Source organism: Globicephala melas, chromosome X, assembly GCF_963455315.2.
Source record: "Globicephala melas chromosome X, mGloMel1.2, whole genome shotgun sequence".
NCBI classification, from domain to species: domain Eukaryota; kingdom Metazoa; phylum Chordata; class Mammalia; order Artiodactyla; family Delphinidae; genus Globicephala; species Globicephala melas.
Window position 1 is genome coordinate 87,471,326 of NC_083335.1, and position 72,089 is coordinate 87,543,414.

The 72,089-nt window shown below is 38.6% G+C and overlaps 2 pseudogenes; one reads left to right on the forward strand and one right to left on the reverse strand.

Moving 5' to 3' along the window:
- Positions 1-18,633: 18,633 nt before the first annotated feature.
- On the reverse strand, positions 18,634-19,285 carry LOC115841229 (glutathione S-transferase Mu 1-like; annotated as a pseudogene).
- A 30,734-nt stretch (positions 19,286-50,019) lies between these two features.
- LOC115841228 (tripartite motif-containing protein 60-like) lies at positions 50,020-61,446 on the forward strand (annotated as a pseudogene).
- The last annotated feature ends 10,643 nt before the right edge of the window (positions 61,447-72,089 follow it).

Genomic DNA, 72,089 nt, shown 5'->3' on the forward strand with positions numbered 1-72,089 from the left:
AACTTCAAGTGGTGGTGAACCCAGAATTATGATGCTGAAATACCTTTGGATCATTGGTGCAGGATTTTGCAAGCAGGGTTGTGCATAGGTTGGGGTTCTCTGGGCAGGTCAGTGTGCTTAAAGTCTTTTGGCTTTGAAACCATTTAAATATAAAAATAAATAAAATGAATGTCAGTTTTATCTGTTCCCACTGAGTACTCAGACATAAAACCTTTCATTTTCTGAGAACCCTAAAGAGACAACTTGGGATTCACCTCAATCATGTGTCATTGGCTCCTAAGAGAGATAAAAATTAGGCAACCACACACCACGTTGAGGGAAGGGGATTCAGATGTCTTTGCTGCCCTTTCCCTTGAGGTCTGGGAGTAGGGAGGGCCCTGCTTTGTGTTCTGAGGTCAAAATCCAGAGCCCCAGCAAGAGCTGAAACATGCAGCAGCCTTCTGAGCTTTCTGTCATCCAGCATTCACATTGCCTTGGCTTTGAAGCTAACAATGGAAAGCTAGAGTTAGATTTTTCAAACTGTGACTTGTATAAATTTGCTTGGTGTCTGAAGGCTATTTTGAAAGTATATTTAGGCTTCTGGTACTCTGTGAAAGTACAGTTTTTAAAAATATTGAGCTCGTTTGGTGAGTATAACTTCTGAAATAATTCACTTCTTTTCTCTTTTTAAGTAACAGCGTAATTTTAAACCAGTATCAATGTGTTTGTTCTAAAGTATATACTGTCTATAAGGGAAAGTAAGCTTTGATCATGTAGTTTCCTAGAGGAAGAAAACATACTTGTTTGACTTGACCTGCATGAACAAAGACAGAGAAACATTTTGTAACTTCTATGTTTATTACTTCATTTCTCTAACATTTTTTTAATTATTCATATCTTTGATATCTCTTCCTACCTATAACATTAACTACGAGTTACAAACTGTATGCATGTTTCTTCTGTAACATTAGAACAAAATCATGGAAAATATTTTATGCCAATCTTCAGGTTCTCATAAATAGTTGCTCTGTAAATAATTGTAAGAGATGAGCTCAGGGTCTTCCTACTCTGTCATCTTCTATTTATTTTAAATGATAGAATCTTGATCAAATGTTAACATTCCAGTGATACAATTTCTATAGTGCTCAATATATGTGAGTTACTGCTCTAAGTACTTCACAAACATATTAACTCTTTTAATAGTACCACACAGAAACCCTGTGAGGTAGGTACTATTATTATCCACTTTTTACAGATGAGAAAACCAAGGTTTAGAGAGGCCCAAGGACTCATAACTAGTGAGCCAGGTGGAGTCCAGATTCAAAGCTAGGCAGTCTGACTCCAGAGGCTGTGTGTGTTCTTAACCACTTTGCTTTATAGAGAGAGATATAGATTAGCAGTTCTCAAATAGGAGTGATTCTGCTCCCCACCAGAGGACATTTGGCAAGGTCTGGAGACATTTGGGGTTGTCACAACTGAGAAAGAGGCCACAATGCACTGGCATCTAGTAGGTAGAGACCAAGGATGCTGCTGCTAAACATCCTACAAAACGCAGGGCAGTCTGCCACAACAAGGAATTATCTGGAACAAACTTCAATAGCGCCAAGGTTGAGAAACCCTGATATGGATAGCTAGATGATAGCTAGATAGGTGATGATAGATCAATGATAAATGAATGGATAGATAGATAGATAGATAGATAGATAGATGATAGATAGATAGATAAGATTGAGGGCTATTGAAATTGATATAAAAGCTGGCCTCTTAAGATTCAATTTTTTTAAGTTAAAAAAATAATTTAAATTAACACTAGAAATTCCCATTGTTTCTCACAAGAGGAGGATAGGGTCCCAGTCAAGGTGATTAAGTGTGATTAAGAATGACTGCCCTTTGTGGAATCACATGAATCATCTGGCTGTCACCATCATGCTTGTTCTCTTTCTGGCTCTAAACTGCAGAGCCATGCAGTGGTGGAATTCTGCTCTTAGACCCTCACACTCTTGACTCTCTTCAGTCCTGATTCCAAACCACAGGTTCCTCAAACAGTAGCACAGAAAGAGATAGATCCATCTCTACTCCCCAAACCTTCTAGCAGTTTCAGACTCAAAACAGGAGCACACAATTGGACAAGTCATCTGTCCTGTTCCTGAAGAACTGTCACTGAGAGATGGGTCTCTTGTCAGGGGGAGAGGGAGGGAACAGCTTCAGTGAGCATGTTAATGCACCAGTGTGGGAGGCAGGCAGGGTACATGACTGAAATGCTCTGAAAGACACAGGATAAGAATCAGGAAAGGGTGATGGTAGTTAGAAAGCCATAGAGACCCAAGCTTTTGATAGACATCTAATGCTGGGGAACACTGACTTTGGCATGTTAAGGACTGAGGAGCATGCAGGTCATCCTCCTGACTACTTCCAGACCTGGCCAGTGAAAAAGTGTCTGCAGATGGAAAAAGCTGGAGACCCTCTGACCAAGAATTGCAGACAAAGAGATGGAGTTCCCCATAACTGCTCATGCAAACTTTCTTACTACCTCCCAGAACTCTTCCTGGGCTAGGTCATCTGGAGTAGAAGATGGCTTTGCCAACTTAAATGAGAGTGCATGATATCATTCTCCTGGGCTTCCCTTCCACTGGCTTAATTAAAAGGAACCCCTCAGATATCTCCTCCACAGGGATCAAGCTCTGCATGTGTGGCAAGTATCAATTTGCTTCTTCTACTGGAGGAGAAAAAATATCTACTCTCTAATAGGGCACACACTAGTAAAAATAATAGTTTTTCCCAAATTTAAGTAAATTTAACATTTAAGAAAGAAGGTCATCTTTTTTCTGAGCTTTACATCCTCACCAACACATCACCGCCACTCCACCCTCAGGAAAAAAATTATTCCTGTTTGATGGGGCCTTTGACTCACTAAAGGAGTTTCCTAGATTCATGTCAGAATTTGACATGAATTCCTACTAGTCAATTGGGCAAATAAAAATGATTGGAATATTCAACATACTTTTCTTTTATTTATGCTGTTCCTTCAGACCTGGGAGGTCCTTGTTGCCTGTGTGTGTCAAATGCTATGCGACCCCATAAGATTTGTTTGCTTCATCACCATCATTATATCACACAACTGACCCTTTCAGAATAACCCTCTACCATCAAGAATATTCTTACCTACAAAAGACCCGTATGCAGAAAACTATAAGACACTGTTGAAAGAAATTTAAGACGATACAAACAGATGGAGAGGTATACCAAGTTCTTGGATTTGAAAAATCAACATTGTGAAAATGACTATACTACCCGAAGCAATCTGCACATTAAATGCAATCTCTATCAAACTATCACCGGCATTTTTCACAGGACTAGAACAAAAAATTTCAAAATTTGCATGGAAACACAAAAGACCCTAAAGAGCCAAAGCAATCTTCAGAAAGAAAAATGGAGCTGGAGGAATCAGGCTGCTGGACTTCAGACTATACTACAAAGCTACAGTAATCAAGACAGTATGGTACTGTCACAAAAACAAAAATACAGATCCATGGAACAGGATAGAAAGCCCAGAGATAAACCCATGCACATATGGTCACCTTATTTTTTATAAAGGAGGCAAGAATATACAATGGAGAAAAGACAGCCTCTTCAATAAGTGGTGCTGGGAAAACTGGACAACTATATGTAAAAGAATGAAATTAGAACACTCCCTAACACCATACACAAAAATAAGCTCAAAATGGATTAATGATCTAAATGTAAGGCCAGACACTATAAAACTCCTAGAGGAAAACATAGACAGAACACTCTGTGACATACATCACAGCAAGACCCTTTTTGACCCACCTCCTAGAGAAATGGAAATAAAAACAAAAATAAACAACTGGGACCTAATGAAACTTAAAAGCTTTTGCACAGCAAGGGAAACCATAAACAAGACAAAAAGACAACCCTCAGAATGGGAGAAAATATTTGCAAATGAAGCAACTGGCAAAGGATTACTTTCCAAAATATACAAGCAGCTCATGCAGCTCAATATCAAAAAACAAACAACCCAATCTAAAAATGGGCAGAAGACCTAAATAGACATTCTCCAAAGAAGATATACAGATTGCCAACAAACACATGAAAAGATGCTTAACATCGCTAATCATTAGAGAAATGAAATCAAAACTACAATGAGGTATCACCTCATACCAGTCAGAATGGTCATCATCGAAAAATCTACAAACAATAAATGCTGGAGAGGGTGTGAAGAAAAGGAAACCCTCTTGCACTGTTGGTGGGGATGTAAATGGATACAGCCACTCTGGAGAACAGTATGGACGTTCCTCAAAAAACTAAAAATAGAACTACCATACGACCCAGCAATCCCACTACTGGGTATACACCCTGAGAAAACCACAATTCAAAAAGAGTCATGTACCACAATGTTCACTGCAGCATTATTTACAATGACCAGGACACGGAAGCAATCTAAGTGTCCATCGACAGATGAATGGATAAAGAAGATGTGGCACATATATACAATGGAATATTACTCAGCCCTAAAAAGAAACGAAATTGAGTTATTTGTAGTGAGCTGGATGGACCTAGAGTCTGTCATACAGAGTGAAGTAAGTCAGAAAGAGAAAAACAAATACCATATACTAACACATATATATGTTATATGGAATCTAAAAAAAAAAAAAAGGTCCTGAAGAACCTAGGGGTGGGAAAGCGATAAAGACACAGACATAGAGAATGGACTTGAGGACACAGGGAGGGGAAAGGGTAAGCTGGGATGAAGTGAGAGAGTGACATGGACTTATATATACTACCAAATGTAAAATAGATAGCTAGTGAGAAGCAGCAGCATAGCACAGGGAGATCAGCTCGGTGCTTTGTGAACACCTAGAGGGGTGGGATAGGGAGGGTGGGAGGGAGGCACAAGAGGGAGGAGATATGGCGATTTATGTATATGTATAGCTGATTCACTTTGTTATAAAGCAGAAACTAACACACCATTGAAAGCAATTGTACTCCAATAACGATGTTAAAAGAAAGAAAAAGAATATTCTTACCTTTGACACTGGTTATGTTTTATACACAGTATTTTCTAGAGCCAATCCCCAGCTGAATTCCAATCATGCCACATTTTACAACCAGCACATGGTGGCTTGCAGTTCAAAGATTGCCTCTCTACTGGGTCTGCTCTTGAATCAGGGATCTTCTCCATCACTAACTAGACCATATGACAAGCTGTAGAGATTGTTCAGTCACAGCATTGGTTTCTGCTCCCATACTAGGCTTTACCCATGGGGGCTCTTGCCACATGAAGTGCTTCACTGTCAAGGGAACATTTTGTTCTTTAAAGTTCTCAAAGAGAAGGATACTGGGGCACAAGCTCACATTTTCTAAGATATGATTACACTGATAAGGTTTTATATGCCCATGTTTATCCAAGCAATTTAACTGATATGCGCTAGAACATTTTTTCCAGCAACGTTTAAGTAATTAGCTAGTATTCTAGAAACAGTTCTTTGGCTAGTCTTTCAGAAAAGAACTGGTTGCTAACTCTCTCTCTGACTTCTAACCACTGATCCATTTGTTCAAGGTTGTCAGCTGAATGAATGTGGAAAATTTTCCATTTGGATAGGTCAAGGTTAAAACAGAATTCAGTGTCAGATTTACTTGGCTCTAGTGTAGAACTATGTGCTCCCATTTTTCTTTCTTTTTTTTTTTTTTTTGCGGTATGCGGGCGTCTCACTGTTGTGGCCTCTCCTGTTGCGGAGCACAGGCTCCGGACGCACAGGCTCAGTGGCCATGGCTCACGGGTCTAGCCGCTCCGTGGCATGTGGGATCTTCCCGGACCGGGGCACAAACCTGTGTCCCCTGCATCGGCAGGCGGACTCTCAACCACTGCGCCACCAGGGAAGCCCACTCCCATTTTTCTTAACTCCTGCCAGAAGAAGCAAAAAAAAATGATATTCTGCTTCATCTTAGCTATATTCAGAGGATTGGTGAATTAAGAATTTATCCCATGTAGCTGACACTAAGCAGAGAATCAGCCAGAACAATGCCTAGCACACAGTAGGTGCTTAATAAGTATATGATATTGAAACAACTTACTCAGTGACACCAAATTTGATGGCAGACATAACATCAGGATGCCCAGCCCCACAGCGTGCCGTCTGCTGCTTAGGCACTCTGTTCTCACACATTTGTTTATTTTTACATGCACACATTTTACAAAAAAAAATGTTTTCATCTATAATTTAAATATCCAGCCAATTGTGCATAATGTTTAATGACATCCTATTAACAAAGAAACACTTTTAGAAGAACCACAGGGAAGTAACAATTGCTTCTTTTCTCCCCAGCACCTGATACAAGGTTTCTTGACAAGGGACAAATTGCATGACAGCTCTTGCTCACTTCCGGGGCCCACAGACTGAGTTTCAGGAGGCAAGTATCTTTTGCTATAGCCTGATCCTCAAAACAATGGCTGGAATGGCTTTAAGTGTGGTGGAAACAAGGCATCAGCACGGGTGACATGAACTGACAGACCCTGCTCAGCCTAAAAGCATCTCTACTTCTGATTGGCTGCTCATGGCCTGAAGACTGCCTATCAGAAGCTTTTCCTTTGTGTTAAGCACTTCCCTCTCCTCTAGAACCGCTTTAAATTTGCCTTGAGATGGAAGAAGTGAGGGTCAGTAATACTGAACCATGAGGTGAATCAATCATCTCTACTAGCAACATGAAGCAGGAATAGCTTAAGAGCAACGGAAGTTTCTTGGAATAGGGAAAGACCTCTGAAGAAAGGGTTGGGGGAGTGAGAAGTGTGGAGGCTTTGGTGCTGTTTAAACCTGTTATGAATGATATTTTAGAAAGTTAAGATTGAAAATACAAGCTTTGTAGTGGATAGTCTTGGGTTTAATTCCCACCTCCACCACTTACTAGCTGTGTGGATATATGCAAGTCATTTAACATTTCCAACCATGTTTCCTCATCTATAAAATGGAGATATATAATAATACACCTGTATTAGTTTCCTGAGGCTGCCAACAAATGACCACAAACTTGGTGGCTTAAAACAATGGAAATGTATTCTCTCACAGTTCTGGAAGACAGAAGTCCAAAATCAAAATGTCGGCAGAGTTGGTTACTTCTGGAGACTCTGAGAGAGAATCCATTCCATGCCTCACTCCTAGCTTCAAGTAGCTGCAGGCAAACCTTGATGTTCCCTGGCTTAGGTCTATATAACTCCAGTCTCTGCTTCTGAACCAGACCTGTCTGAAGGTCTCACACAGACCTTCTCTGTGTCTCAAAAACTCCCTCTCCTTTCTCTTATATGGAGACTAGTCATTGAATTTATGGCCCACCCTAATCCAGGATGATTTCATTTTGGGATCCTTAATTTAATTTCATCTGCAAAGATCCTTTTTCCAAATAATGTCATATTCACCAGTATAGGGGGTTAGGACTTGGGCTGTCAATTTGGCAGGACACTATTCAACCATTACACTATCATATATGGTTATTGTCAAGAGTTAGTGAGTTAATATACTAAAGACCTTAGCATACTACCCAGGGACAGTAAGAACTCAATAAATGATCACTATGATTTCAAACACGTAAGTCCTCTTTACTTACAAGCTTACATAAGAACAAAGAAAGTCCTGCTCTATAGAAAAAGCATGATTACCATATTTTTAGTGCTTATGTGCCAACGTTTTGGTGTCTATTCTCACAGTATTTGTTAGACGGATGCATATTTCCTGACTTTGTACTTGGTTCTAAGATGCTTTACAAATATTAATTCTTTAATATCTGATAAGTGTAAAAACAGTGATAAAGTCAAAAGTGATAGTGAAGAGACTTGTAAAATTACTAGGAATGCTAAAATAGAGATTATATATAAAAAAGAAAGGTGAGACATCCAGACAAGATGATGTAGACATATCTCTCTCTGCTCCCTGCTAAACATGACTATGACCCCTAAAAACAACTCAAGAGACAATCAAAGAAAAACTCCGAAAGGTGGAAGATGGACCACAAGACTGGAGAAACACAACAGTGGCAGGGCATGTTTTGAACCACCACCCAACAGAAGAAGGCCAGGAAGGCCACCCAGACCTGGCATATCTTAACCCCTAACCTATTAAGAGAAAAGGCAGCCCAGATAGGCTCACTCCTCCCCCAGATGGAACAGGAGTCCCACTGATATTATTATGTGCACCTGGCAGAACCAGCAAGGGGAATCAATTGGAAACCCTACTGACAATAAATTACTAGGGTAAGCACTCTCTATCCTTACCCTGTTGGAGACTCACCTCCCCCACCTAGAGACACCACACAACTATAGGGCTCTGGCAAAGGGGGTCAACAGCACGAGTGCCAGCTGGTAAAGCATTTTGCTTCCCCATTGGACCTGAGGCTCCCCTCCTACACCCAGAGACACTGTGTATGTGTGCATGTGTGTCTGTGTGCAGACTGGTCGAAGAGGGGAGATTAACAGGTGGATCATGCCACAGTAATTGTGTATGTAGCCTGGGATGTGCTCTCCATCTTCCACAGGCAGGGTGGGGAAACTGCGACAGGATGCACCCAGCCCAGGAAGCCTATTTGTCCTTGCAGGCCTAAGACTCTCCCTGCCCCCACTCACAGACACTCAGAGGAACCCTCACGACAAGCACCCAACTAGGGAGGCACTCGTCATCCCCCCCAGACAGGGGGAACCTGCTAAAACAAGCACCAGGAAACACCCTTCAACCCTGAAGAAGGGAGACTCCCTTCCCCCACCTACAAGATCCAGACAGCCAAGCCGGAGCAAACTTCTTCAGCTCCCTCAAACAACACTGGCAAGGATCAATGAGAGCCCCAGTGGCATGATATAAGCCAAGTGGACAAAAATAAGACCACAAAGGCTCTGAAAATTATATTGTCATTGGAACCACAGTCCCCAAATTAGGCCAGGACCTGCATGCTAAATCTCAATAAAGTGAATGCCTATTAAAATTAAAAAGTTAGTGGGGACTAACTTTTTAGTCTCCTAGTGTAATAGCCAAAATTTCCAATGTACAGTCGAAAATCCCTCCTCATCAGGAACGAAGAAAATCACAACCTGAAGGAAAAAAAACATTTAATTGATGTCAATGCTGAGATGAGTCAGGTGTTGGAATTATCTGAGAAAGCTTCAGTAAACAATTACAAATTATATTGAAACAAGTGAAAAATGATTTTTAAAAATCTCAGCAAAGAAACAGAAGTTATAAAAAACTAAATGGAAATTAAGAAGTGAAAATCATGAGAAATAAAAACTCACTGGATGGGCTCAATAGTACAGTAGAGATGAGAGAAGATATTGTAGAATCAGTGAACTTGAGGGCAGATCAATAGAATATATTCAAATATTTTCAAAACATGTATCTGACAAAGGACTTGTATCCAGAATAAATAAGGAACTCCCAAATGCAACAGTAAAGAAATAATCAATCCAATTAGAAAATGGGCAAAAGACATAAACAAGCATTTCGCCAAAAAAGATACCTAGATAAAAATAAACACATGAAAGGATATTCAATATCATTAGCCATTAGAGAAATGCAAATTTAAATGACAATGAGATATCACTACATACTTATCAGAAGAGCTAAAGTAAAAAATATTGGGTTTCTCTGGTGGCACAGTGGTTAAGAATCCGCCTGCCAATGCAGGGGACACGGGTTTCAGCCCTGGTCTGGGAAGATCCCCACGTGCCGCGGAACAGCTAAGCCCATGTGCCACAACTACTGAAGCCTGCGTGCCTAGAGTCCGTGCTCCGCAACAAGAGAAGCCACTGCAATGAGAAGCTTGTGCACCGCAATGAAGAGCAACCCCTGCTCGCCACAACTAGAGAAAGCCCGTGCGCAGCAACGAAGACCCAATGCAGCCAAAAATAAATAAATAAATAAATTTTAAAAATAATAAAATAAAAATACTGATAACACCAAAATGCTGACAAGCATATGGAAAAACTGGATCACTCATACATTGTTGGTAGGAATGTAGAATGGTACAGTCATTCGTAAATTGATCTGGCAGTCTCTTAAACAAACTAAACATGAAATTAACATATTAACCAGTAATTGCACGCATAACATGAAAACTTAAAATTCATACAAAAACCTTACACAAATGTGATAGTCTAAAACTGGAAGATAACCCAAATGTCCTTCAACAGGTAAATGGTTAACCAAGTGGTAACATATTCATATCATTGAATACTACTCAGCAATAAAAAGAAACAGACTATTGATAAACATAACAACTTTGATGAACCTCTAGAGAATTATGCTAAATGGGAAAAAAAAAGCCAATTCCAAATGGTTACATGCTGTATTATTCTAGCTACCTAACATTTTGAAGAGGTAAAATTTTAGAAATGGAGAACAAATTAGTGGTTGCCAGGGGGTCAGGTGAAGGGAGGTAAGGTGGTGGATATAACTATAAACGGACAACAGGACGGACTCCTGTGATGATGAAAATGTTCTGTTCCTGGACTGTTTCAATGTCAGTATCCTGGCTTTGCTATTTTACTACAATTTTCAAGATACTACCATTGGGAGAAACTAGGTAAAGGGTACACAATTTTTTTCTGACTTGTTTCCTACAACTGCATGTAAATCTACAACTATCTCAAAATTAAAAGTTTAAATAAAAGGAGACGCAAGATGGTGACCATTGCACATGCAAATAGAATGAATCGTAGAAACATTTCTCCAAGGCAAAGAGCAAATCCTGTGACATAGTATGAAAAGTGCTTTGCTTGTGCACTCCACTGTAAACTACAAGAGAGGAGCAGACAAAATTGACCAAATATAGAAAGGTTTGCTCACAGGGAGCTGACCTGAATCACTGTGGGCACATGATGGCCTTGATGGTAGTTAAAGCCAGGGTTCAATTTTAGAACTTGGAGACTCACCTGAGGGAAATTTTGCCTCTGGCCTTAGGTGGTTCCGTAGAGTCAGGGCCTGTTCCAATCTGCACAATATAGAAGGGACTAGTGGGGGTAGTGTGAGAGTGGACATATGGATGCTAAGGATATCCATACATCTCTCGTGGAGTCCACCAAGAATGAGGTTACCAACCTCAGTGGGTGTTCCATATCAATGGAACATGGGGAAAAGCTGCCTGAGAGAATACATTCCAGCAGGTTAAAAAACAGGTAACCAGGGACTTCCCTGGTGGAGCAGTGGTTAAGAATCTGCCTGCCAACGCAGGGGACACGGGTTCGAGCCCTGGTCTGGGAGGATCCCAAATGCTGTGAAGCAACTAAGCCCATGTGCCACAACTACTGAGCCTGCACTCTAGAGCCTGCGAGCCACAACTACTGAGCCCACGTACCACAACTACTGAAGCCCACATGCCCAGAGCCTGTGCTCCGCAACAAGAGAAGCCACCACAGTGAGAAGTCCACTCACTGCAATGAAGAGTAGCCCCCATACGCCACAACTAGAGAAAGCCGCGTGCAGCAACGAAGACCCAATGCAGCCAAAATTAAATAAATAAATAGATTAATTAAAAAAAACAGGTGACCAAATTTATAGGTCGGAAGGACCATATCACAATCCAATTGGTGTAAATGCTTCCAGGAACTTCAAACATAAACGTATGTGGTTTACTCACTTTAGACCAACACACGATTGACCATAGGAACAGTCTTCCAAGTCCTTGCTCACTCATAAGGAGAGTAGTTTCTCTACTTCATAAATTTAGAGACATGATCCCCTACAAGATTTGCTTCTAAATTGAAGCAAACCACAAACTGTCAATCTTTACAATCCTCAAATTCTCCAACTTTAGTTTAGCACTCAAGGGAGTCAGTTGGCTGTGGAGAGAGAAAGTGAGAGCCTTTCTGGGGGAAAAAAGGTCCCAAATTACAACAGAACTTTCCAGAATGAGAAACCATAGTTGGAACATGGTTTGGGCTCAATCCAGGCCTCTACTGATGTGGGGCTACAGAAACAGAACCCTGAATTCCTGACATAGTAACTACCTTTGCTCTCAAACCACCGGTGGAGTGTTCTCCAACTCTGTGGCATAGTTATCCTAGACATCACTGAAAAAGGAGAAATCTGCAAACATTTTTTTGGGCTGAAAAGAAAGGTTTTTGGCAATGGGAGATTTGGATCTGGGAAGAAAAAAATGCATTGAACTTTTCTCTGTCATCTCACAGGAACTCTGAGGGGAACTTTGGAGTCCTGCTTGGTATTAAGAGATAAAAAGGGGACAAAAGTTTCTCCACCCTGAATCTGGTGGAGGAGGCCTCCTCAGTGCCAAATGACACAAAAGTTCTCTTCCTTGACTTTAAAAATATGCTCTCCCACTGAGATGAGATTCAATATGTGCAGTTAGGTAACATATTTCTTTTAGAAATTGTGGAAATGGCTGTGATGTCACTGATAATAACTGTGTAGGGCAATGTTTTCTAAAGGCACTTTGAGGAAAAAGTGTCCAGTGTCAAATAAGTTTGTGAAATGCTGCATCATCTACTTTTTAAATAGCAAATTAAAGTCTGGGAGAGGTGCATTGTTAAGAATCCTGTGTAAATTTGTTTAACTTGGCTTGTCAAAAACTTATTTGATCACACAACCCTGTCAAGGTATACATTTCCAAAAGTTAAAAATCATGACTATCATACAAACATAGTATGCATGTCCAAAGTTTATTTTAACACGAAGATTTATTTAACTTGTTAATGAGGGTATGTATTAATGCTAGCTCAAAGAAGGATCTGAGAGACTAGTATATACAGTCACTGAAGGAAAGAATGCTGAAATAAGATTGCTAAATTGCTGAAACATAAAACAGCTAAATGTCTTACAGGGGAATAAAACTATTGGAATTATATTTTTCATTGGACAGAAATTATTTGTATTTCTATGGGACAAAAATCACTGGCAGCTTCTATAATTTAGCCCATAACTTTACAGAATCTTTGCCTTAATCAACGGTAAACAGTAAGTCAAACAATGGTATGTTCCTCTAGAGCAATAATTCTCAAAGCGTGCTCCCCAGACCAGCAGCACCAGCATCACCTGGGATCCTGTTAGACATGCAATTTCTTGATACCCACTCAAGACCTACTGAATCAGAAACTCTGGGCTAGGGCACAGCATTATGTACTTTAACAAGCCTTCCAGGGCATTCTGATGCTTATGAAAGTTTGAGAACCACTGACCGAGGAAATCGATCTTCACACAATACGAGTATATTGCCAATAGTCCAGTATGACCTTGTAAAGATATGTAGTCATAATTTGCCTATTTCTAAATTTTGGGTAAATCTTCTTAGCCTATTTCAGTATCACACTGGAAATGTGAATGTACAATGAATAAAAACCATCCAGAGGTTTAGAAAGAGGAAGACATTTGTTATTTTCTATTTCATCCTCCTTCAAATAACAGTTCAAGTCACACCTTCTCCAAGAAAACACTCTAACCGTTTTTAACCCTCTCCAATCTCTCTCCTCCTTTATCTTCTATAGACTCCTAATTTACACAGTTTAACCATTTGTTTAGCACAATGCTAATAGTTTTGTGTGTGTTAATTTTATTCCCACATTGAAAACTGCATGAAGGCAGAAATTGTGACTTAGGCCCTCTTCTCAATCTGAACTTTGATGTAGTCAGAGCATCATAGATTCTCAAGATTGGAATGTACTTTGAACATCAACTTGTCCCGCTAAGTATGCAATACTAGAATTCTCTTCTCATCTGTAGTAGGCAGAATTCTAAGATGCAACCCCAGGTTCCCCCCACCCCAGTGTGCACACTTTGCATATTCCCCAGGCTGTGAATATAATGGAGTTTACACCCATAATTAGGTTATGTTATATGGCACAATTGACCTTAAGACAGGGAGATTATTCAGGTGGACTGACTTAATCATGTGAACCCTTTAAAATTGTAATAGTTTCCTCCGACTGGTCACAGGAGAGGAAGTCAGATACTCAACCACCAGAAAGATTCAACACGCTATTGTTGACTTGAAGATGGAAGGAGACACATGACAAGGAATGTGTGCAACCTCCAGAAGCTGAGAGCCACCACTGGCTAACAGCCAACAAGGAAATGGAGACCTCAGTCCTACAACTACAAGGAACTGAATTCTAATAAGAATGAACTTTGGAGTGGATCTTTCCCTAAAACCTCTAGATGAGAATTCAGCTTGACCAACACCTTGATATCAGTCTTGTGACACACTGAGCAGAGAACCAGTCATGCTCTGCTAGACTTCTGACCTACAGAACTGTGAGCAAATAAATGTATGTTGTTTTAAGTTTCTAGCAATTTGTTATGCAGCTATAGAAAACTAATATATCATTTTTCCAAGAGTTAAGTTGGCTTCTTCTTGTATACTTGGGGCAAAAAGGAGCTTATGCTCCATACCCCAGGGTCACTTGCACCCTTCATTCAAGGCAACTCATTCTGATTTTAGACAGCTCTGACTTTTAGAGAGTGCTTGACCATACTGAACATTCACTCATCAATATTCCCTTTACTCCTGTCTTAATATGTTCAGACTACTATAACAGAACACCATAGATAGAGTGGCTTATGAACAACACACATTTGTTTCTCATAGTTCTGGAGGCTGGGAAGTCCAAGATCAAGGTGCAGGCAGATTCTGTGTCTGGTGAGAGCCCACTTCCTGGTTCATAGATGGTACCTTCTCCCTGTGTTCTCACATTGTGGAAGGGATAAGGGAGCTCTGTGGAGTCTCTTTTGTAAGGGCACTAATCCCACTCATGAGGGTGCTGCCCTCATGACCAAATAACCTACAAAAGGCTCCATCTCCTAATACCATTACATTGGGGGTTAGGATTTCAATATATAAATTTGAAGTGGACACAAACTTTCAGTCTATAGAAACCCCTAAGAACCATACAAAGCAAGTCTGAGATTGTTTCCATTTGCTTTCATTCTTCCTTGTGGCTGGTGCTGTCAGACAGTGATTTGAGCCGCACAAAGGCCTGAGTAGAGGGTTCCATAGCACCCAGGGCTAACTGTGTAGACTCAGAGACCCCATCTAGCTTCTGAGCCTGTGTTCATTCAAATACACCACACTTTACATCAGAGAAATTTTTATCACTACACTGCCTTAGTATGGAGCATCAGGGTAAGCTAGGTTGTTTTAGAGAAAGTGTCAGCAAACATTTTCTGTATAGTAAATAATTTTAGGCTTTGAGGGCCATGCAGTCTTTGTCACAACTACTCTGCCATTAGAGCAAAAAGAAGCCATAGACAATAAATGGGCACATTTGTGTTCCAATAAAACTTTATTTGTAAAACATGCTTCCTGCTGGATTTGGCCTACAGGCTGTACTTAGCCACTCTACTGTAGTTTGGCTCTAGAGGGTTTCACACCAGCAATTAAATGTAAATGCCCAGGTTACAAATAGCATATGTCCCTTTAACTTGCAACTCATTGTCCAGAATTAAACACGTGGCCCCACTCAGCTACAGGGAACAAGGATGTATAATCCTACTGTGTTCCCAGAATGAGGAAAGCAGGAAATACCTGGAGAATAATATGAATGACTACCACAGAGTGCATGTATTAAAGTTGCATGTTTGCATGCCTGTCTTTTCTACTACAGAGTAAACCCTTCAAGATCAAGAACCTATCCTATACACAGAGCCAAACAAATGTAGTAGATGCGCATAAAAAGAGAGAAGCTGAAGGAAGGGAAAGGAATTACAAAAAAGCCAGTGGACAGGACAGTGATTGTACTGGTAATGAGGGAAATAATTATCGTTATTGGTAGTGGCGATAGTTATGGTGATTATATTGTTAAAGCTAGTAGTGGTGATGTTCTTAAACGAGCAATCTATACTACTATATTCATCTTCCACTATATCCTCAACCCATTTCAACCTGACTTCTTCCCCCAACTCCCAATTCCCTGAAACTATGCTTGCTAAAGTCACAAGTAACCTCTTATTTGCTAAATGTAATAGGCAAATTTTTTAATCCTTTTCTTGCTGAACTTCTCTGCTATATGTAAAACCACCAAACATTACCTTCTTGAAATTTTTGACTCCATGCGCCTCTGTGACACAGCAATTTCATGGTTCTCCTCTGTGTCTCCCCAACCATTCTCTGAACTTCCCCTACTCTTCCAATTCCTTAAATATTAATATTTCTTAGGACTTTATCCTCCTCCTGCTCCTTTTCTCACTCTGCTATCATCACCTGGATGGTCTCACCTACTCGCATAGTTTTCACCACCTTCTATAATGCTGTTGATTCCCATACCCATATTGCCTGTCTGTACTTTCTCCCGACTTTCAGAATCATGCATTCAACTTTTAGTCTCATACTCTCGCCAGGAAGTCCCACGGATATTTCAAACAAAACATGGCAGAAAATACACTCCTGTCATATCTTGGTGGTTGCAATGCCATCCACACCAGTCATCCAAGCTAGAAACCTGCGAGATATTATGCACTCTTCCTCCATGGTCCCATCTCCCTGTCTAGCCCAAATATTTCTTTCTCTTTCTTCCTTTCTAGAATACTGTCTTGGACTGTATTCCTATCAACTTTCATCTAGATTACCAAACAGCTTTCTAACTTATCTCCCTAATTCCTTTGGTTTTATTGTAAAATGTTTTGTACAGAAAACTATAGCAATAAATATAATATATATCCATGCATCCACCACCCTGCTTTATCAAATCTTAATTTGTTATAATATTTGTAACTGATTTTTAAAGGAAAATAATAATAGATCTAGGTGAAGTTCCATGGGTTACCACCCCTAATCTCATTTTCTCCCTTTTCTCCCCAGAGACAGTCAGTATCATGAATTTAGAATTTGTCATTATCATGCAAGCTTTAGTTAAATGATTACATTTGTATGCATCCCTAGAACACATATAGTATTATTTTTCAGGTTTTAAACTTTATATGTGAGACCACACCACATGAATATTTCTGAAATTTGCTTTTCACTAGGTATTATGTGTTATAAACTACAATTTGAAGGCACCCTGAGGACTTCAATTGGATTTATAGGTTGATATTTTATCCAGCAAAACTCTTATTTGTTTTAATAATTTATGTGTAGGTTCTCTTGAATTTTCATGAATTTTCTATGTGGACTATCACACAGTCTGCAAATAAAGACAGCTTGTCTCTTCCTAATCCAGTTTGGATACACTTTGTTTTCCTTGACTTTTTGCATTGGTTAATAACTTCAGTATAATGTAGGACTGAAGCATTTATTAATGTTTATTGAAATCCTGACTTTATGGGAATATGTCAAAAGTGTCACAATTAAATATATGTTTGCCCTAGGTTTTGGATGGATACATTTGATTGAATTTTATCAAGTGCTTTTTCTGCTCAAGTGATATGATTATAGGACTGTGTTTTTTTTAGTGTGGTATATCACTTTAATAGATTTTATGATAATCAATTATCATTTTGTTTCTGGGATAAACTCTAGTTGGTTGATGCCTTGAAATCTTCCTGGGATTTGTTTTAATCAGGTATGGTAAAGTGACAGATATGGAGACAACTGCCTTTGAAATAAGAGTTTATTACTCACAGTTTCCAAGAGAAGAGGACATGTCACACCACGCAGGGCCACATGGGGAAGTACTAGGGTTGGTTAGGAGGCAGAAGGAGCAAGGGAAAAATATGAGCACAAGTCTTCATTGTTGTTTTGGTGGGAAGAAAAAGGCAAGAGAAGTTAAGCATTTTAGGATTTGTTAGTTTGAATAATTTCAGTGAGCTCTGGGCTATGAGGGTGGTCCTCAGTTGTCCTGTACCTGCCCCTGGAGTGACTTAGGGCAGGGAGAATATTGGCTTGGTGTGTGAGAGTTCAATAAAGGAGGTAGTTGGGAGCATGGACTATGGATTGGTTGGTTTGCATATCAAAGACATCCTGGCAGGCAAGTTGTTTAATATCTCTAGGAATTAGCTAGCTCTGAAAGGGGTAGTCTCTTCAGGATTAGCAAGGCCCCGAGATGTCAAAGCCTCATATAAAATACAGAAAATAAAAAATATGATTAGTACAGTTGAGATGCTTTTATTTATTTAGTTAGTTTTAGTGCTGTTGGGTTTGATATGGTAACCTTTGCTTCATGAGATAGGTCTAGGATTTTCTTCCCTTGTACATTACTTCATAAACTCTGTGTGTGTGTGTGTGTGTGTGCGTGTGTGTGTGTGTGTGAGAGAGAGAGAGAGAGAGAGAGAAGGCTTTACTGGGGATCAGGCAGGGCTGGGGCAGGGACCATGCTGGGGGAGCAGGGTCTCCACATCAGGCCAATACTGGTCTTCAGAGCAGTGTTAGGGAGCTCAGAGCTGAGCTCTGCTGGAGAAGGGTCCAATCAGGTACCTCAAAGCAGAGGCAACCACTGAAGGGAAAGATGGTCTGGTTGGCTTATGCAGGAAGGATAAGATTGGTGGGGGGTGGAATTGCTAAAGAAAAGTAAGGTACAGTAAACCTTTACAGGGCCAAGATGAACAGGGATTAGCTGAGGGGAAGGGGTCTAATAAGGCCTGAGGGATGAGGGAGGGGAAAGAAAAGAAGGAGAAAAGAACAAGAGGGATGATTCTGGGGGTACAGGGAGGTCCAGCTTTTCTTCAGGGCCCCAGTGAAGCAGGGACAGCTCCTATCTTCTGATCTTACAGGACTCTACTTTTTTCTCAACACAGCAATCTTTATGTACACAGGGCCTGGGCAAAGGCAGCTGAAATTTATGTAGGCAGAAATCGTCTTCAGGCCTTCTAAGAGGGCAATGAACTCTTTCATGTTTGGAAATGCATCCAGGCACTAGGGCTCAAATATATGGTGCAGGTCAAGACTGTCATAAGCAAGAAAATCCAGAGAGGTGATCTTGTCTCCTGCAAACCATGGAATCTTCCCCAGAAAGTGAGAAGAGCTTCATCTTTTCACAGAGATCCTCCAAGTACTTAGGCTTCAGTTTCTCAAAGTCAGGGCTGTAGCAGACACTGACCAGCTAATTGGAGGTGTCTATAACCTAGTTCTCAAAAATGTCCACATGAATCTTCTCTTCTGTCTCCCCTCATAGGTTGTACTTGTAAGCAATGTAGCAAAAGATGACATTGCTCTGGGTGATCTCAAAAACATCATCAATTAAATAGGGCAGATTGGGAAAGTCCAGGCCTGGCTTCAATTTCTCATTCAGTCACTGGCTTCTGTCATGGTCAGGAGCATCCCCTGCCATGTACTTCTTTCCCTCATAGTTTAAGTCTTTGTATTCCAGAAGCAGGCAGATGGTATGAGCCAGCCTGTGAATGTTCCAGTAACCCGAGTTCATGGCCATGGTTTAGCTTTCTGCAGGGGATGACCTCAGTGAAGCTAGGCTGAAACTTCATCCTTGCAATTTTTCTTTAAGTTAGAAATTATATCAAAATAAAAAGTTATAGGGAAGAAGGAAGGAAGAAAGGAAGGAAGGAAGGAAAGAAGGAACCAGAGGACAGTGAGCCACTCTAGCAAATTAATAAAACCCAAGGAGGGGGTCGTGGGAACCTCTGATTTATAGTCAGTTTGTCAGAAGTACAGGTGACAACCTGGGCTTGCAATTGGTATCTGAAGTGTGTTGCGGGAGGACAGTCTTGTGGGGCTGAACCCTTAACCTATGGAATCTGATGCTATCTCCGGGTAGATAAGTGTCAGAACTGAGTTGAATCATAGGACCCCCAGCTGGTGTCTGGAGAATTGTTTGGTGCTATGGGGAAACCCCACACACTCACACATTGGAAATCTGGAGAATCAGATCCCATTGAGTGATATACCATACTTATGAATAAGATATTCTCTAGATATATTGTATAACACAAGGAATATAGCCAGTATATTATAATAACTATAAATGGAGTATAACTTTTAAAAATTGTGAATCACTGTATTGTACACCTGTAACATATAATATTGTACATCTACCATAACTCAATTTTTAAAAAAGAATTGAAAACAGGGACTCAAAAAAATAATAAACAAAAAATAAATAAAGATATTCTCTCTTATCCTAACACATTGAGTGATCCAGGAAACTCCTTAGAAGTCAGTATAAAATTGGAAAAGTAGTCTCAGTTTGATTACACTTCAAGAGGCCTAGAAGAGAAAATGTAAGATTTCTGTGAAGGGACTCATTCTCAAAATGGGTCACAAAGGATTTCCATGCATAAATATTTTCTCCCCTTCCACAAAGCATGAGCTCATAATAAAAAATTACAACCAATACAAGAAAACAGGCCACCATGAATAAGAATCAGCATAAAGGGCTTCCCTGGTGGCACAGTGGTTGAGAGTCCGCCTGCCCATGCAGGGGACACGGGTTCGTGCCCTGGTCCGGGAGGATCCCACATGCCACGGAGCGGCTGGGCCCGTGGGACATGGCCGCTGAGCCTGCGCGTCCGGAGCCTGTGCTCCGCAATGGGAGAGGCCACAACAGTGAAAGGCCTGTGTACCGCAAAAAAAAAAAAAAAAAAAAAAAAGAATCAGCATAAAAAAAAACATGAAGAGTACTATTCTTTTGAACTTCATATAATGGAATTATACATATACTTCCTAAGCACATTAAATTGGCTAAAAAAAATAAGAAATTAAAAATCATGGAGGGAAATACTGTTACCAACTAAACAAACAGAAAGATTTGAAAACCAGCAAAATGAAAATTTCAGAAATAAAAAAATATAGTTTTTGAAATTACCAACTCAATGGATATGTTAAACAACACACTATACATAGCTGAAGACAGTAGTGCTGAACTAGAAAAATAGTATGAAAAAAATTACGTAAATGGAGTACAACTGAAAAGGAAATAAAAGATGTAAAAGCACAATTAAGAGACTTAGAGAATAGAATAAGAATGTTCACCATATCTCTAATAGAAGTTCCAAAAGAAGAGAACACAGAGCATGAAAGATAATATTTGAAAAGATAATGACATTGAGAATCATACTAAATATCAAGCTGGATAAGTAAAAATAAATCCCCAAAACACACTCAGACATGTCATAGTGAAACTGCAGTATTCCAAAGACCAAGAGAATATCTTAAAAGCTATCTGGGAAAAAAACTGGCAGATTAAATGTAGACTGACTTCATACTCCTTATCCAAAAGATAAGGAGGACAATGGGGATCTGAGAGAAAATAGCAATCTTTTAAGATCAGTTGAAAGAAAGAGATTTGTAGACAACACTGAACTTACTACCAACATATCATCAACGAAGAAATTTATACTTCACAGTCACCAAAATCCTAGATGATTTTTTCTGCTTCTCAACCTGGAACTCAGCAAGTCCAGTACTACTGCTTTGCTTTCTGTTCCATTTTCTTGTTTTTAGAGCTGGCTGTATCTTTTTTGGTTTTCTATTTTTACATTTTATCTCTCTCTGCTATATGTTTGGACCAGAAGGGTATATAAAACATGAAATCACTGTGTCATCCTAACTGGAAATCTCCCTATTTCTTTACCTTCATTTCAATGTCCATATAACCTCCAGAATAATCTAGCTCAGTGCTTCTTAAATCACCTATGGTGAAAGATTAGTGTGATAATTTTTTCCAATAGATGACAGACCCATACTTTGTCAAAGTCAACTGATCACTCATTTGAATGTGGCAGCAATGTCAAATTGCAATAAAACTTTAAAAATACTTAATGTCAATTTCTGTACTTACTGCAGACAAGTAACAAACTTGGACTAACATTGATACGTGGACCACACTTTGAGTAGCACTGATCTAGTTAAAATTTAAATCTGCTATTTCCTCTACATCAGGAAACTTCTAGCTCCAGAAACTTATAGCCACTGCCATAATCAAAAAGCTGCTGTTAAAAAAAAAAAAAAAAAAAGCTGCTGTAATCAGGATACCATTATTACCAGCGCTACTGCAGAACCACACCATACCTGCTATGATCCACAACAGGTAAACTGAAACCCCACACCCTGCCCCTCAATACCCATGAAGTTAGTTACTTGACATTGGGAGCTCTGTTAATGCTGCTTCAAAAAAACTCTGCCTTCCATCTTACATGAGTTATATACATGCAGAATCCAGTTGCAAGGGAGTCTGTGGAACATAGATTTCAATAATCCAGTCTCTACAGCACAGGACAGGACATGAGATCAGTGTTTTTCATACTGTAGGTCATAATCCATTAATTGATTATAAAATTCATCCATTTTAAGGGTCATGATTCATATTTTTTTTAATGAAATGGAATGAGATGGTAAAGACTAGAAAACATCATGGTGCACATTCAGGACTACTATTGTTTCATGGAAATTTGGTTTCAGTTGTATAAATAGAGAGAATGTAATATAGATGTGTACTGGGATACCATTTAAATTGCATTTATTCGGCTTCCCTGGTGGCGCAATGGTTAAGAATCTGCCTGCCGATGCAGGGGATATGGGTTCAATCCCTGGTCTGGGAAGATCCCACATGCCGCGGAGCAGCTAAGCCCGTGAGCCACAACTACTGAAGCCCACGCTCCTAGAGCCTGTGCTCCGCAACAAGAGAAGCCACTGCAATGAGAAGTCTGCGCACCGCAATGAAGAGTAGCCCCAGCTCGCTGCAACTAGAGAAAACCTGTGCACAGCAATGAAGACCCAACGCAGCCAAAATAAATAAATAAATAAAAATAAATAAGAATAAATTAAATGCATTTATTACTGTAGGTTGCAATCCAAAAAATTTTAAATGCATTATAGTAGCACAAAGCTTCTCAAACTTTAGCCTGCATCAGAATCCATATATATACATGTATATATATGTATATATATGTATCTGGAGCAAGGGGGGGAAGAGAGAGAGAGAGAGAGAGAGAGAGAGAGAGAATATTATCTCACTATTTGGTTAGACCTTCAAATAAAGTAGTGAATATTTTGATATTATTTTAGATGTATTATAGATTAATAAAAGTAATTCATACTTCCAATCTGGTCAGGATTTGATTAATTGCCCAATACAATTTCACTTCTTTTGGGAAAATAAAGTGATACTACTCTTTACTTAGGATGAAGAAAAACATACTGGTAACTTGATGCTAGCAAGACATTACAAACTCACAAAAAGCCAAATGTAGTATTTTTACCATAAGTCTGGGTACTAGGAAGCACACAGACTGATCACAAAATAAGGCTAACAAACCTCTTCCCAGAACCAGAGCTTGGAGAATACTGCACACTGTGTCCATCTTGGAGAGTCATCATGCATACTGGCATCATAAAGGCTCCAAGAGGTCATGTAGCAAAGAAACATGTCCAGTTCTGCTTAATGCAGCATTTCCTATCCTTGTAAGTCTATGAGAACCTTCATATTATTTATATTTATTCATAATATCAGTTAACATTCTGTGCAAAGAGTGCAAGTTACAGTACACATTGGATTATGCAAGTTTAGAAAAATGGTCTCCAAACTTATTTTTTTTAATTTTTTTTATTTTTAACATCTTTATTGGGGTACAATTGCTTTACAATGGTGTGTTAGTTTCTGCTTTATAACAAAGTGAATCAGTTATACATATGTTCCCATATCTCTTCCCGCTTGCGTCTCCCTCCCTCCCACCTTCCCTATCCCACCCCTCCAGGCCGTCACAAAGCACCGAGCTGATCTCCCTGTGCTATGCGGCTGCTTCCCACTAGCTATCTACCTTATGTTTGGTAGTGTATATATGTCCATGCCTCTCTCTCACTTTGTCACAGCTCACCCTTCCCCCTCCCCATATCCTCTAGTCCATTTTCAAGTAGGTCTGTGTCTTTATTCCTATCTTACCCCTAGGTTCTTCATGACATTTTTTTTCTTAAATTCCATATATATGTATTAGCATATGGTATTTGTCTTTCTCTTTCTGACTTACTTCACTTTGTATGACAGACTCTAGGCCTATACACCTCATTACAAATAGCTCAATTTCGTTTCTTTTTATGGCTGAGTAATATTCCATTGTATATATGTGCCACATCTTCTTTATCCATTCATCCGATGATGGGCACTTAGGTTGTTTCCATCTTCGGGTTATTGTAAATAGAGCTGCAATGAATATTTTGGTACATGACTCTTTTTGAATTTTGGTTTTCTCAGGGTATATGCCCAGTAGTGGGATTGCTGGGTCATATGGTAATTCTATTTGTACTTTTTTAAGGAACCCCCATACTGTTCTCCATAGTGGCTGTACCAATTCACATTCCCACCAGCAGTGCAAGAGTGTTCCCTTTTCTCCACACCCTCTCCAGCATTTATTGTTTGTAGATTTTTTGATGATGGCCATTCTGACTGGTGTGAGATGATATCTCATTGTAGTTTTGATTTGCATTTCTCTAATGATTAATGATGTTGAGCATTCTTTCATGTGTTTGTTGGCAGTCTATATATCTTCTTTGTAGAAATGTCTATTTAGGTCTTCTGGCCATTTTTGGATTGGGTTGTTTGTTTTTTTTGTTATTGAGCTGCATGAGCTGCTTGTAAATTTTGGAGATTAATCCTTTGCCAGTTGCTTCATTTGCAAATACTTTCTCCCATTCTGAGGGTTGTCTTTTGCTCCTGTTTATGGTTCCCTTTGCTGTGCAAAAGCTTTGAAGTTTCATTAGGTCCCATCTGTTTATTTTCGTTTTTATTTCCATTTCTCTAGGAGGTGGGTCAAAAAGGATCTTGCTGTGATTTATGTCATAGAGGGTTCTGCCTATGTTTTCCTCTAAGAGTTTGGTAGTTTCTGGCCATACATTTAGGTCTCTCATCCATTTTGAGCTTTTTTTTGTGTATGGTGTTAGGGAGTGATCTAATCTCATACTTTTACATGTACCTGTCCAGTTTTCCCAGCACCATTTATTGAAGAGGCTGTCCTTTCTCCACTGTACATTCCTGCCTCCTTTATCAAAGATAAGGTGACCACATGTGCGTGGGTTTATCTCTGGGCTTTCTATCCTGTTCCATTGATCTATATTTCTGTTTTTGTGCCAGTACAATACTGACTTGATTACTGTAGCTTTGTAGTATAGTTTGAAACCAGGGAGCCTGATTCCTCCAGCTCCGTTTTTCGTTCTCAAGATTGCTTTGGATATTCGGGGTCTTTTGTGTTTCCATACAAACTGTGAAATTTTTTGTTCTAGTTCTGTGAAAAATGCCAGTGGTAATTTGATAGGGATTGCATTGAATCTGTAGATTGCTTTGGATAGTAGAGTCACTTTCACAATGTTGATTCTTCTAATCCAAGAACATGGTTTATCTCTCCATCTATTAGTATCATCTTTAATTTCTTTCATCAGTGTCTTATAATTTTCTGCATACAGGTCTTCTGTCTACTTAGGTAGGTTTATTTCTAGATATTTTATTCTTTTTGTTGCAATGGTAAATGGGAGTGTTTTCTTGATTTCACTTTCAGATTTTTCATCATTAGTGTATAGAAATGCCAGAGATTTCTGTGAATTAATTTTGTATCCTGCAACTTTACCAAATTCATTGATTAGCTCTAGTAGTTTTCTGGTAGCATCTTTAGGATTCTCTATGTATAGTATCATGTCATCTGCAAACAGTGACAGCTTTACTTCTTCTTTTCCAATTTGTATTCCTTTTATTTCTTTTTCTTCTCTGATTGCTGTGCCTAAAACTTCCAAAACTATGTTGAATAAGAGTGGTGAGAGTGGGCAACCTTGTCTTGTTCCTGATCTTAGTGGAAATGGTTTCAGTTTTTCACCATTGAGGATGATGTTGGCTGTGGGTTTGTCACATATGGCCTTTATTATGTTGAGGAAAGTTTCCTCTATGCCTACTTTCTGCAGGGTTTTTATCATAAATGGGTGTTGAATTTTGTTTAAAGCTTTCTCTGCATCTATTTAGATTATCATATGGTTTTTCTCCTTCAATTTGTTAATATGGTGTATCACATTGAGTGATTTGCGTATATTGAAGAATCCTTGCATTCCTGGAACAAACCCCACTTGATCATGGTGTATGATCCTTTTAATGTGCTGTTGGATTCCGTTTGCTAGTATTTTGTTGAGGATTTTTGCATCTATGTTCATCAGTGATATTGGCCTGTAGTTTTCTTTCTTTGTGACATCCTTGTCTGGTTTTGGTATCAAGGTGATGGTGGCCTCGTAGAATGAATTTGGGAGTGTTCCTCCCTCTGCTATATTTTGGAAGAGCTTGAGAAGGATAGGTGTTAGCTCTTCTCTAAATGTTTGTTAGAATTCGCCTGTGAAGCCATCTGGTCCTGGGCTTTTGTTTCTTGGAAGATTTTTAATCACAGTTTCAATTTCAGAGCTTGTGATTGGTCTGTTCATATTTTCTATTTCTTTCTGATTCAGTCTTGGCAGGTTGTGCCTTTCTAAGAATTTGTCCATTTCTTCCAGGTTGTCCATTTTATTGGCATAGAGTTGCTTGTAGTAATCTCTCATGATCTTTTGTATTTCTGCAGTGTCAGTTGTTACTTCTACTTTTTCATTTCTAATTCTATTGATTTGAGTCTTCTCCCTTTTTTTCTTGATGAGTCTGGCTAGTGGTTTATCTATTTTGTTTATCTTCTCAAAGAACCAGCTTTTAGTTTTATTGGTCTTTGCTATCATTTCCTTCATTTCTTTTTCATTTATTTCTGATTTCATTTTTATGATTTCTTTCCTTCTGCTAACTTCGGGGTTTTTTGTTCTTCTTTCTCTATTTGCTTTAGGTGCAAGATTAGGTTGTTTATTCGAGATGTTTCCTGTTTCTTAAGGTGGACTTGTATTGCTATGGACTTCCCTCTTAGAACTGCTTTTGCTGCATCCCTTAGATTTTGGGTCGTTGTGTCTCCATTGTCATTTGTTTCTAGGTATTTTTTTATTTCCTCTTTGATTTCTTCAGTGATCACTTCGTTATCAAGTAGTGTATTGTTTAGCCTCCATGTGTTTGTATTTTTTACATATTTTTTCTTGTAATTGATATCTAGTATCATAGTGTTGTGGTCGGAAAAGATACTTGATACAATTTCAATTTTCTTAAATTTACCAAGGCTTGATTTGTGACCCAAGATATGATCTATCCTGGAGAATGTTCCATGAGCACTTGAGAAAAATATGTATTCTGTTGTTTTTGGATGGAGTGTCCTATAAATATCAATTAAGTCCATCTTGTTTAATGTATCATTTAAACCTTGTGTTTCCTTATTTATTTTCATTTTGGATGATCTGTCCATTGGTGAAAGTGTGGTGTTAAAGTCCCCTACTATGAATGTGTTACTGTCAATTTCCCCTTTTATGGCTGTTAATATTTGCCTTATGTATTGAGGTGCTCCTATGTTAGGTGCATAAATATTTACAATTGTTATACCTTCTTCTTAGATTGATCCCTTGATCATTATGTAGTGTCCTTCTTTGTCTCTTCTAATAGTGTCTATTTTAACGTCTATTCTGTGTGATATGAGAATTGTTACTCCAGATTTCTTTTGGTTTCCATTTGCATGGAATATCTTTTTCCATCCCCTTACTTTCAGTCTGTATGTGTCTCTAGGTCTGAAGTGGGTCTCTTGTAGACAGCATATATATGGATCTTGTTTTTGTATCCATTCAGCCAATCTGTGTCTTTTGGTGGGAACATTTAGTCCATTTACATTTAAGGTAATTATCAATATGTATGTTCCTATTACCATTTTCTTAATTGTTTTGGGTTTGTTTTTGTAGGTCTTTTCCTTCTCTTGTGTTTCTTGCCTAGAGAAGTTCCTTTAGCATTTGTTGTAAAGCTGGTTTGGTGGTGCTGAACTCTCTCAGCTTTTGCTTGTCTGTAAAGGTTTTAATTTCTCCATCAAATCTGAATGAGATCCTTTCTGGGTAGAGTAGTCTTGGTTGCAGGTTTTTCTCCTTCATCACTTTCAATATTTCCTGCCACTCCCTTCTGGCTTGCAGAGTTCAAACTTTTAAATAATACATCTGCAAGCACTATTATACTTATATACTACTTATATTTTACATACATTATACAACCACTGTGTACTTAAGTATTACATACACTGTATAGCATACATGAAACAGAAATTTAAGATGATACAATATAAAATATTATCAAAAATCTCTTTTTATTTACTCATGGTATAAAAATTCTATATTAATATCAGGCAAAGTAGATTTAAAAGCAAAGAAAATTACCAGAGATTAAAAAGTGACATTACATAATGTAAAAGGATCAACTCACTAAAAGACATAAGATTTCTAAATGTGTATGTATGCACTAAACAGAGCTTCAAAATACGTGAAGCAAAATCTGATAGAACAGAAAGGAGAAATGGATAAATTCACAATTACAGGTGAAAAAATTTCACTCTTCTCTTAGTACTTGACAGAACAAGTATATAGAAATTCAGCAAGGATATAAGAGAACTGAACAAACTTATCAATCACCTGGACCTAATGACATTCATTTATAGAAAAATCCACTTAACAACAGCAAAGTGCTCACTTTTTTCAAGTGCACATAGAATGTTCAATAATATAGACTATACCCTGGGTACTAAAACAAAACTTAACAAATTTAGAAGAATTAAAATCATGCAAAGTATGTTCTTTGACAATAATGGAATTAAACTAGAAATTAATTACAGAAAGACATCTTGAAAATCCCCAAACTCTTAGAAATTAACACACTCCAAAAAATCCATGGATCAAAAAGGATGTCCCAAGGGAGATTAGAAAATATTTTGAACTGAGCAAAAAATGAAAATACAACATAACAAAATTTGTGAGATGCAGCTAAAATGGTCCATACACCAATTAAAAGACAATTGGCACTGGAGGGGTGGGATAGGGAGGGTGGGAGGGAGGGAGACGCAAGAGGGAAGACATATGGGAACATATGTTTATGTATGACTGATTCACTTTGTTATAAAGCAGAAACTAACACACCATTGTAAAGCAATTATACCCCAATAAAGATGTTAAAAAAAAAAAAAAAGACAATTGGCAGATTGGATTAAAAAAACAAGATCTACCCATGTGTTGTCCACAATTATCTATAATTAGGGAGAAATGTATAGCATAAATGCTTGTATTATTAAAGAAGAGGGGTCTCAGATGAATAATCTAAACTGTAAAAAGAAGAGCAAAAATAAGTTCAACAGCTCTTTTTCACATTTTGCTTTAGGATAGCCAGTGAATTTGTGTGTGGTAGAAAAGATTTTCAAGGTCACTCATTTCATTTCAATATACAGTTTCAATATGTAGTTTCTACTTTGCGAGAAAATATAACCATCAAGTCCACTTAACCAGTCTCATGGGAACTTCAATACCCTGGAATAGAACCAACAAATGGTGAAGGGACCTCAGTCAACCTGTCTGCATTATGGGATCTCACTTTTCTCTCAGGAAACCACGGACACTGGGCATGACACACAATAGCCTTCTATGCAGAGAAACTGAGTGAGACCATCAGTGTCAGTATGAATATCAACTCTTGATAAAGCTTAATTTCTTTCCTATTTTTTTAAAGGAAAAATTCTAATATTTTCTTCCTATACCCCAGTGTAACATCTTACGTACCCCTACTCAAAAATGTGTAGGCTAGAGAATAAAGGCACAAAAAGACCCAGTTATGAAGCAGTTTTATCTCTGAGATGATTCTGTGGAATTCACCCACAACAGACAGAATATGTTGAGCATAAAGTGAAGCTATGTGAAAGGTAGCTATTTCTGAGGCTGAAATAATCCTTTGGAGAACACACTGCATTTTGTTAAGTTGTCAACCAATAGATTTCTGTGTCTCCTTGTATGTTGTGCTGTGACTATCTTCTAAATACCACATTCCACCGTCAGCTTGATACTTAAAACCACCTGGCCTCACTCCACCGCCATCCATTATGTTGCATTGTTTTACAAGAAATGTGACTTCTCTGGCAGTAGACATGTTGATTCCAAGGAAACTGTTTTTTTACATTTTACTGTATGGATTTTTAAAATATATTTATCCTAGACACAGAAGATGTAACCTTGAAACAACTGAACTTATTCAAACAGCTAATAGATTTATACATGCTGCTCCATTTTCTCAAGATGAATTCATTTTAAATATTTAAAAAAATAAAGTTTAAAATTCCATCTTTTTTGGCTCAGATGCTTGCAGGGGCGTTGGCTCATGATGCTTTCTCATTCGGGATCATCTTCTGTTGCTAAGAGACTTGCATAAGCTTAGGGATGACTTAAGATCATTGGTAGAAAATATACTCAGAAGCTAATCTACGAGTGGCCATTTTTATACAAAGAATCTTGATCAGATAGACTTTCAAAGAGAAGGTATCTTCCTTTTCTTTTGAGAACAGCGGGAGCTCAAGCCTGAAATTTAAGCATAATACATCACTACCATGGTCAATTTGATTCAGTATTCAGGGTGACATTGACACTCTTAGAGCCTGAATTTTCCTTCTACATCCCAAATATTTGCCCTAATACAGAATGAATAAGAAAGTTCAAATTCTTAACTATTGCACATATTTACACGTGCTGAGTATATTAGTTATCTATTGCTGCATAATAAATTACCACATATATTTGTAGCTTAAAACAACACACATTTATTATCTCACAGTTTCTGTAGATTAGGAATCTGAGCATAGCTTAGCTGGGTCCTCTGCCTCAGATGCCCTATGAGGTGGCAATCAAGATGTCAGAGAGGGCTAGAGTCTCATCTCAAAACTCAACTAGGGAAGGATCCACTTCCAAGCTCACTTCATGATTGTGGACAGAATTCAGCTCCTTTTGGCTTGTTGGACTGTGAATCCAAGTTCCTTGTTGGCTGTTAGCCAGAGGTCATCCTCAGTTCCTTGCTACATGGGCCTCCTATACAAGGCAGCTTGCTTCAACAAAGCAAGCAAAGGGAAGTGTCTGGATAGCAAGATGGAGTTTACAATCTCTTATAACCTAATCACAGAAGTGACATCTCCTCATAGTTGAGAAAGTTTACTGAAGCAAGTTACTCAAGGGAAGGGGATAACACAAAGCCATGGGTACAAAGAGGTAGAAATATTTAGGGGCTATCTTAGAAGCTACCTACCACACTGAGACACAAGATGCCTCTCCCTTTCATTATGACCACTTTTGGCCTTCTCATCTGTAGATAACACATGTAGGATATGCACATAATAATTTTAAAAAAACCTTTTCTGCTTACAAGTAATAATGTACCAGTGAATTCAGCCAGATTCAGGTCAAAAGAAGATTGACAGAAAAGGCTTTAGACCAAGTGTTTTAATTTTGCAACTCCTGATATCAATACATGTTTTTCTTTCGTGATTTATAATGTCTACCACTAGTAGATTCAGAATATATTTTTCTTCAATTTTAAAGTAACAAACTAAAAATGGACTATAACATTTTTCAAACAATTAGTGCCAAATGATAGTCACAGGTAAAGAAGGTCTCTCTAGCCTCCATTAGCAAACTTCAAGACTAAATGTATTAGGATCACTGGCTCGTTTGGGGTTTCTCCAATAAGGAGACTTTACTCACGTATCTAAGTGTAGGCATTTTTAGCAAGGAGGCAATGTCAGGAAACACCAGTAGGGAAGTGGGGAAATGAAAATGGAAGCGAAGGCAGCCAATAAAGAATGTGTTTTTAAGCTAGTTACCATTGTGGCAACTGGAAGTCAGTTTCAGTGGGGAACCATGGGAAACAATAAAGAATACACCTCAGAGCTATTCCAACTAAGGATGAGAAAGCTGGGGCATTTTCAGTAAGTCCCCTACATACGAACCTTCAAGTTGCAAACTTTCAAAGATACAAACGTGCATCCTCGTGTCCAATCATGTAAGTTAGTTCATGTGTCTGACATACATTGTCACGTGGGTGCATCCCCTAAAAGTGGTTGTGCTTTTTTGTACTTTACTGTCCAGAACTGTTGCTGTGCAACACGAGGAGCTTACTAATGAAGACCTAATGGAATTGGAAGCCTAGAGAAAGGATGAAGAGAGACAAGAGGAAGAAGAAGTAACTGAAGAACTGAAGAGATTCACGATGCAGGAAATGGCAAGGGGATTTTTTTTTATTTGAGGAGGCACTGTTAGTTTTTGAGCCACAGGACCCGAGCGTAGAATGGTACACGAAAGTTGCAGCAGCCATTCAGAATGCAATTCAGTGCTACCGTGTCACCTATGACAAGAAAAGAGGCTAGATAGAACTGAATCCAGCTAGGAACCAGAACCTGTGACATCAACGTCAGGCGTGAGTGAAATTGCAGCTTACCCTCCGTCCCCTATTGCTGACGATCCTTCAGCTCTCCCATCTCCCACCTCCTCTCCCTCCTCCAGTCAGTAACTCTTCTTGCCTGTTCACTCGATGCCAGCCCCTGGATGCCAGCTGTTGTACTGTACTACTGTACTTTTCAAGGTGCTGTACTGTAAGATTAAAAAGGTTTTCTTTATTTTTTGTGTTTGTTCATTCGTTATGTATTATTTGTGTGAAAAGTATAATAAACCTATTACAGTATAGTACTATATAGCCAATTGTGTTAGTTGGGTACCTAGGCTAACTTTGTCCGACTAATGAACAAATTGGACTTATGAACGTGCTCTCAGAACGGAACTCGTTCATATGTAGGGGACTTACTGTATTCACTAACTTTCCATTGTCATTGGTTGAAGCCTGCTTCCGGAAGCATTAACTCTCTGGCAATTTATGCTTACTATGTGTGAGAGCTGAGCATGTTCCCCTAACCAAAGGGGTAAAAAAGCCCTCTGGCAGAATCACAGGTGTTCACAGTGAGCAGCCTTCCACATGTAGAGGTGAGTGTGGAAGAAATACAGATGGTGCACCCATAACATTGCTACAATCGCGGTAACTAAAGAGCTGCTGAGAGACCACCCAGGCCTTTCCCTGCTTTCATTAAAGGTTGTACCTAAAAACACCCCTAAGGAGACAAGCAGTTCTTATTTCATCTCAGGTTACATCACACATTCCTGACTATGGGAAGCAAGTGGTGAGATAAAAGGAAGATTTGAAATGTACAGGAAGCACTGAAACTCTCCCAAAAGAGTCTGTGTGCCCCCCCCCCCAAAGAAAACAATGGTTCTAATTAGCAACCACTCTAATGCTTTATTGATTCTTGGATTGGGCAGCCTCCTGGAAGATCACTGATCATCTGACAGCCTACAAAGTACCCTTGGAAGTAGTGATAGGCCACAGAAGCCTCAAGGTACCATGGGAGGTTGAGACAGATCACATCAGTTCCTAAGTAACCTAAGAGGTAGTAATGGGCCACTTTAGCACCCCAACAAATCCTAGGAGGTAGTGGTGGGCCACATCAGCCCCAAAGTACCCCGAGGTTTGGGGATGGCTCACATAAGATCCAAGATAAAAGGATATCTGATTTTCTAACTTTAAGACCCCTTTCACAGACAGAACACACTGAAAAATGTAATCAGCAGCAGGCACACTCTGTGTCATGCATTTTTTCCCCAGCCATTTAAATGGAAACTGACCTCAAGTTATAACTGAACTAAGATTCCTAAACAAAACTGAGCTTTCTCCAAATTTAAATTGAATCACATTTGAAGTCACTGGTAAAATGATTAATAGCTCCCCAAAGGCAGAGTCTTATTTTAGTTTCCCTTTGTACCTCTAGTCCAGTCTTTGGGATAATAAATAGGTATCAAATAAATAGAAAAATGCCTTAGTTTAATTTTCCTTTAGGGCAGAAACTATCAGTAAGCACCTCTTTGGAATCAAAGCAGTGCGCTGTCTATTTTCAAATACATATGGAAACAAAGAGTTAAATAAAGTGAAACAGATTTGCTTACTGCGGGAATTCTCAGAGCCTTTAATATGCCAAGCTGAATTGTAAGTCACCAGGTTAGGGAGAGGGCATATGCAGCATTCCCTGAACCTATTTAACCTCTAAACTCTTTTTCTCTTCCATAAAGCATTTCAAACTCCCAAAGAATTTTGAGACACTCTAACTCTTAAAGGTGGCTTAATGATTGAAAATCATAAATATAGGAAAACTGAATTGTTATTGGGGGGAGGATTTCAGGGGAAGGGTGTGGCTGAGATAAGAGAAGAGTGATGGGAGCATAATGACTTAGGGTCCCACATTAATTGATTGTGGCCACTGATAAAAATTAAATGTCATAACACAAGACAAAGAGTACCATAAGGGTCCTAAGGTAGTTTCCGCAATGATGACACATCCTTGCTGGCAATTAGATCTTCTTCAACTTTGAACCCCATAACCAGTACTACCTTTAGACCTGGGCAACCAGGGCTCCTTATCTGGGCCCCTCACCTACGGGAAGGCCCACAGGTTAGACTTTAATGTTTAGAAGACCCTGCTCTAGATTTCCTCCAGCTGAGTCCTCCACATGAGGCAAGTAAAGCATAGAGTCAAGAGGATGTATCCACTCAAAGCCCACAGCCCCTCTTCTAGGTCAAGCTCTGGATCTCAGGACCCTGAAATTCCCTGCTCAGAGGGACTCAGGCCATTTCCAGGACCCATGCAAGCCTGTCCCTGGGTCCATCCTCCTGAAAGTAGACTGTGCTAAGGGGTGGCTGGTGATTGGGGTGCAGGAGTAGATGGAGCTTAGTCACTTGGGCTAGAATAATGGTTCAGGACAAAGCCAGGGGTGGAAAGAAAAGAGGCAGGCACTGCACTGCTAGGGTCTTCACTGATACTCTTGCCTCAAGCCCTGCAAATGTTAGGGGCATGCCTACACTTGTGAGTGCAGTTTTCCCGTACATGAGCCCATATGGGGAGACAATGACAATGCTGCAAAAATTGATATTTATTCCAGTAAAATTACTTGTGACTTCCTCATCATTTGCAGTTATAAATTATCAGATAACAGTGGCATTTCCAAGAGTTATCTCTAACATCTTACTGTACTTCCTGTCCTCACATTTTGCAAGCATGTATAATAGATACACTCTGATATGTGGCCATTTCAATTATATGTGTCACAACCAAGAAGACATTTTAAAAGGCCTCTGAAGAAACAATATGTGTCACAAAAGTGCACTTGCATCAATTCACAAGGAATCATTGAAGAATCAAACAGACTGCCTCAGCCAATAGACCCTATTGTGATGACAGGAAATGTCATGGCTCTGCCCAGTGGGTGACCTTCTAGCCCATATTCAATCTGAAGACTGAAAACTGGGGGTGTCAAGAGCATAAAAACCTCTGATGGGTCTGCAACATTGGGAACTGAGAAACAGTAGGCAGAGATTCTTCAGGGAGGAAGACAGCCACTGAGCCAGGCAAACAGAGGAGCCATTCCTAAATAACAAGTGACTCAGACTAGCAGAGAACATTAGAAGAAATATTTTCCATATTTTCTTAATTTTATTTTACCTTTTTGTTTTATTTTATTTTATTGTGTTAAGAACACTTAACATGAGACCTACCCTTTTAACAATTTTTAAAGTATATAATACATTGTTAACTATAGGTACAATGTACAGCAAATCTTTAGAATGTATTCTTCTTGCTTGATTGAAATTTTATGCCCACTGATTAGTAACTCGCATTTCTTCCTCCCCCCAGCCCCTGACAACCACCATCCCACTCTTTGATTCTATGGATTTGAGTATTTTATATATTCATATAAGTGGCATCATGTAGAAGTTGTCTTTCTATGACTGGTTTATTTCACTTAGCATAATGTCCTCAAGGTTGTCTCATATTGCAGAATTTCCTTCCTTTTTAAGGCTGAATAGTATTCCATTGTATGTATATACCACATTTTCTTTATCCACTTAACTGTCAATGAGCATTTAGGTTGTTTCCACCTCTTGACTATTGTGAATAGTGCTGCAATGAACATAGGAGTGCTAATATCTCTGAAATCTTGATTTCAATTCTTTTGGGTAAATACCCAGAAGTGGGGTAGCTGGATCATATGGAAGTTTTATTTTTAATTTTTAGAGGAACCTCCACACTATTACCTATAGCAGCTACACCATTTTGCATCCCCACTAACAGTGCGCAAATGTTTCAATTTATTCACATCCTTGCCAACTCTTGTTATCTGCTGTTTTTTTGATAGTAGCCATCTTGACAGGTATGAGGTGATGATATCTCTTCGCGGTTGTGATTTATACTTCCTTGATGATTAGTGACGTTGAGTATCTTTTCATATATCTGTTGGCCATTTGTATGTTTTCTTCAGATAAATGTCTATTCAAATCCTTAGCCCATTTTTTAATCAGGCTATTAGTTTTTGTTTTGTTTTCTTTTGTTTTGTTTTACTATGGAATTGAAGAAGTTCCTTATATATTTTGGAGATTAACCCCTTATCAGATAGATGGTTTGCAAATATTTTCTCCCATTCCAAATATTGCCTTTTCACTCTGCTAATTTTTTCCTTTGCTGTGTAGAAGCTGTTTAGTTTGATATAGTCTCACTTGTCTATTTTTCCTTTTGTGGCCCATAAAGAAATATCTTAAGATAAGTAAAGCTGATGCTGCTTCATGAACCACCCTGTGAGAAGCACTGTGTTAAAAATTCCAGATCCCTCAAATCCTACCTCAGATACAGGGGAGCAGAGTCACAGGGAAGAAGCCCAGGACCTGATTTTTTAGCAAACATCCCTGGTGATTGTTCTGGTCTAAATACACTACACCTTTTATGTGTACTAAAATTCATGCTCTTTTCTCTGTTGAGGAGCTCCTCAGACACTGAAGGGAGCAGTATTCTCAAAATCCTGATTATCTGGTTCCCCAACACAGAGAAGATTAGAAGCTATCTACTGTGTGGTGTAGAAGCAGGTTTATTTGTTCATTTGATTTTGTTTTTAAGCTATAATGTGAGATTTTGTTTTGTTTGCAGAAAATGATTTGCTATCAAATGAAGGACTTTAATATAAATATTTTATTTATTAAAGTTACAAACTCCAAGCCTAGCTTTTCCTCAAGCTTTTGAGTTCAACCTACAAATCTTATTATTCTATTTATAATCTAGTAAAGTTTAATGATCTCTTATACAAATGCCTTTGACTGATAATTGGTCCCATTTAACTAAGATCTTTATAAATTGAATAATTCAGTTTACTTTTTAAGCCCCTTAAATATTTGACTAACAAATAAAACATTCACAGCATTTAATTAATTCCAATAAACATAATTAAACTTAAAAGTATAGTGAATCTTAAAGTTCTCTTAAATGTCCAAACATGTCAGTATAATGTCCTTAAAACTAGGGACAGGGCTTCCCTGGTGGCACAGTGGTTGAGAGTCCACCTGCCGATGCTGGGGACACGGGTTCGTGCCCCGGTCCGGGAAGATCCCACATGCCGCGGAGCGGCTGGGCCCGTGAGCCATGGCCGCTGACCCTGCGCGTCCGGCGCCTGTGCTCCACAACAGGAGAGGCCACAACAGTGAGAGGCCTGCGTACCGCAAAAACAACAACAACAACAACAAAAAAAACTAGGGACAAAGCCTTAAGAAATTATTACGGATGTCTTTTTAAAATCTGTAAGAGTTATGTTGAGAAAGATGGAAAATGCAAGATTCAGTCAAGTTCAAAGTATTTAAAACTAAACATAAAGACTTTTAAGTATCTTGAGGTATTAAAATTAAAAATCCCATTCTGTGAAGGAGCAGCCTGAGGTTACAGGATTCTGTGAGTGGATGGAAGAATTTGGCAATATTTAGGCACAAACCAGGAACATGGGCTATGAGACTGTGATGATTAATTTTATGTGTCAACTTGACTGGATCATGGGGTGCCCAAATATTTAGCTAAACATTATTTCTGGGTATTTTTATGAGGGTGTTTCTGGATGAGATTAGCATTTGAATCAGTGAAGCAGATTTTCTTCCCAATGTGGGTGGGCATTATCCAATCGTTTAAGGACCTGAATAAAAGAAAAGACAAAAGCAGGGAAAATTCACCCCTTCTCTGCCTGATTGCTGCTGACCTGGGACATTGGATTTCTCCTACATTCAGACTGAGACTTACACCATTGATTCCCCTAATTCTCAGACCTTCAGATTCAGACTGAACTATACCACCACATTTCCTGGGTCTTCAGCTTGCAAATGGCAGATTGTGGGATTTCTCAGCTTCCATAACTGCATGAGCCAATTCCTCATTATCTATCTATCTATCTATCTATCTATCTATCTATCTATCCATCTATCTCCTGTCAGTTCTATTTCTCTGGAGAATCCTGACGAATACAAAGATCATCCCTTTTTAATCTCTAGTCTGTGTATAGTACAAGACACTATGAGTATAAAAAGGGACCTCAGGCTGGCAGTTGGGATTAGGAAAACATTGCTGTCCGGCTGCTGCTTCAGACCTTGCAGCCCAGCTGATATCTCTGGACACTGTGTATTATCAACTGTCAAAGAATATTTGGGATGGTGTAATAGGGCAATAAACAAACACCCAAATCTCAGTTGCTTAGCACAACATAAGTTTATTTCTCTCTCATGGAAAGTCCAATGCAGATGTTCTTGGCCTAGGGCTTTCCTCTAAGCAGAGACTCAAAGATCCAGGCTCATTTAATCTTGTGGGCCTTCCAGCTTCGACACATGGCCTCCAAGGTCACCATGGAAGAAGAAAAGATACAGCTTGGACAAAGCACACCAGCTTTAATTCGATGACCTGAAGTGTCTCAACACCTCCGCTCACAATCCATCAGCAAGAACTAAGCACATAGCACCTCCAGATGAGGGACAGCTGGGAAATGTGGTCTAGCCATGTGCTCGAAGAAATGGGTTTGGTGAGCATCTGGCCAGTCTCTGCCAGAAATAGCATAAGTGTTTCTTTAGGGAGTATATTAGCTTTCTAGGGCTGCCATAACAAATTACCACAAACCAGGGGCTTATAACAACAGATATTTATTTCTTCACAGTTCTGGAGGCTGGAAGTCTGAAATCAAGATAGCAGGGACATGCTCTTTCTGAAGGTTCTAGGGAAGAATCCTTCTTTGCTTCTCCCAGCTTTTGGTGGTTGCCAGCAATCCTTGCCATTCCTTGGTTTTTAGCTACATTACTCCAATTTCTGCCTCATCTTCACTTGGCCATCTTCCCTGTGTGTGTATGCATGTCTCCAAATCTCCCTCTCCTTATAAGGACACGAGTCATCAGATTTAGGGACCACCTTAATCCCATATGACCTCCTCTTAACTTGATTACATCTGCTAAGAACTTATTTCCAGATAAGGTCACATTCACAGGTACCAGGGGTTAGGGCCTCAATGCATTCAACATATTGCAGGGAACACAATTCAATCCACTACAGAGGGAACGTTAGTTTTTCATTACACCATTTCTGTGGATCAGGAGGTCAGGCATGGGCTAGTTCAGGGTCTTACCAGGCTGAAATCTAGGGCACTGGTTCTCATCTAAAGCTCAGAGTCCTCTTCCAAATTTACTGGTTGCTGGCATAATTGAATTGCTTGTGGTTTTAGGACTGAGGTCCCAGGTTTTTTGTTGTCCATTGGCCAGAGCTGATCTACATCTTCAAAGTCAGCAGGAGCACATTTCTCTGATGCTTCTCCTTCTTTGAAAGGCTCACTGGTTAAGGCAGGTCCACCCAGGAATCTGTTTTGATTAGCTCAAAGTCAATTGATTAGTAACCTAATTACAGGAATGATATCATATTTGCAAGTTCCAGCCACACTCAAGGGGAGGAGAGTATACAAGGGTGTGGGTCATTGGGGGATCATCTTAGAATTCTGCCTACCACAGAGATAGAGTTCTTTTAAGCCCAGGAAAGTTTAGAACTAAAACATAAATCTTTAAGAGTTATGTGTTTTGATTTTTTGCGGTAAGGAATCTGCACTTATTTGGCATTTGTGTACTTGCAATGTTTAAAGAAATGTGTCTAACTGGTCTAACAAGTCAGCCTTATAATTCCCATCTAAAATTATAACTGTACAATGGATTTAGGCAGATGCATTAAGTTGAAACATTCTAGTATCTTCAAATTTAAGAGAATTTTAGATTGAATCTTCTCACAGTTACTATACCAGGATTCCATGTCTGTGCTCTTTATATGGCTGAGGTTTTGTGAGTTCAAGGGGCACCATTTCTGACTTCTATCTGCTCAGAGAAATTTGTAATCTTCACTGAGGTTGTAGCTAACTTCCTCAGCCTTGATTAGATTCTTAATTTTTAAAACTGTCTTTATCTTAATGTCTGGCATCTACTTCCTGGGCATGTAAGATAAATGAGTTACTCTAGGAGTAATTTAATACGACCATAGCAAATAGCCAACATGTATCACTGTAAAGTATTTTACTGCATCATTTCCTGCCCAACATCACAAACTCCCAAAATATACCCATGCCAATTACAAAAACAAATGATAGTCAGTTTCATACTATTAGTAACACATCTTAGATTGACAGGCAGTAGAGAAAGAGGGACCCACCTCCCACAGACTCATCCACCTGTTGAGCATGGTGACACATTTCCTTCACTCCAGCTCCAACTCAGCTAATAACATTTCTGTAGGAGCAATCAGTTAGGAGTTACTTGTTGACACCAGGACAGAGACTGGGGTGAGGCAATTGAGGCACCCAGGGTGCAGGATATAAGGCAACACTTACTCAGGCATGTGTTAAAGAAGGTGCTGGAACGTCTTTGCCGTGCAAGCACAGGGTCAGCACCTGAGAGTGTGTGCCACCTTACATCTTGTACCCTGGGTTCCTTGCTTGCCTCACCCTAGTCCTGGCCCTATTGGACACCTCAAAAGCCCTCTGGCGTGACCCTGCTTATGAAGGCTTTTCAAATGATCAAGAAAAGAGCACCCTCTTTCTTCCAGTGAAGGCTCCTCCTGGAGCTGGCTTTCTTTCCAGGTGAGGCCACACCTGAAAGATTCCACTTATTTTGACCTTGTTGCCTTACCCCTTCTTTCAGAGCATCACCACCTGGCCAAATTCTCTCTGACCAGTCTCATATCTACCGTAGCAAACCCATTACAAAACTGCTTAAAAATTACCTTTGTGACACATTCATTTTTTAAAAAATCAGAAAATTCTGATGCACAAAAATATCAACAATAACATCAAATATCACCCTTAACCTTGCCACCCAGAAATAACTATCCTTTGTATTTTGGAGAATGACCTTTCAGTCTTTATGCATATAGCTTTAATACAATCACAACCTCACACTGTACATATTTATTTCAGTCCCTTTTTTTAACTTCTCATATCACCATTTTCCATTAAAAAAGTCTTCTGCAACATTGTTGTAAAGGGTTGCTTAATACTCCATTGTGTGACCTATATCTTAATTTATTAATTCAATTTCATATTGTCGAACATTTAGATTGTTTCCAATTTTTTGTATTATAAATATCACTGTTATGAGCATCCTCAAAACTAGATTTTATTCTCATCCTGAGTTATGTCCTTTGGATACAGTTCTAATTATGGAAGCACACTTCGAACAACAAATCATTGAAGGTTTTTTGTACATATTGCCAAGTTTCCCTCCAGGAAGTTTATACCAATTTTGATCTTGTTTTTTTGGCTACTAACAGCTCAAGCAGGAAAATAGCAGCCACCATTTGTGGAAAGGTCAACTTCTTTTTACTTTACATACATTATCTCATTAAGTCTTCAAACAGTCCTAAAGTTAAGTGGAATTATCCCCATGTGATGGCTAATTGTATGTCAACTTGACTGGACGACAGTGCCCAGATATTCAGTCAAACATTATACTAGATGTTTCTGTGAAGGTGTTTTTTGGATGACATTGACATTTAAATTGGTCGACTTTGAGTAGGGGGAATTGCCTTCCACAGGGTGGGTGGGCCTCATCCAAACAGTAGAAGGCCTGAATAGAACAAAAATTGACCTTCTCTGAGCAAGAAGGAATTCTACCAGTAGACACTTTTTGGACTTGAACTGCAACTCTTCCCTGGATCTCCAGCCTGCTGGCCTACTCCACTGATTTTTGAACTTACCAAGTATTCATAATCACGTAAGCCAATTCCCTAGAGTACATCTCTCTCTCTCTCTTTCTTTCTGTGTGTGTATACATATACACAGTGTTGGTTCTGTTTCTTTAGAGAACCCTGACTAATACACCCTATTTGGCAGATAAGAAATCCAAGGCTCAGAGAGGTTAATGCTCCCAGGTTAACACAGACGGAAAACAGTAACACCAGTATTCAAATACAGTTTACATCAGACCATGGGCCCATCATATGTCATACTTGGACATTCCCCATCACTGTGGAGAAGTTTGGCTAACTTCCCAGTACCTGCCAATAGCAGTAAGTAGTCCAGGAACCCCTTCACAGTAGAACATCCTAAAGAGGCAAACTCACTCACACCAGAGCAGCTACCTAACCCAGTCTCTCCTACCACCGTTAAAAGGAGAAGACCTTCCAGTCAACTTATGTTGCAGTTCTTTGATGAAGAGACCAGAGGCTTCTGTCAGTAGTACCTGCTAAAAATCAGTGGCCATATCATTGCTGTCTGTTTTACAGCCCTCAAATGCAATGTGTTAGGCTCAGACTTTCTCCCAATTTCTACGATTTCAGGGTCACCTACATGATGGAGCTGAAGAGCACAACCTCTTTTGATGGCCTTCTTTTGAATCAAAATGTGAAACCAGATTTGAACAGAGATGAGTAAATGAAGAAAACTAGCAGATTTTTTTCTTGTCCCTTCCTTTTCCAGCAACTAGGGAGCCACCGTGTCTGAAATGAAAACATATGAAAAAAAAAATCCCTGAAAGGAACATTCTCTTGCCCCAATACTCTAACTTCTTGCAGTTCAATTATGTGCTAACATTAAATAAAGATGACGGACCTGAGCAAGCTGCTCACAGACTGTCACTTTTTTCTCACTGATTTTAGGAGAGTCCCAGAGACCCTTAGGCACAGTTGCTGAGAAATTCAAATCTTAACTACAAATTGTGTGTTACAATTGGCAGATGGGAAAGCTAGAATGTTATTCTATTTCAGGAAATGAGGCTCCAGCTTTGGGTTTCATGCAAAGGGTGCTGGCTGCTGTTTTTGGCATTCAGACTGAAGCTCAACTCTACACCCAGAACCATGATGTTGGTGCTCAGTTGGCAGGATGGTCCAGAAGTCATACACAAGGATGAATGTGTATGACTCCATATAAAAAAGAAGATCATGGAAACTACCTCAATTTAAGCCTTCCCTATGTGAAGGTGATGCAACTAACTGTATGCTACCTAAAAATTGAAATGTCCCACCCAGCCCAAGATCTAACAAGATGACCCCTTCACACCCAGGGAGCCCTTAATAGCTTTGGTGAATGGAGTTCCAACAACTTTTAGCTGTCTCCAATTCTGCCTCAGTCAAATAGACACAACTTTAGTTTGCTTAAAGGGAAAACAAACACAGAATGGAAAATTTCAACAGTAAGAATAACAACCTCAACAAACCGGGTATAGAAGGAACATACCTCAACATAATAAAGGGCATATATGACAAGTCCACAGCTAACATCATACTCAGTGATGAAAGATTGAAAGCTTCTCCTCTAAGGTGAGGAACAATACAAGGGTCGGTGCCCATTCTCACCATTCTTATTCAACATAGTACTGGAAGAGTACTCCCAGCTAGAGTAATTAGGCAAGAGAAAAAGGTATCCAAATTAGAATGGAAGAAGTAAAATTATCATTATTTGCAGATGATATGATCTTATATAGAGAAAATCCTAAAAACTCAACCCCAAAACTGTTGGAACTAATCAACAGATTCAATAAATTTGCAGGATATAAAATCAACATACAGAATTGACTTGTTTGGACTTCCTGGTGGCACAGTGGTTAAGAATCTGCCTGCCAATGCAGGGGACACGGGTTCAAGCCCTGGGCTGGGAAGATCTCACATGCCACAGAGCAACTAAGTCTGCGTTCCACAACTGCTGAGCCTGTGCTCTAGAGCCCGCGAGCCACAACTACTGAGCCCACGTGCCACAACTACTGAAGCCCACGTGTCTAGAGCCCATGCTCCGCAACGAGAGAAGCCACTGCAATGAGAAGACTGCACTCTGCAACGAAAAGTAGCTCCCGCTCTCTACAACTAGAGAAAGCCCGTGTGCAGCAACGAAGACCCAACGCAGCCAAAAATAAACTAATTAATTAATTTTAAAAAGAGAATTGAGTTGTTTTTCTATACACTGACAATTAAACATTTGAAAAAGAAATAAAGAAATCTATCCCATTCACAACACCCTCTGAAACAATCAAATACTTTGGAATAAATTTAACCAAGCAAGTGAAAGAGTTGTACAATGAAGACTACAAGACTCTGATTAAAGTTAAGTCTGTGTTCATGGATCAGAAGAATCAATATTGTTAAAATGTCCATACTGCTCAAAGCCATCTATAGAATCAATGCAATCTCTATAAGAATTCCAATGACATTTTTCACAGAAATAGAAAAACAACCTGAAAATTTGTATGGAACCACAAAAGACCCTAAATAGCCAAAAGAAAGAAGAGCAAAGCTGGAGATATCACACTTCTGATTTCAAAGTGATTTTATAAAGCTGTAATAAAATAGTATGTTATGGGCATGAAAACAGACACATATCAATGGAATAAAGTAGAGAGCCCAGAAATAAACTCCCACATATCAGGTCAACTAATATATGACAAGGGAGCCAAGAAAGGGGAAAGAATAGTCTCCACAGTAAATGGTGTCAGAAAACTATAACCACATGCAGAAAAATGAAACTGGGCCTCTTTTTCACAAAATTTATCACATAAAAATTATCTTGAAACAGATTAAAGACTTAATCGTAAAGTTTAAACATACCATAAAACTCCTAGAAGAAAACATAGGAAAGAATCTCCCTGACATTGGTCTTAACAATGATCTTTTTGGATATGACACCAAAAGCACAAGCAATAAAAGCAAATAATCAACAACGGGGACTACATCAACATCAAAAGCTTCCGCACAGCAAAAGAAACAACCAGCAAAATGAAAAGGAAACCTGCAGAATGAAAGAAATATTTGCAAAACCATATATGGGATAATGGGTTAATATATAAAATATATATAAAAAACTCATACAACTCAATAACAGAAAACCCCAAACAATCCATTTTTTAAATGGGCAGAGGTACTAAGTAGACATTTTTCCAAAGAAGACATCCAAATGGCCAACATGTACACGAGAAGATGTTCAACATCACTAATTATCAGGGAAATGGCAAATCAAAACACAATGAGATATCACCTCACACCTGTTAGAATGGTTATCATCAAGATGACAAGAGATAACAAATGTTGGTGAGGATGTGGATAGAAGGGAACACTTGTGCACTGTTGGTGGGAATGTAAATTTGTACAGCCACTATGGAAGGTGGTACAGAGGTTCCTCAAAATTTTTTTAAAAAGAACTACCATATGATCCAACAATTCCATTTCTGGGTATAAATCCAAAGGCAATGAAAACAGGATATTGAAAAGATATCTGTACTCCCATGTTATTGCAGCATTATTCACAATAGCTAAGATATAGAAACAACCTAAGTGTCTGGTGGTGGATGAATGGATGAAAGAAGCTGTGAATGCATGAATGGATAAAGAAGATGTGCAATGCATGCATATACATATGTATGTATATATAATATATATTTGCAAAATGGGATCTTAAGAAAGAAGGAAATCCTGCCATTTGCAACAACATGGCTGGACCTTGAGGGCACTATGCTAAATGAGATCAGTGAAACAGAGAAAGACAAATACTGTATTATCTCACTTATATGTGGAATCCAGAAAGCCAAACTCATAAAAACAGAGAGTAGAATGGTGGTTACCAGGGGCTTGGGGGGTGGGGGAATTGCGGAGATGTTTAAGAGTACAAACTTACAACTAGTAGATAAATTAGTTCTGGAGAGCTAATGCACAGCATAATGATTATAGTCAACAATTTGTATTGTAAACTATAAAGTTGCTTAAAGACTTGATCCTAATTGTTTTCACCACAAAAAAAGAAATAAATGATAACTATGTGATGGGATAGAGGTGTTCGCTAATGCGTTAGTGGTAATTGCAGTGCAATATGTAAATTATTAAATCAACACATTGTACATCTTAAACTTACACAATGTCTTATGTCAGTTATATCTCAATTAAAAAAACAATAGGAGTAATAGAAGCCTATATATACTACAAGCTTAATGTGAACAGGGTACTCTAAATGCTTTCATGTATAATTAACTTTTACAACAATAACTCAGTGAAATAGTTAAGATTCTTCTCACTATTTTACATATGAGGGAATAGATTTAGAAAGATCAGTGACTTGCCCAGGTCCTCATAACAGGTAAGTGAAGGATAAAGGCCTTCTGTCTTAAACCCTGCACTAAACTGCTAAATACAGAAAGATAAATACTGTATGATCTCATTCACGTGTGGAATCTACAAAAAAACTGAGCTCATAGATTCAGAGAACAGATTGGTGGTCACCAGAGGTGCAGGGTGCGGCTGTGGGGAAAGTGGGTGAACATGGTCAAAAGGTACAAATTTCCAATTATAAGATGAATAATTTCTGGGAATGTAATTCACGGCCTGATGACTACAGTTAACAATACTGTATTGTGTATTTGAAAGTTGCTAAGAGAGTATATTTTAAAAGTTCTCACCACAAAAAAAAACACGTAAACATGTAAGGTGATGGATGTGCTAACTATCCTTATTGTGGGGATCATGTAACTATATATATGTATACCAAATCATTACATTGTACACCTTAAGCTCACACAGTGTTATATGTTAACTATATTTCAACAAAGCTGTAAATAAATAAATAAATAAATGTCTTCTGAAATTAAAAAAGTAACATGTAGCAGTACATATAACAAGAATATATAAAATACAGCAATTAATAAGCGTAAAACGTTATGCTGAATCTCGTAAAGTCAAATTGCATGTAGAAACTACCGGAAGTTCTGAAACTGAAAACTGAAAAAGTATGTGAAAGACAAATGGGAAGTTTCTAAGAACTCAGAGGGAAAATTCAAATTTTCAACTCACATCTGCTAAAGTGAGGTTTTTGCTTCCTTCGGTTGCCCATTGAGAAAACTGCATACTTCTTGTTTCGGCAAGGCATATGGGTTAAGGGAAAGAGCAGGTAACAAGTACTTTCTGAGAGCTTCTTGCCTGCCCGGAAGGTTGCACACACTCCCTCTGGTAGACCTCACAAATATGAGTCAAAGTATTATTGTTTCTGGTTTACGGAGGAAGTCACTGAGGCTGAGGGAGGCTCAGTGCTGGGTCCCGGTACCCATGATAGATAGGAAGACATATACCCTGAGAAAACCATAACTCAAAAAGTGTCATGTACCACAATGTTTATTGCAGCTCTATTTACAATAGCCCAGAGATGGAAGCAACTTCCATCTAGTTCCAAAGCCCATGTATTCTACTTGCTTGGCCAAGTCTGTACAATAGTTTCTTTGCTCCAAGAAAGAAAACTTCACTTGTAGACATATTTGCTACCAACTTTCTACCCTTCCTCCTGTCTTTCAAGGGTTCTCACAGTCCCCTTCTCATCCCCTCTCATTTTCTGTGCCCCATGTGTCCATATTCTTTTCCTGAGGTAGCAACCACACATCAGTTTCCTCTGAGGGAAGTTTTAGCCTTAAATGTGGGAGCATGATATGGAGGCAAAGTAGAAAATCTCAGCGATCAAGATTTGGGGAGTGAGGGGGGAAAATGGAAATCCAGTGGCTTCTGACAAGTACTCCCCACAGCCACACGTGTAGATGACAAAACCTGTTGCAGCAACTGAGACTTTGCTCAGTGAAAATAAGAAAGGGATTTAGAAAACTCTATCCTCAACCAACCCTTTTCCCCTAGAAATTTTCTTAAATGAATTCCTTGATATGACAGTGGGGGAAACACACCATTCCTGTTTATCTAAATGCCATTGAAACGCTAAGGCGCTCATAGCCAGGCCTTTAATACAGGGTCCCCAAAACACACACTACCCACCCCAGGAGCTTCTCTGTGTGTTTTCTTACCAGCTGATGCCAATTATCCTGAGGGCACCTGACCAGGGAATTCTTTTCAGAAATGCGCCTGATGTCTTTGACACCTGACCAGGGAATTCTTTTTAGAAATGTGCCTGTGTCTTTGACACAAGCAAAATATGCTTGTCTTTCACTGAGTTCTGTGCAAGGCCATGCTGAGACTTGAATGACTCTCTATAGAGATGGGATAGGGCCAAATGAAGAGTCCTTGAGCCAGAGGTGGGGGGTGGGTTTGAACCAGGAAAATCTTGCCTCCTATTTCTACTCCAGCTATGTATGGAAGACATCTAAGTCAGTATCATAGAGCAGTGACTAATTCATCAAACACACCTCTGTAGGCTCAAGGACTGACCATTTTAAAGATCTCTTGTGCAAAATCTGTAATAGCAAGGGAGGCTGGCACCTAAGAACAATCCAGCAAAGCTATCCACCAAGCAATGGAAGAGTTCTGCCTCTTGGTGGACAGGTAAGGGGACCTGCTGGAATATGCTTTGGAGAAGTGTTGCCACAGGCCCAGCACCAAGGCATCACACTGAGTGAGCAGATGGCAGGCCTTCTCCACCTCCACCTGGGAGTCCAATAACCAAAGCATGAGATGCACCATGGAACTAGAGTGACATCTGCCCAGTATAGGGGCTTACCCTGCATTTATGGCCAAGTAGTGGCTCTTTTGCAATTTGCATCACCTTGATATAGTCTAGGTCAGCTGAAGTCAGAGAGAGCAAAGAATTATAAGAGTTGGAAACTCTTTTTTTTTTTTTTTTTTTTTTGCGGTACGCGGGCCTCTCACTGCTGCCGCCTCTCCCGTTGCGGAGCACGGGCTCCAGACGCGCAGGCCCAGCGGCCATGGGTCACGGGCCCAGCCGCTCCGCGGCACGTGGGATCCTCCCGGACTGGGGCACGAACCCGCGTCCCCTGCATCGGCAGGCTGACCCTCAACCACTGCACCACCAGGGAAGCCCTAAAAGTTGGAAACTCTTAAGAACACACACTTAGGGATTCAGCTGTATCAGGGTAGCGATAGCCCCCTCTCAAACTGCTCATTCCGTAAGAGATATCCAGAGTGTTTTGCAAGGTTCTGACACAGATGAGGCACTGCTCCTTTGAAACCACTCGGACAAATGGCTAATAAGTCACATTACATCTGAGTGAGAGTCTGGGTGTGCTGGAACTGGAATATTTCCCCACAATAATTCTGACCATGTCCCTCCATTTGCCATCAGTGATTGCTAGCTTTGGAGGCTGAGCCATAGGAAAAGGAGAAAATGATGTTATGGCAGGATGGGAGAAGCTCCAAGAAAGAATGCTACAGTGACAATAGCCACAAAAAGGAGAAATGGCAGGGATAGACAGAGGCAGACAACCCAAAGAGGGAAAGAAGAATGTCCACAACTTCTTGGTCTGGGGAAAATCAGCCACCTCTAACCTCTAGCCTTTAAAATCAGAGGCAATGGACCCCTTCACTCTGTGTGTGCGTGATGGTGAAGGAAACAACTAACAACCAGTAGTAACTCAAAGAATTCTAAAGGAATAAACATTCAATTTGAAGATATGTTAACAACTCCCAATCTATATGTAAATTAATTTACTTAAATATCTTAAAGTTCCCATTTTGAGAAGCAGAGTCTGAAACAGGAGTTCTTGTGTAAATGATTTTTTGGCAGAATGCTGTTAAGAGAAGGGGGCTGAGAGAAGCAGAATAAAGTGGGAAATGGGGGAGTTAAGAGAGGATGTGGTCTCGGCTGGAGACTAGCTTCAGCGTGGTTGCACACGGAAGCTCTGTAACAATATTTTCCAGAAGTAGATCATTTCAGAATAATAGGCTTAAGTGAGGTAGCAAAGCTGCTTTGTTATGGGGTGACAAGCTGACTCACTGAGCTGACAAAACATGGGACACTCAGAGCAACTCTACAGGAAGATGCTACCAGAACTCTGAAATTTTGAGTAATGAAATTAACACATCAGACTTTAAAAAATAGATCATAAATCAGGAAGAAAGTCTTGGTTGTAACAGGGTTGGCAATAGCTAAAGGAAATGTGATATCCACAGAAAGAGGTAGTCATCTTGGAAACACAGAACCAAAAAAGAGTCAGGGTCAAAGTTGGCAATGTCCATTCAGCACCGTTGGGGGAGAAAAGGTGCCCTGGCCTATGAACATAGCCAACTAGACCCCATAGCAGGTATGTCTCTGTGGTGGAGATGGCTGCATCTAGTTATCAAATCTGATGCTAGCAGTTATTATAACCATCTAGCCACCTCCTCTCTCTCTGTTGCCTTGCCCAGGAGCAGCCTTCTTTTCACATAAGGGCTTTCTCTGGACCTTCCCATCCAGACAGAATTTATTTACCAGTGGAAAAAAAACAGTCCTCAAAATCTTATTATAAATTACACAACAGCATTCTAATTTGTCAGTCTCCTGTGACTTGGGTTAATAACAGTCAGTCTCACAGGGTTTGTTCAACTCTAAATCCAGCCATACATCCTATGCTCTGAGGGCATTATTGTCCAGGTTAGAGGCATGCTAAATAGTGACTTTTGGAAATATGAGCTAATTTGTATGTCTCTGGATTTGTAGGCACAAGGTTTTGACTTTGAATAGGTTGACTCAATTAAGGCCCTACTCCCATCAGGCTCCATCTAAACTTTACCACGATAGCAAGAGTAAAGAAAAGTCTCTTAAAGGGAACCCTCATACACTGTTGGTGGGAATGTAAGTTGCTGCAGGCACTGTGGAAAATAGTATGGAGGTTTCTCAGAAAACTAAAAATAGAATTACCATATGATCCAGCAATCCCACTCCTGGGGATATATCTAGACAAAACTATAATTCAAATAGATACATGCACCCCTATGTTCATAGCAGCACTAGTCACAATATCCAAGACATGGAAACAACCTAAATGTCCATCAACAGATGACTGGATACAGAAGATGTGGTACATATATACAATGGAATACTACTCAGCCATAAAAAAATGAAGCAATGCCATTTGCAGCAACATGGATGCAACTAGAGACTATCATACTAGTGAAGTAAGTCCGACAGAGAAAGACAAATACCATGTGATGTAATATATATGTGGAATCTAAAATATGACACAAATGAACCTATCTATGAAACAGAAACAGAATCAGAGACATAGAGAACAGACCTGTGATTGCTAAGGGAGTCGGGGGGTGACGGATGGACTGGGAGTTTGGGATTAGCAGATGCAAACTGGTATATATAGAATGGATAAACAGCAAGGTCCTACTGTATAGCACAGGGAACTATATTCAGTACCCTATGCTAAACCATAAGGGAAAAGAATATGAAAAAGAATGTGTATATATGTATAACTGAGTCACTTTGCTGTACAGCAGTAATTAACACAACATTGTAAATCAACTATACTTCTATAAAAAAAAAAGAGAAGTCTCTTTACCTTTGTGATAATACCTTGCGAAAAGTGGCTTCCGTTTTTGGTATATTTCTTTAATTTGCAGACAAACTATCGTATCATACTGCCTAGATGTATTACAACTGGACATATTTTACTCAGTCTTCATGAGGAGGGGACAAATGACCAAAATAAAACCTGACTTCATTGACTTTCTCATGCAGGAGCCATTGTGAGCCATCCTGGAGTCAGCTCCCCCTTAGCCTCACACAACAGCATGTTCATTTACAGCCACATCTACTGCACTGCAGGTGCAGGCCCCTAGAAAGCAGGGTCCATGTCTTCTGCACATTTATATCTGCAGGGCTAAGCACAGTGCTTCGCACAGAGTAAATGTTCAATTAATATTTGCTGGATGGGTGAACAAATGAATGAATGAATGGGTTTCATGAGTAAGAGGAAGTTAAGGAACCAATATCAATGGCCCAGGAAAGCAGAGACAATCATAGCATATTTTGTAAAAATTTCTATCCCTCAAATGATTCAAATACCAAAGTCCATGAGTTAAAAATTTTAATCTTTAGTTATCCACCTTCTCCACCCAAAATGATGGATGAGTCATCTGTCTCTCTCACACACTGCCTTTCTCTCCATCTTCCTTTCCCCAAGGGCCAAAATTTGCAGTTATAATTCAGTCATGCAGCAAGTTGACTATTCATGTATTATCTTGTTTGGAAGAGAGCTAGTGTTACAGAAGCCAGAGAGAAATGAGAATCAAGAAGCCATAATTTCTTAGAAGTAGAAAATTCTCACCCTTTATACCCCAGAGTAGTAATAGCATACCTGGCCCAATTCAATATCAGCATCTCTGTCATCTTTTCATAAAGAGATAAAGGGTTGCCCCCTCCTTCTCTTCCATTTATGTATTCAGCTCCCTATAGGGTAATAGAGGGATACGACATAAGAAGTAAATTCCACCCTTACTCTAGATGAATTTATGGTTTAAACACAAGCTAGAAAAGATTAAGGAAGGGCCAAATTTTTAGTCAGTCTTTCTAGAACACCATGGATAAAGCTCTAATCGTGTGTTGAAACATAATTCAAGATTTATATGGAAATAGATATCCTTCCTTCCTCCCTCTATTTGCCTTTTGTCTTTTCTTTAATGGTTTATAATACAGGTTTATAAGTTCCGCTAATAACATGCTCATTTATTTAAAGTTATAAGCTCCCTGAAGGAGTTTTTCTGTGCTTAGCAGACTTTGAAAGATTTTAAATGATTAAATGAAACCAATGGACCTCTAAAGATTCTGGAAATCCCAAGATTCAAATGGTTTTCCAGGAGACTGAAAATATTTCCATTACTAAAACTTCAGCAAGGCAAAGAATAGCTTATATCTCTCTCCTGATGCTTCTTTGTGCAGTGAAATCCATGCAGGTGAATGACTTCAGACAGTCTAAGTCTCTAAAAATGGCCTCCAATATGACTAGTCTTAGGAAAGAAGTGAGTCTAACCTGCCAGCTTCAGGTAATCCATCTTAGTCAACAGATTCTTCTAGGCCAGTAGCTTTCAGTCTTGGCTGCACGATAGAATCACTCAGAGAGTTCTGCTGGGTGTGGCTCACCCAACAAATAAGAACCTCAGAGAATGAAACCAAGGCATCAGTACATTATAATATTCTTTGAGGCATTGTAACGTGCAGCCAAGGGTGAGAACCGCTGCTCCAATCCAGTGTTTCTCAACTTGTTCTCCATGGACCACCAATATAAAAATACCCTGAAGAACAGAGCTATACTCAATATTTTATAACCTATAAGGGAAAAGAATCTGAAAAGGAATATATATATATATGAATATATACAGGTATATATTCATTCGCTATGCTGTACACCTGGAACTTACACAATATTGTAAATCAACTACACTTCAATTTTTAAAAAGTGCATATCTCTGGCCTCCACTATAGACCCAGTATTTTGGAAAACCTGCTAGTGTATCAAACCCTATGCGGGTGATTCTTATGCACATTGTAACATATATTGCAGATTAGCTTTCTCAAATCTATTCCAATTCCCCTAGAGCAGTGGTTCTCAAAATATGGTCTCTGACTAGCAATATCATCACTACCCAGGAACTTGTTAGAAATGCACCCCAGACCTACTGAATCAGAAACTCCAAACCTGGGCCCAAATAATTTATGTTTTAATATACTCTCAGTTGATTCTACTGCATGCTCAAGTTTGAGGACCAATGCTTTGTAAGATGCCTTACTGAGGGCTGGAGTTTAGAAAGCTAAAGATGATCTTTCCTGTACTGTCTTAGAGCTCAGGTTCTTCTTCTTGGGACCTGGCTTTTGCCAATAGATGCACCTTAGTAGGGACTGGAAAGTAGAAATAAGAAGGAGACCACACTACTCTTGGCAAGCATAGCAGTAGAGGCATTTGGTTTCTCCGTGGTAGTGGTAACAGGGGTCCCAGTGCCTGGTCCCTACTCTGGTGGATACTTAGAGGCAGAACACAGAGTCTCTTTTTGGTTGGCATGAATCATATCTGAGGAAGTGTGCCCTCAAGCCAAGAGTGGTGGCAGTGGCTTCCTCACCCCAGGGCACAGTTGAGGTGGTGTGGTCTTGGACTCAAAAGAGGGCAGTAGTATCCTGATGAAGTAAGCAGTCATGTGAGAAGTCCACATGGGAACTGGGAGGGAGGTGTGCCTCTAAGACCTGAGGGCACTTTCCAGCTAACAGCAAAAAGCTGGGGCCCCTAGTGCTATAGCAGCAAGGAAATGAATTCTTCCAACAAGCTGAGGGAGCTTGGAAATAAATCTTTTCCCAGTGGAGCTTCTGATGAGAACTCAGCCCTGACCAAGACCTTGAAGGCAGACAGTGAGTAGTAACCTGCAGCAGCATACCCAGTTAAGTTGTGGCTGGACTCCTGACCCATGGAAACTGTGAGATAACAAATGTGTATCATTTCTGTTGCTAAGTTTGTGGTAATTTGTTATGCAGTGATAATGAATACAGGTAGCAATAGTTTTTATTACAGTTTCTTAAAGAAATAATTGTGAAAATTTGCCCCAGTAACAATGGTATACTTGACTAAAAATAGATGCCACCTTCCCAGGCACCCAGTACAAAATCTTGAAATAAGTCAAAGAATATGAACTGATATCTTCCAAAGGGACAGTCAAGACATTAACCTAAGGATGAAATTTCTTTTGTCTTATTTAAAAAATTTTTTAGAAATAAATAGGACTTGGTACAACTACTTTGGAACGTTGTTTCACAGTGACTACTGAAGTTGAATATATGCCCAGTGTATGATCTTACAATTACACTCTTGATTATATACCCAGCTCATCTGGTGCTTACTTCCACCAAAAGATATATACAAGAATATTCATAGCAGCACTATTCATAATAACTTCAAAATACAAACTGCTTAAGTGACCATTAACAGCAGAATAGATCAATTGTGGTATATCCACACAATGGATACTATACAGCAACAAGAATGAATGACCTTCAAGTACATGCAACAACATGGATGGATCTCACAAACAATGTTGCGCAAAAAAAACCAGACACTACAGACATAGTATGATTCCATGTACATAAAGTTAAATGTAGGGATAGTGGTTATCCTTGGAATGTAGCCTCTGTAAGAAGCACAGAGAGGCTTCTGAGCTGTTGGTGATATTCTGTTTCTTGATCTGGGGTGCTGGGTTCCATGGACATATTCAGTTTTTGAAACGTCATCAGACTGTACCCTTATGATATATTCATTTATCTGTATGCATATTATACCTCAACAGAAATTTTAAAATGAGTGTGAAGGTTGAGTTCCACTCTGAAATATATACATATCTGTTTAAATGTTCAGAGAATGTGTTTCTCCCCACATCTTCAAGCAAAATGGATTCTCAAGAAAGATGTACTACTTTTATTCTATAGTTTTGCATCATCTGTGGCTTACTTTTAGGGCTCCATATATCTTGACTGGGATCTAGCAAAACCTTGATTATAAGGATGAAGCTTCAATGTGAGAATTAGGAATGCTGCAGACAGGGTCAGAGAGGAGGCGTTTCTGGTCTCCTCCCTTAAACTATACCATAGAGATGACTGCCTCTGCTACCCGGATCAGATACGCCCTGTGTATGGGATGCATAATGGTCTCTGATAGATGTAATTGGTCTGCCTTATTAATATTAACTCTCTTCCAGTTTAAGTCATGCTTGTCCTTCATCCAGTGATGAGTGGTGACAGAATCACTATCACTTTTACATGCAAACTGTTAAGAAAGGGGTGTGGGAAGGTTTTAATCTCCTACTACACTCTAATATAACATAATCACAGGAACGACAACCCATCATCCTTGTCATATTCTATTGATTAGAAGCAAGTCACATGTTCCTACCCACACTCAACAGGAGAAGATTGCACAAAGGCGTGGACACCAGGAGGCTGGAAATCATTGGAGGTCACCATGGGGTCTGTCTACTACATTTCTTATCAAGCTCCTGTTGGGTTCTAAGACCCATATAATAAGCACTTTATTGCCATTAACTCACATAATCCTTTCAAAAATCTCACAGGTAAGCATGTGTGCATCTCAGGGTTCGTGACTGCAAACTACCAACAACAGTTGGTAATTTTAGTTCAGATATTTTTTATTAGAAGGATGTTGGGTAGTTCAGAGAATCCACAAGAAAGGCTGAGCCCAACTTGGAGAATGGACAAAATCAAATGGAGGAGGAGAGTAGATCAGCAGCCAAAAATTAGCCAAGTCATATCATAGGAAGAATTTGGTTAAGATGCTTCCACTACTGCCCCTGCTGCTGAACATTATGCTCCCTGCCCCTGCCTCCCTCCAAGAATAAAGTCTAAGTCACTGCCATGCACAGAGGGTCTCCAAAATATTTGTTACCAATCTGCAACAAGTACAGAAATTGAAAATAAGCATTTAGAAATTTCATAATACTTTGATGGAGTAATTTTCTCTCTTGAGAACCTAATAATATATAATTGAGTTGTAGTTTTTAGGACATTTTTCACTTTTATAAAATGACTTACTTTTTTTTCTAGTGACTTATTTTTATGGTCTATTATAAAATTATCAGTGCCCAGCAAGTTGGAAATTTTAAAAACCTGGCTCCAGCACAGATAGTTTGTGACGCCCTGGTCTAAGTTGTCATGGCTTAGTCATTAGCTACTGACTTCAGAGGTGAAGTCCCAAGTGGGAGCACCTGAGTCTTGGGTTTGTGTGGTGGCTGTCATCACAGAGTTCAAGAACCTGTTGTTTTCTATGTCTCTGTGTCAGTGCTGGAGTCGATGTCTGCCTCTCTCAGCAGCCTCTCAAAGCTTGGATCCTCAGATGTAAGAAGGGGTGCAGATGTCAACCAGCCAAAAATATGAAAGAATGATAGAGAGGTGGAGGGAGAGAAAGGAAAAGGGAAAGAGAAAGAGGGAAATATTTATTTTAAGGAATTGGCTCACACAACTGTGGGAGTTGGCAAGTCTGAAATCTATAGAGCAGGCCAGCAGGATGGAAACTCTGGCAGGATTTCTATGTTCCAGTCTTGAGGCAGAATTCCTTCTTCTCTAGGAAACCTCAGTTTTGCTCTTAAGGCCTTCAACTTATTGGATGAGGCCCACCCACATTATCAAGGGCAACTTCCTTTACTTAAGGTCAACTGATTAGAAATGTTAATCACAGCTACAAAATACCTTCACAGCAACATCTAGACTAGTGTTTGACGAAACAACTGGGCACCATAGCCTAGCCAGATTGACACAAAGTTAACCTTCACAGTGACATATTCATTAAATTTTATTGACTGTTTTACAGACTGTTAGGGACTGTGGTAAGAAACGTGACAAACACTGTCAGTACCACCCTGTACTGAAGGTTCCTGTAAAGTGCCAATGCAGCAGAGCAAAAGCCCAGTCACTAACACCACACAGTGAAGACCTTGACCAGCTGGCTTGTCAGCTGGTCAGTTTTTAAGGGATAGTGCCAGACAAGAAATGCAAAGATGAGGGTGCTGGGCATGGGAGGAGGAAGGCCAACAGAGGGCCAGAGTTTGGGGAAGGCCAGCCTGAAGAGACAGGACAGTGCACACTCCAGCTTATAGGCAGGGGCTGTGAGGAAGGTTTGTAGAAAGGGGCAGAGAGGCACATTGACTCTAGACAAAGGAAGGAAGCTCGAGACAGGAAGACTTGCCCTTCCAAGACACTTCTCTACTTCATCACATTGAAAGGGCCAGTCTTGGAAAATAACCTGAAAGGTGTTAGTCAATCAGTACACATTTTGAATTCCTGAACTCTGTTTTTCATGTGGTAATACAAAAGAAGAAATTCATGTTCATCAGAAGGGAAACTAGCCAAAGGATTATGTCCCTGGAAATTTAAGGTTATTTTTTGACTGGGTTGTATTTTTATTTGAAGTTGGGTTTTTTTGGTTGAGTGTTTCTGGTGTCGATATGGGTGTAGGTGGATTTAATCCCTTCAGCATTAAATATCCCCATTTTAAATAAGGAGGCCAGTCTTCCAGAAAGCTTAGCATGGGCAGGTCTACAGCTCCACTTGCTTCCCATTTCACTTTGAGCCAACACTGGAATGTGGAGCCCATCCTCTTTCACGATGAATTCCATATTTGGATACTTAACCATAACTTGACTACAAGGGTGAGGGAGCCCACCAGGCCTATTTTGAAGTCTTCCAGGCAGGAAGTTCTGGGCTTACTTGCTCCCCACATCTCATAAGCTCATGCAGTCACAGTTCCCTGGGTCAACTGCCCCTGGGAGAAGGAAAGAGATGGGACTTAAATTGAGTTTGAAGTTGATGCTTTAAATTGAGGATAAATGAGGGTTTGGGGGGAAAAAAATTGAAAGAATGCTACATTAAACACCCAGGTCCTCACCACCTTGATGCTATGTTTGCTTTATCTCATATCTCTCCTTCTATTTATCCCTCTATCATTTATCAATTCATCTTATTTTTTGGATGTATTTCAAAGCTACAGACATCAGTATACATTACTGTTGAACACTTCAGCATGCATGGCATTAACTAGATTGAACTGAGTTTTAGTAGCCAGATGCAATGAGAAAGCTTTGGAATCCACCCAAAGTGTCATTAAGGGATGCAAAAGATATTCAATACAGCATGGTTGAAGGCAATGATTGTAGAAAAATTAAATCCCTGGGAGGAAAAACTTAAATATAAGTGTAGTTCATGATGCTACTTGCTCCTTCCTTTGAAGGACATTCCTTTAATGCTTATCTGTATTCATTATATGCATATATCTCAATTAGCACTGCACTGGTGTTCCACTGGTATAATGTAGGTAGTCATCAATATTTTTAATTATTTGTTTGTACATGAAGTTTTCATTATTAAGGAGTTTATTTCTACTATGATTATTTATTGAGTAACCATATATATAGACACATTTTCCAGGCAAGCACTGGTATAATACCTGTATGCATGTGTGTGTGTGTGTGTGTGTGTGTGTGTGTATATGTATATATATATATATATATATACATATATATATACATTTAAGTATTAATTTAAGAAAAGAATGTAGTAGCTAATCTAGTGCCAACCATAATAGAAAGGCACTAAATATCTTAGATTAAAGCAATTTCCTCCCTATGACTCCCAAATAAGATATTTATTTTATTCTTTGCACTCTTTTACTTTAAACCTATCTAAAATATTTCCCTTCCTCCTGCTGTTCATTCCAAATTACATACTTTATAGAAGATATCCACTAACCACTTTTAACTATAAAATTTCCTTTGAGCTAAAATACCTTTTGAGTTTGACAAATGGCAAATAAAAACCAATTTTAACTTCTTGACCTAAGGTGAATAACATACCTCTTTTTAATTTTCAGTAGCCTTGGATTCAGATTCTTTTAAAAGCTGTCACTAAGCCAATTGTCTCAGGAGGTAGCTTTAATCAAGGTAGAAGTAGTCCTTATACTCCAGTAATAATAATTAGTACTACCTACTTAGTGTCTACCAAATAGCAGGTATTAAACTGCGCTGCTTACCATGTGTCAGGTACTGTGCCAGGTGCTGGAGTGAATAAGATGGACTCATAAATCTGAAAATCCAGTATGGGATTATTTGAATTACTGTTAATTATTTAGTAACAATTTAAATTGCAATTGAGACAAGTATTAACAAAAAGGGGAAGGGGTATTTGGAGTGGATAAAACAGGGAAAACCTTTACCTAGTTTGGGAGAATGGGGCAGGGTGGGGAATGATCAAGGCTTTCTTAAGGAAATGATGTTTTATCTGAGACTTGATAGATGAGTAGGAGTGGGCCAGGTAGAAAAAGAGAGAAAGAGCATTCTAAGCAAAGAAAACAGGATATTCAAGAAACACTTTGATTAGGAAAGACCTAACTAAGATTAAGCCAGCGCGCTTGGAGCCTTGGAACCTTAAGGTGCAAAAGGAAGCTAAAGAAATGAGCAGGGGCTGGATTGCACAGAGTCTTGTGAGCAATATTAAGAATTTTGGTATTCACCCATTCATTGATGAGCAGCCACAGAAGGGTTTTAAATAAAATTAGGAATTGATCTGACAAGATTTGTGTTTTTAGACAATAACTCTAGCTATTATGTGGAAGACGGTGTTTTCATTAGATTATAGTTTTGGCTAAGTGTAACACAGACTCAAAATAACAATGGCGTAAGTAAGATAAAGTCTGAGCGGAATTCGATATTGCTCCTAAAAGTCATTAGGAACCCAGGCTCCATCTGTCTTCTTTGCCATCCCAACATTATTGCCCTTACCAGCATTGTCCAAGATTGTGCAGCACCAAAGCCACATCTCAACCAACAAGAAGGGCACCTGGAAATTCTATATGTCACTACCATTTTGTTTTGTTAACAAGAACTTAGCCCAATGGCCACATCTAGCTGCAAAGGAGTTTGGGAAAGTGAGGGGTTTTTCCCTAGATGGCTCTGTGCCCAGCTAAGAAGTCTATTACTTTGGAAGAAACGGAGTGGATGTTGGAAGACAACTGGTAGTTTCTGCCACCGATGAATTAGAGATGGTCAAGAGAGGAAACAGGATGACTAGTATAAAGACAATTGCAGAAGTCCAGGTAGGATGAGGGTGAGTTGGTCTAGCATGGTGAAGTAGAGATGAAAAGAAATGAAGAAATTTAGAAAATGTGTAGGAGTATAGAATCAACAGGACTTAGGTGTAAGAATTAAAGGAGAAGAAAGTGTAAAGGATAATGTTCAAGTTTCTAAAATGAACAACCAAGAAAATGATGACATCATTCACTGAAGAGGGAAAGACTAGAAATCTACAGATTTATGCAGGATAATTATAAATTCAGTTTTAAGATTCTTGTCAGATATCCAAGTACAAATGTTATCTAGGCCAGGCGTTGGCAAACTATGACCTATAGGAAAAATTTGGCTCACTGTGTGTTTTTATTTATTTATTTATTGGCATGTGGGATCTTAGTTCCCTGACCAGGGATCAAACCCGTGTCCCCTATATTGGAAGCACCACAGGTATCAAAACATAAAATACCTTGAACTCTTCATTGCGATTAAAGAAATATGGATTCAGTATTCCTCCCCAATAATCTGGCTTAGGCAAAATTATCAAGCCATTACAAATAGATGTGATTCTAGATCTTGAAGCAGCACATCCTGGGCTTATAGTCTCTGAGGACAGAAAAAGTATGCAATATAGAAAGAAAAAAAACAAACCTTTGTTATAACCCAAGGAGATTTCATCTCTGCCTTGCTATCCTAGGTTCTATGAGATTTAATTCTGGCAGGCATTACTGGGAAATAGAATTGGAAAACAAAACTAAATGGACATTGGGCATGTGTCAAGATAGTCTTCCTAGGAAATGGTGGAATCAGCCAGTAGGTCAGGGTATATTCTGGGCAACTGGGCGATATGTTGACAGCAGTTATGTTGCATTGCATCCTAAGACAGTCAACTTCTGCCAGTAGTAAAACCCAGTAAGACTGGCATTTTTCTGGACTGAGTTGAGTGCGGTTTCCTTTTTATAATGTGAATGATAGATCTCTTCTCTATACTTCTAATGATTCTTTTATAGAAGCTGTTTGTCCCTATTTCTATACTGGAACAGATTCTGAATCTCTTCAGTAACAGATTATGAAAGATGAAGTACCTGGGAAATGATTCTATTTCAGCTTTTAGGGCTAACTTAGTCAGTAAATTTTGTCTCAGTAATTCTGGATTTTTAAAATTTTCCACTGCTGGAAACCACAATAAATTTTTCTTCCTCATTTTCAGAAACTATATAAACATGGTAGCAATGCCAATTGCATAGATGTTACCAGCATCAGTTGTCAAGTGCTTTGAAGTTCTTAGATAAAATATTTGAAAATAAATAATATTTTAAGTAATAAAATATTGCTTAACACAACCAATAAACTATTTTATTTTAAAATTGAAAAAAAAGAACTTAATTCCTTTCTAAGGATGAATAATATTCCATTGTATATATATACCACATTTTATTTACCCATTCACTGTTAAACACTTAGGTTGTTTCCACTTTTGGGTTATTCTGAATAATGCTGTAATAACTTTGGCATACAAGAATCTGTTTGAGTTTCTGTTTCCAATTCCTTTGGCTATATACTTAAGAGTGGAATTGCTGGGTCATACAGTAATCCTATGTTTACCTTTCTGAGGAACCACCAAACTGTTTTCATAGTGGCTGCACCATTTTACATTCCTATGAGATTACGAGGGTTCCAATTTCTCTACATTCTCTCCAACATTTTTTATTTTCCATTATTTTTTAAAATTATTATATCCATTCTCCATAAAAAAGAATGAAATATTGCCATTTACAACAACATGGATGGACTTGGAGGGTATTAAGTGAAATAAGTCAGACAGAGAAGGACAAATATTGTATGATATCACTTATATGTGGAATCTAAAAAATAAAACAAACTAGTCAATATAACAAAAAAGAAGGAGACTCACAGATGTAGAGAACAAACTAGTGGTTACCAGTGGGGAGGGGGAAGGGGGGACAAGATAGGGGTAGGGGATTAAGAGGTACAAACTACTATTCAATAAACAAGTAAGCCATAAGGATGTATTGTACAACACAAGGAATGTAGCCAGTATTTTGTAGTAACTATAAGTAGAATATAACTTTTAAAAATTGTGAATCATTATATTGTACACCTGTAACTTATGTAATATTGTACACCAACTATACTTAAATTTTAAAAATGAAAAATAAATTATTATAGCCATTCTAGTAGGTGTAAAGTTATATCTTATTTCTGGCTTTGATTTACACTTCCTTTATTGACTAATTATGTTGAGTATCTTTTCATGTACTTATCAGCAATTTGTATAGCTTCTTTGCAGTTTTTTATTCAAATCCTTTATGCATGTTTAATTGGGTTTTTGTCTTTTTGTTGAGGAGTTTTAGGAGTTTTTAACATATTCAGGATATTACACTCTTATTAGATGTGATTTTCAAATATTTTCTGCCATTCTGTGGATTGTCTTCACCCTCTCTTAAGAGTATCATTTAATGAACAAAAGTTTTCAATTTTGATGTCCAATTGATCTGTTTTTTCTTCTGTTGCTTGTGCTTTTGGTGTCGTATCTAAGAATCCACTGCCAAATCCAAGGTTATAAACCTTTTCCCCTATTCATTCTTCTAAGTGTTTTAGGGTTTTAGCTCTTATATTTAGATCATTGATCATACTTAATTTTTGTAAATGGGACTTCTCTGGTGGTGCAGTGGTTAAGAATCCACCTGTCAATGCAGGGCACATGGGTTCAATCCCTGATCCAGGAAGATCTCACATACCATGGAGCAACTAAGCCCATGCGCCACAACTACTGAGCTCGTGTGCCACAACTACTGAAACCCCCATGCCTAGAGCCCATGCTCCGCAACAAGAGAAGCCACTGCACTGAGAAGCCCGTGCACCATAACAAAGAGTAACCCCTGCTCACCACAACTAGAGAAAACACACACACAGCAATGAAGACCCAATGCAGCCAAAATAAATTTATTAAAAAATTTTTTGTAAATGATATGAAGAAGGGATCCAACTTCATTCTTTTGTACGGGGAAATCCAATTTTCCTAGCACCATTTATTGATGAGACAATTCTTCCCCCATTCAATGGACTTGACATCTTTGTCAAGAATCCATTGGCCATACATGTAAGGATTTATTTCTAGGGTATCAATTCTATTCCATGGTCTATATGTCTATATTTATGCCAGTACCACTTTGTTTTGAATGCTGTAGCTTTGTAGTAAGTTTTGAAATCTGGAAGTGTGAGTCCTCTAACTTGGTTCTTTTTCAAGATTGTTTTGGGTATTCTGGGACCCTTAGAAGGCCATATGAATCTGAGAACCAGCTTTTCCATTTCTGCACACACACACACACACACACACACACAAAGCTGCTGGAATTTTGACAGGAATTGTGTTGAATCTGTAAATCACTTTGGATAGTATTGACATCTTAAAATATTAAGTGTTCCAATACATGAACACAAGATGGCTTTCCATTTATTTAAGTTTTCCTTAATTTCTTTCAGCAATGCTTTATAAGTTTCAATGTACAAGTCTTTCCCCTCCTTGGTTAAATTTATTCCTAGGTATTTTATACTTTTGGATGCTATTACAAATGAAATTGTTTTCTTAATTTCCATACTGGATTGTTCATTGCTAATGTTTAGAAACACAACTTTTTTGTGTGTGTTGATTTTGTAAACTGTAACTTTCCTGAATTCATTTATTAGCTCTAATAGCTTTCTTATGGATTCTTTGGGATTTTCTACATGTAGAATAATGTCATCTGCAAATAAAGATAGTGTTACTTCTTACAAATTTGGATGCTTTTTATTTCTTTTCTTGTCTAAGTAGCTCTGGCTAGAACTTCCAGGACAATGTTGAATAGTTCAATGCCTTCTTTTTAATAAATAAAGTTTTACTGGAACACAGCCATGCTCATTTATTTACTTATTGTCTATGGCTGCTTTTGCACTACAATGGTAGAGTTGATTAATTTGACATAGACCAATTGGATCAAAAATGTTTAAATATTTACTATCTAGCCCTTTACAGAGATAGTTTGACAACCTTTGCCTCTAGGCGACTGTATAATTAAGTCTGAAGCTCAAAAGAGTGATCTGATTTGAGATATATAGTTGAGAATGGAAGATTTTTATGTTACTTGAAGCCATGGTAGTTCAAGGACCACCTAGAATGAAAGATGTATTTCAGCATTTAATGATGGGAAAGATGAAGAAAGCCCTGAGAGTATGAGGAGAGTGTGTACCAGAGAGTTATGGTGTACCTCAGAGAAACCAAGCAAAAAGAGCATTTTGAGAAGAGGGAAATAGTCGACAATGTGAAAAGCTGACAAAAAATGTCAAGTAAGATGAGGACTTTAAAATGTCCTTTGTTTTTAGCAACATGATGGTAACTGTAACAGCAGAAGCTTCAGTGGAGTCGTTTTAAATGTTTTAATTTCCAAAGTAAAATATTTTGAAGAATTAAACATTTGAAGAATTACAGTTCCATGCTTTTCTAAGATATGTATTTATTAACAAACAAATTGGATTAATTTCATTGGTATAATTGGTATAAAATTTTTATATTTAAAATATTTTCAAATATGAAATTCTTTTAAAAAATAAAATTATTTCCATGTAAAAGACTTTTCAAAAGGATTTTCCAAAATTAAAAAATACATAAATAAAATAATTATACTTGGTACATACTCATGCACTTTAATTAGTTTATTAGTGATATGTGTTTCTAATACTATGTTACTGATATTTTCTGAAAATGTCTTTTTTAAATAGGAATTGGTAAAATTGCATGCAATATTCTTCAAAGCTGTAGTTTATAGCCAATAAATTTGAAATTTTGAATAACTTCAATTTTGCTTTTCTGAAGACTATTTTTAATTGAAAAAATAGTCTCCTTACAGATGTAAAGGTATCTAAGTGTAGAGCAAATTCTGTTAATTAGAGAGTATTCTCAATTCTAATTATTTACTGAAAAATGTATAAATACTTTGAAAAGTAATGTCTTTTTGCTTCCATTTAGGGTCCTTCAACAAATATTTTTACAAAATAAAACTCATTAAATAAGTTCGCTGTATTTATGATTATTTTGAATGGTTCACCAAATTTAAACACTGCAAAATCAAGGCCTTCTCAAGTTTATTCTATTGCAGTACAGATTATAAGGTCTAGTTAAAAATAAGAGATGTATCAAGTCAAGATATTACAAAGTGAAGTTGTAGAATGTCAAAATTAAATCCTGTGCACAGTTTGGGCTCTCATCATATAATCTGCCAAATGGTGAATTTTGATTTCTTCCTATATACAAGCTTTGTTTTCATAATTGCAATTTGCTAAAAGCTTCAAAATGTGAATTTTTGGTACTCCATTTCTTGAGTACTTTGATTAAAGATTTCCAAATGATTTTGAACAAAAAGCAACCTAAATTTAAAGGACTTGTTTACAATAATAGTCAATACTCTGTAGGACCTTGAGTTAATTAACAACATACTACTATAAAGGCTCAAACATTTAAAAAATCTGAGTCATGACTGGAAACAAGAAGAGAATCATATACTGCCATTCCAAATTCTTTTTCATGTTCCACATTGTGTCACAAAAGTTTACAATTCAATTATTCTAAATGTGTACATGTATATGTAAATACATTTGTAAATATTGACAACTATAGCTTCTATTTCAATTGGTAGAGTATCACAGTTTAGATGCAGTGATGAATTACATATGCTCCACAAACAATTCCAAGTGCATTTCTGCTCCATAGGTTTCTTAATTTAGTAAGAACATTGTTTTTGCCAAGATAATTATATTCCACCTAAATTTGTATTTGTATTATCATCACAACAAAATAACTTTACCTTCAATGTTGGATTTTTTTTTTTTTTTTTTTTTTTTTTTTGCGGTACGCGGGCCTCTCACTGTTGTGGCCTCTCCCGCTGCGGAGAACAGGCTCCAGATGCGCAGGCTCAGTGGCCATGGCTCACAGGCCTAGCCGCTCCACGGCATGTGGGATATTCCTGGACCAGGGCACGAACCCGTGTCCCCTGCATCGGCAGGCAGACTCTCAACTACTGCACCACCAGGGAAGCCCCCAATGTTGGATTTTTAAACTGAATGTATAAGTAAGCATTATTAGAGTCAGGTGTTTTAACTGTAACAAAATGATCTTCCAAAAGCTATACTTTGATTGCATAAAATTGATGAAAAAATTAAGTCATTACTGAAATTAACCAATTTTCTATTTGAAGCATCTAGTGTCACTGATATAAAACTGGCATCATTTAACTGCAAAGATCTTTTTCTGCTAATGGAGCCAACCCATTAACAGCTATCACTTCACTCTTTGTACATGCATGGGAAAACATGGAATTGAAAATGAATGAAATTAATTCAGAGATATCATCATTTGATCTAACTGAAAAGCCATGCTTCACAGAATGCTATGTAAATTCAACTTCTGCAGCTAACTTTTGAAATAAATGGTGATTTTTTTTCTTTTTTTTAATTCGGTAGGCGGGCCTCTCACTGTTGTGGCCTCTCTTGTTGTGGAGCACAGGCTCCAGACGTGCAGGCTCAGCAGCCATGGCTCACGGGACCAGCCGCTCCACGGCATGGGGGATCTTCCTGGACCGGGGCACGAACCTGCGTCCCCTGCATCAGCAGGCAGACTCTCAACCACTGTGCCACCAGGGAAGCCCAGTGGTGATGTTTTTTAAACAGATTTCGGTCTTCTGGTTTTCACATAGTCAGTAATATCACTATGACTTCTGATTGGAAGGTAAATGCAGACAAACATTTTTGTGCAGGTTACATTCACCAGCATTTTTTTTTTGAGAAATAGAAATTCACTAATTATTTCCAAAACATCAACTTTCTTTTTTTTTTTATTTACTCATTTTTTACTGAAGTATAGTTGGCTTACAATGTTACATTAGTTTCAGGTGTACACCATAGAAATTCAATATTTGTATAGCTTATACTCCAAACAAAGTTATTATAAAATATTGACTATATTCCCTGTGCTGTACATTACATCCTTGTAACTTACTTATTTTATACCTAGTAGTTTGTACCTTTTTTTTTTCATTTTCACATACTTTTTAATGCCAATGCTATGTACATCTACATTTCAGTATTATGTATTTTATTTTATTTATTTTTTTAACATCTTTATTGGAGTATAATTGCCCATTGAAAATTCATTGCTGTAGAGAGGGTCTCTTTGCAAAATAAAAAAGGCATTAACAAACAGAAAAACAAGCAAATAGTTGTAGATTTACATCTTAACATAAATAACAAAACTACTGTAGCAGGAGCTTTCTGACTGTTTTCTCTATACAGAAGGACTGCTCAGACTCCATTTCTCACATGTGTTTCACTTATAGTTAACCCATACTTTCTCACATTTCCTATTGACCCTTTGAGCTGGTGACCTGTCAACTTTAACAGCACAAGTAACTGATACACTAACTAACCTGCAGATGCAACAACATCAAATATACCACCTGAGACCAGGGTTAGCAATTTCTAACTGATGGAGTCAAAAAGAACTTTGTTTTACAAGCAAGCTGAAGGCCGTCCTTGAAAGGGATGTGTCTGTTACATTGCATCTGGAAAGAGTTGTTATCTTTCACATTTAACTACATGGTAAAGTGAGAACTCTGTACACTGCCCATGCATCTCACACATGACTACATGAGACAATTCTTTGCTTTGAAATCTATTTTACCTGATTTTTAATATATCTACTCCTGCTTTTTTGCTGTTGTTAATATTTGCATGCCACACCTTTTTCTGTCTCTTTACTTTCAACCTACCTATGTCACTGTATTTGAAGTGAGTTTCTTGTAGACAGCATACAGTTGAATCACAGGTTTGTTAATCCACTCTGCCAGTCTCTGTTTTTTAACTGATGAATTTAGACTCTTTACATTTAAGGTAATTATTGACATGTTATGGCTTATACAGCCATTTTATTCTTTGGGTTTTGTTTATTTCCTGTGTTTCTCATTCCTCTGTTTCTCATCTCCAGCTTTCTAGTAGGTTACTTGAATATTTTTAAGGTTTTTAGTTGGACTTATTTGTACTCTTTTTGAATATTTCATTTTGTATAGTTTAGGAACAAGGCAAGGATGTCCACTCTTACCACTCTTATTCAACATGGTGCTGGAAGTTTTAGCCAATACAATAAGGCAAGCAAAAAGAATAAAAAGCATACAGATTGGAAAGGAAAAAATAAAACTGCCCTTATGATGACTTATTGTCTGTGTAGAAAATTCCAAAGAATTGACAAAATAAAAACTCCTAGAAATAATAAGTGAGTTTATCAAAGTCTCAGGATACAAAATAAACACACTGAAATTAATCTCAATTTTACATACTAGCAACAAACATGTGGAAAGTGAAATTTAAAATATAATACCACTTATAATTACTCCAAAGAAAATGAAATACTTAGGTATAAATCTAACAAAATACATACAACATCTGTATCCTGAAAATTACAAAATGCTGATGAAAGACATCAAAGAACTAAATAGAAGTAATGACTTATGTTCATGGGTTGGAAGACTCAGCATAGTAAAAATGTGAATTCTCCCTAAACTGATCTGTAGATTAATGCAATATTTATCAAAGTTCCAGCAGGGATTTTTTTAGACATAGAGAAGCATAATCTAAGTTTATATGAAATGACACAGAAACTGTAATAGCTAAAACAATCTTGAAGAAGAATAATAAAGTGGGTAGAACCACTCTACCCCATGCTAAGGCTTACTATATAGCTACAGTAGTCAAGGCAGTGTGTTATTGGCAGAGGAATAGACACATGGGTCAATGGAACAGAATAGAGAAACCAGAAATATATCTACACAAATATGCCCAACTAATCTTTGACAACATTTCAAGAGCAAGTTTAATGAAGTGTCTGAATCCATTTTTGATATTTGACTGCTGACAGCTTTCAAGCTCCACTAACCCCTTTCAGCTTTTGCCCTACATCTGGGCAAGCTGATAAAAAAGCCTGGGCCTTCGCTCCCTTGGCACTTCCAGGAAAGGTCAGACTATGAAAACCCCTGCCCACACATGGGAATCATCACCCTAGCCCCACTCCCCAATCAAAATAAAATCAAAAGACACTTGCCCCTCCCTTCACTAAAGCCAGTCCAGACTGGCTTGGGTATCTGCCCTCCTCTTTTCCAAAAAAATTCCCATTATATGAATAATTCCCTCTTTTCATACCCTCCTACTGTGTGTGGTATCATCAGTCTCTACATCTGAACGAATTTTTTTAAATTTTTAAAATTTATTTGTTTATTTATTTGCTTACGCTTGGTCTTAGTTGCGGCATGAAGGATGTTCATTGCAGCATGCAGGATCTTTTAGTTGTGACATGTGAACTCTTAGCTGCAGCATAGGGGATCTAGTTCCCTGGCCAGGGATCGAATCCAGGCCCCCGGCATTGGGAGCAGAGTCTTAGCCACTGGACAACCAGGGAAGTCCTTGAACTAATTTTGGTTGGGAAATTGATCCCACTCTCCACAGGGCAACCACAAAACCATTGCTCTGTAAGCAGGATTGTGTAGCATACCACTACACATTTATAAAAATGGTAAAAATTTTTAAAATACTGATAATATGAAAGTTGGCAACAATGCAGAGAAACTGGATCACTCATATACTGCTGATGGGTATGTAAAATAATACAGTCACTCTGGAAAACAGTGTGGTAGTTTCTTTAAAAACTAAACATGTGCTTACTATACAACCTAGATATTAAATATTACTTTCTTGGGCATTTATCTCAGAGAAATGAAAATTTATGTCCACATAAAACTTGTATGCAAATAACCATAGCATCTTTAATCATAATAGCCCCAAACTGGAAACAACCCAATGTTCATCGACTGATTAATGGATAAACAAAATGTGGTACATCCAACCATGGAATGATATAAAAAGGAAAAAATGACTAATATTTGCTGTAAGCTGAATGGGTCTCAAGGAAATTATGCTGAGAAAGAAGGCAACCCCAAAAGGTTATATCGTGTATGGTTCCATTTATATAACAGTTTTGAAATGGCAAAATTATAGAGATGGAGAACAGATTAGTAGTTGCCAGGGTTTGGGGGGAGGTGGGTCTAAGAAGAATGTGAATGTGATTATAAAAGGGCAATATGAGGGATCCTTGTGATGGAACTCTTCCTTATCCTGACTGTGGTCACAATATTTCACACATGTGATAAAATTGCATAGAACAAAACACACACACACACACACACACACATACAGGAATGCATGTAAAACTGGTGAAATCTGAATAAGGTAGGCAGATTGTATCAATGGCAATTTTCCTGTTGTGGTATTGTACTATAGTTATGCCAGACGTTACCACTGGAGAAAACTAGGTGAAGGGTGTAAAGGATCTCTTTGTATTATTTCTTACAACTGCATGTGAATATACAGTTATGCCAAATAAAATTTTTAAAAAATTCTCCCAATGTCTAGGTTAAAAAAAACACACATGTTCCAGTTTAGACAATAAATTATATGCTCACACTAGTTATCATCTCTAATACAAAAAATTTGTGGAAACTGCTGTTGCTAGGTCTACACACTGTTGCAGACATGAAGAAGTGGGGGGAGAGGGGTACCGCTCATGGGGGCAAATTCTGTAGGTAAGAGTGACTGGTGAAGTGTTCTGCTGAGAACTGTCCTCTGGAGTCCCTGTTAGGGTTTCTTGTTTCAGGGGCAAAGTAGTAGAGAAACTGATTGGACGAGGAGGGGAAGAGAAGGGGGATCTTGCTATTCCATTGTTGTTTCTAGTAAACTTGAGTTTTCTTGACATTCAGGAGAAGTGGTGACACTTGGTCTTTTGGTATTTCTTACTCTGTAGACAGAAAAACACATTTATATGAGAAAACATGGTACAAGTTGAAGAAGAGAAGAGTCAGGAAGGATCAGAAACCCTTGAGAGAAGGGTTGAGAAAACCCTTGAGAATGATCAGAAACCCTTACATTCTCTGGTGAGAATGTAAACCAGAGTCCTTCATTGTAATCTGACCCCATGATCCTAGGAAGAATATGGTCCTGGAAAAGAGATTTACACGGGGATATCTGATCACTTTAGCCAGATCCAAATGATTTTCAATCATGTTTTCCCATTTCTCCTTCCTTGTCCATAGTCTTTCGCTCCTATTTCTTCTGCTGAAATAAGACCATCTCTTCTTCAAACGCTTCATACACTTGGGACCAACTATGTTGCAACTTTTAAAAATCATTATTATAATGAGAAGGTCTATCCTTATTCCTTTCTCCTGCCCCAAAGAAAGGTACCCATTACTGGGACAATTTCTAAAAAGAAATATTCCATCAGAACCAACAACCTCCCAAAGACATCATAGCATATTTGTTAGTCTGAAATCTGAAAATCACTTTCTCCAAAAGTCTCAGACCCTAGAGTTCTGTTGTTAACTGAGAAGGTCTTTCTCTGCACTGCTTTCTATATTCAGAATGATTCACATGACACTGGCATTTGCAATCAGGATTTAAGCACACCTGATCCACTAAGACAACATGCCATGTTAGTAGACAGTTACAAGGAGAAAACTATAATTGTTTTGATGACAATAACTGAGGGCAATTATGAAAAGTTCTAGAATATTATATTCCTCTCGGGGAAGCATGAAAAATCTATCACTTGCA